The 72,089-nt window shown below is 40.3% G+C and overlaps 1 protein-coding gene across 1 annotated transcript; it reads right to left on the reverse strand.

Moving 5' to 3' along the window:
- Positions 1 to 11,348: 11,348 nt before the first annotated feature.
- Positions 11,349 to 42,946, reverse strand: LOC120516500 (cytochrome c oxidase subunit 7A-related protein, mitochondrial). The gene is made up of 3 exons (XM_039738209.1): positions 42,798 to 42,946; positions 15,086 to 15,220; positions 11,349 to 12,064 (listed from the first exon to the last, which is right to left on the reverse strand). Exons 1-3 carry the CDS (start codon positions 42,867 to 42,869, stop codon positions 11,921 to 11,923), a joined length of 351 nt encoding a protein of 116 aa, XP_039594143.1. The 5' UTR covers positions 42,870 to 42,946; the 3' UTR covers positions 11,349 to 11,920.
- Positions 42,947 to 72,089: the final 29,143 nt, after the last annotated feature.

The raw sequence follows: 72,089 nt of genomic DNA on the forward strand, positions 1-72,089 counted from the left end.
CAGAGCTATGGAACGTTTGGGCTGCTTGTATAAAAGATTTTGTAGAGTCTTATATAAAAGACCTGTGGACTCAGCTTTGAAATCCAGGCAGAAGATTCAGTTCATTAGTCCAGCATACCCCGACTAGAGCTGCTCCCTGCATCTCTATTTGTGAGTCTTGTGTTTAGAAATACAGTATAAGCAATACTGAACCGCTACTACCCTCCACTGTTCTTCCTCTGTTCTCTGTGTCCTGCTGAGGCACCACACTGCTCGACTTTCAAGATCTTTCCCTAGACATGACTAAAACATCTGAGAGAATTTACAGCAGAAGGCCCACGAGGGGGTGGGTGGCCAGTTGGCGGAGGTCTCCAGGACTGTGACTGTGTCGGACTTTGTCCGTTATAACTGACTGTGGAACCTCCAGAGGTTTATTTTCTCCAGGGATGTTTGCTTCCCTCTTCTCTGCCGTCGAGTAACAAGCGCTCAGTGATCATTTCAACAGATTCACGTGTATATTTGTGGAGTTCCATTTATGTGAATCAATTTGCTTAAACAAATCTGTGCGCTTGATGCATTTTCCGTATGTAATTATTAATTTGTCAACTTTGTACTTGAACTTGTTACAGCACTATATAAAAATAAAAGTTTAATTGGATTGAATATGGACGACTATAAAGGGTTTTGTTGCTGTTAGAGTATATGTCCCGGAATGGAGACCTCCATGCAGTGCCGCATTGTGCCACTCACCCTAATAAAATCATTTCAGGAAATGGCCGGTGTCACACACATGCGAGTAGGAGACAGCTAAAGTGCCAACCGGGGGGCAGTGGGGTGCACTAACTGTCTTTCTCAATCTCTTGCAGACCATTCAAGGGAAATCCCACAAGGTTCTTGTGCCTCTAATGACGTCACTTCCGGTTTTGGCAAATAAAGATGCCATCTTTTTCTATCAGAGTCAGTTCTGTATTGGACTCCGAACTGTAATCAACTCCCTTTTTTTTACCCTTTTGCAGCCGAGGCATATTATACGGGTGGCTGCCCCAAACCTTTGGTGTCTTTTTGTCATCTTTGTGACATGGGATATCATTAAAGTGTGAGTAATGCTGGAACAGTCAATACGTGGATCACTTTCTGCATTGTTTGCGCACGGCCGTTGGTTGTTTTCCTTACATAAATGCGTAGAAGAGTGACGGCTTGTTTGTGTTAGCAGAGAGGGAGTGTGACGTCTGGGAGATCCTTGCCGGTTGGGTGAACCCTTTTCTTTCTTTATTATCTGGATTGTTTTTTTTTTTTTTCAACTTGCTACAATTCCTCGGTCAGTTTCGATCATTCTGGTCATTTACTGAACTTGGCATCACTTCACAATACACCCCAGCCTGTGCCAGTTACAAGACGGTTTTCTATTCTGTTATCATTTGAGGAGTGTATCACTGTAAAGAGGGATGCGCCACTATGTGGGGAATTGGTAGCTTTGTAAATATTATCAATCGTTTCACCTTTTCAATACTGTGTGCAGTTTGCTGTGTATTTGTGTGGGGCCAGTAGAGAGGTAGAGGCGTTTGTGTCCGTTTCCCATGGCGTCTTTTTGCTTCCTATCTAAGGGGACTAATGGCATATAATTATACGGCTCTTGATTTCAAATAATTTCTGGGATCGGTACAAAGTTTCAAGGTGGACATAAAGTTGATCCCACTTTCATGTGGGGTCTCTCTACTGGACCATCCTTCTCCATTCTTGCCTACTGTACACCCCCTTATCCCTTAGAGCCACCTTCACTTTCTCTTTAGTTGTCCTTTTCTCCTCCATACCAGCATTCTAATATCCATGATTTTTGTTCCCACACCATTTACCTGTCTTCACATGCCGTGCCTGTACCACTTTAACGTTCTTTACTGTAATTTATAGTTTCTCAACTCTAATTTTACATCCGATTCTCTCAGTCTTGATCTTATCAAGCTTTGTTACTTAACACATCCATCTCAACATCTTCTTTTCCGTAGCACCCATTTGTAACAAACGCCTTAAAGGGGCGCGATTGTTACACTTCAACACCCGCAAGGGAAGTGGACGATGTTCTGAGGATATATTAGCATTAAAACATATTCTGTCCTCGACCCCTATTCCCCCCTTTCCGTGCCCGCCAGTGCTTGACAGAATCCCAGATGAGTAGTCTGGTTGGTTAAATAAGCAAGTGTATTGTAATTCAGGGCACAATATTTCTGCATTTACGTGAAAGGTGACTGGGTGTTCGTTCGTGACCCCATTTTTCCCGGATGCCCTCCCTCACCTCCCTACCCTCAGTGACCAAATCTTAATCCCCAGTAGGAAACACACACGAAATAAAAGGCAAATCAAAAGGAGAAAGATTAAATATAGTCTGTCTGAAACGGCGATGAATCCAGTCGTACAGTTCTCATTGATGAAAGAGAAAATGGTCCTCAGGCGAAATGGCTGCCTTCTTGCTATCCCGAAGAATTTAGAAATACGAGTCAGAACCACAGGTCCATATACCGCAACCCCTTGCCTCCTCTCAGGGATTTGCCTCACTGTTTCCATCTACTGGATGACCACCCACAAATGGCGGACTTACCTGGGTGAAGTCAGATTGTAACGTATTCTTAAGCGTAGATAGCTGAGCCCTACTTTCTCGGTCCCCCATTCCCCTTAAAAAGAAAAGTTTCCTGTGGAAATTCCCATTTCCTGCTTAGTTGTCATAGCTACATGACACCTGCACTAGGCAGCTGGAATCATAAACATATATAGATAGACGCCGCATTCACTGTGTTGCCCAGTCGACACGATACGTCAGTGCGTCCGCCATATTGCGAATGGCAAAAGTGCCATTTAAACTGATACAGGTAGACGTGGAAACCCGGTTTTCTGATGAAAAAGCAATAACGTTCAAAACAGTATCGTTTACATACAACAGATTTTGACGAATCGTTTAAATGCAATTATTTATATCCATTTATACATTAATAAGGGCAATTATTAAATAATAATTATTTTTATTATTATTAAATAATTCCTCCCAAATAAGTAACATTTCTCGGACTGCCTTCTTCCATCTCTGAAACATTTCTAGACTTCGTCCTGTTCTTACCCAACACAGACCTGAAGTATTGGTTAATGCCCGATTCACCTCACGTATAGATTACTGTAACGCTATTCTATCTGGCATCCCACAAAAACGTATCCATCGCTTACAACTTCTTCAAAATTCTGCTGCCAGGATAATAACCTGCTGTTCTAAATCCACTGAACATATCACACTGATTCTCTCTCAATGTCACTGGCTCCCTGTTCACTACAGAATACGATGCACAATACCGCTCTTAACATTTAAAGCTCTCCACAACCTCACTGATCTCCTCCAGACTGACACTCCTCTCGCTCACTCAGATCCTGTAATGTGAGAGTATTCAGACTGGCAATACGGTGCAGCCTTAGTTTGTGGAAGACAGACACAACTAAAGACATGAGCATAAAATGATGGTTGTCAATTTCAAACTGTGTTTCCTTGATGTGCTCCTTGAGAAAAAACGCATCATCTGAACCAATCTCAGCCCGAACAAACTGATTGATCAAAGATACGCTGACAGCTTGCCCTAATGTCGACTGTCGGATAACACGTTCAGCTACTTTGGCCACCTTGACTGGACCCTCATCAAACCTCCTTTGTTTTTTTAATGTGAGCGAGTGGCAGCTTTGATCATATGATGCCAGTAGAGCATCTGTTACCAAACTAGCACGGCACACGTTACAGGACAGCTTTCTCAAAATCCTGTCTAAAGGCTACCTGACCCCCCCCCCCACTGCTTCCTGAGGTGGATTTCTTTGGGAAAACTTCAAAATTTGAGAAATGTTAACAGCAATCTACATAATTAGTGACTAAATACGTTTAGCCAAAACGTTGTTTGGAGGCTCACTTGGGCACGTAAATGCATAGCTTTGCTAGCTTAGCCTAGTGTATCTTAAGATTATAAAACAGGATTTTCTAATGGCCAAATATAACCAAAACAATTGTTCAGCCTTACCTATGAAATGTAATCCCCCGGGATCTGGTTTGGAGCGTACAGCAGTTTGTACAATCTCAAGCAGCACATGTGTGAGACGTCTTTATCCATTACTTCACTCCACAGCAGTGCCTCTAGCAATATGGCGGCGACGTTGATGTACAATGCTGTTGGTCATGCGGCGTCTAGTAATTCTATGTCTATGGCTGGAATCCTTACCAAGCGGGGTCCTACCAGACTTGATTGTCCATAATAATGCCTGAAGGGATATTTCTTTGTCAACCTCCAGACCATATAATACAGTGACGGCCAGTCCTGAAAGCTAACCGGCTTGTAGTGTCATGTAGGCTTGCTACACGTTTTCCTTTCATGTACCCTTTTTAACTGCCCAGGCTTGTGAGCTCCATACGAGGTCTGACGTTTGTGAATTCGTCCTAAAAAGAGTGCTACATACCTCATTGCTGAATATCATTACGGTCACCTTCGAAATACTCAAATTGGGAAGTGATGGAGTGATGCCAGCGCCCCTCTGTCCATCCACCAAAGCTGTTTTGGAACTCTTTTTCTGGAATGGCCATCAGAGTTGTTGTTGGATGACTTGATGTCCTGAATGTCTTCCTTTCAATACTTCCTTTATCATTGAGTAAAGAAAAAAAGTCATTGGGGGCCAGATCAGGCGAGTTATTATTTTTACAGGTTTATGGTGAGCTGGGGTTTGTTTGTTCGTTGCTCTAATGCAAGCTCCGACATTCTCACGACTGCACACAAGAACACACAACAGCAATAATGAAGGCCACTCAGCCAGACGCCGCCACACGTCGACACGAACACAGCTATGAATACCAAAGTTATAAAATCTTACCGAGCTCTTTGTACAGCACTGCCAAGGTTAAGTGCATGGTGACGAGATCATGAACTTAATCATCAGACCTCATACAACAATGCTGCTCTGACCACCATTTTATACACTTTACCCTTCACTCGTGCACTAATTCTTTGTTCACATAAAACTACTGACATCCTTCTTCTGATTTTTTTCCAACTTCAACACATTCCATGTTTTATTTCTAGATCTAGCACTCCATTATTGTTGATCTGAGATATTTGAATTTCTCCACCATTTGAAGCCCTTCTCCCAGGTGCTTATCTTCTTCATCTTTTTCTTGTCCCTAAAATCTTAACCATTCTGTCTTTCTCAGTCCTCCAAGAGCCAAATGAATTGGAATATGCAAGGCCTGCGATCAAGGCCTGCGATAGACTGGTGTCTTACACCGGATATTACTGTGGTAGACTGGACTCCCACCCTACCAGTGCATAAACGACCTGCTTAATCCAAGTCAGCGTCACCAGTCCATCTTAGGGTACCCCGAAAAAAAAATCGCTGTTCATTTGACATCGTAAAAGTTTTAAATAGCGAAGGTAAGCAGCTGTAAAATGTAAAGCGCTGTGTAAGTCAATTGCATAAGGACACGCCCCCTTTCACCTTATTGGTCCTGGTAATCCGCATACATTTGCACCGGAGGGGGAAAAAAACTTGAAGTTAGCAGACTTATTTTTCCCTGCGTGTTGGAAGATTTTTTAAGGTTATGGAAGCTGATTTATGGTGGGTTGTGTTCGATAAGCTGGCACACTGGCAGGGCACCATACACCACAAAAGCAAACGTTACTTCTCCTCCAGACAATGTGCCAGAACTTCGTTAAACACTTATGTTTACTATTGATTGTTGTTATTTTATTGATGCAAATTGTGTACTTGCGTTTGATCCCGACAGTATTTTCTAAGGGTTTATTCATTTGGCATATTTATGACAGTGTATGGATTTTAGGTTAAACGTTCACTGCTATTGGAACGTGTTAGAAAGAAAAAAGGGAATTTACTACATAGACCTAAAAATATTGCCACCTTCTTTTTTACTGGAAAATTCTGTACTTTTCCGTAAACTTGACATTATTTATTTTACAATGTGTAGTTGTGTGTAGCTTAAACTTACCACGCGACCTAAACGGCACATGTCCGGCGATGTGGAAGGAAGCTCATAGTAGGCTACCAGCAGAAAAAAACCGAACAAAAAACCATGAAGGGAACATGCAAAGACCACACCGACCATAACCAGAGAGGGGTTTGTGCCCAGTATGCCAGCAGCAGTGACCACCGTGCTGCCAGGCCGCCCTTGACTATGTAACGGAGGAAGCAAAAATCAGAGAAATAAGTAGATTATTTCTGTTGATGAGACGGGATTATTACTGAAAACCAAGCAGGGCTCCTTTCTGGCCTTTATCCACACCCTGACCAAAAAAAAAAAAAAAATAGAAAAAAGGATCAAATTTGAATGAGTGTTACTACAAATAAGAGTTGTGCTGCTGTCAGATCAGGGCCGTCTTAACGCATGGGCACGCTGGGCAGTTGCCCGGGTGCCCCATACTAATCTATGTATGTTGTGACTTGCCGTTAATAAAAAAATATTATAAATATGTTATTGTGTTACAAATGGACGTTGGCATTCGCCTCTGACTTAGAATAGCGGTCACCTCTGCCGCCTCACGTGCGTGTATATGTACGGATCTCTCGCACTACGTCACGTAAAAGCGTACATGTTGATGTCACTTCAGCGATTCTCTGCAAAGAAATTTCGCAAATGTTTTGTGTTGAACACTTGATTAATAATAAATAACTCATATTAATTTCATACTGGATGGTTTAGAGTATCATTTATATGTTGAAATGGTTGTTTTTCAGGGCTCACGTTATACTGTTCAAACGTTTGTGTTGATTAATCTTGCTGTACAGCATGTTTTTTTAACGTTTAAACACTGATTTTGTTGGAAGAACCAATACAATAAGTATATGTTTAATCGTATCGACCATTTCCATTTTTATTCCGGTGAGTGGTTGTGTAGTTTGGGGCCCCAGTGCACTGCTTTGCCCGGGGTCCTCAAACGCTGTTAAGACGGTCCTGTGTCAGATAGCTAACCAACTCCATTCTCTCCAGTGTCGGGTCCTGCTGCACGCTCAGCGAGGTGGGACACACATTTGCGGATGAGAAATACATGTAAGGTAACGTGCCAGCGGGTGATGCCCTCCTCATTTAGCCCAGGCTGGCCACTGTACCGCTCTTGTGCAGTGGGACGTTCTTCACAGCTTAATTTGGATTTCATGCGCTGGGCTGTGGCGGATTGCCGCTTCCCCCCCCTTTTTGGGTTACGTGCTCATTGCTTGTTTGTAAACCAGCCATCTGTGGAGCTGGAATAATGTATTTATGTATGTATGAAATGCAGGCATTGTGTAAAATGCCGAAAATTGGATGCCAAAGTATGAAGCGATTAATATGTCGCGCATTTCCTAGGCATTCTATGCAATGCCAAAAAAAAATACTTTGCCTAAATAGCATTTGATATTATATATAATGGCTAGGTATTACATACAATGCCTAGGGAAAGTATATAATATATTCAAATAATTTGGATATTTCATACTTTGCCTAAACACGCTAGGCATTCTATACATTGCTGGTACGGTAACATACACATAAATAAAAGAGCGCCCTTGTGCCTTGTAAAGGGACGCTCGGACATTCGATGGCTGCTCAATATAAATTGGGGATCGATGGTTCCGGGAAGAGCAACGGTGACAAGTGTCTCCGTGTTGATGGTGACGGAGAACCAAGCCGAGATTCTTGTGCTCTTATCTCTCGACATGGAAATCAAAGAAAGCTCTATCGCCAGTGGCAATGTTAAATAAATTCCTACTAAAGGAACATGCATATCTATCGAAAAAGTGAACAGGAATATTGTCCGTGGAAGGAGCTATATAAAGCAAAAGCGATTGGTGATGTGAGTAGGCCGAGCGGAGCGCCTCGATGGACTGTCATTGTGTGTGTGTGTTTTTTACCTTCTTCTCAAAGCCACTGCTTATTTTTAATTCGGGGGACAAGAAGCGCGTTGCAAGGGATTTGCGTTGTCATAGCAGCAGCAGCCGCGCCGCCGCCAGTCAAGGAGCTTTTACGTAGTTTCAGTTTACGGAGTTTCCGAGTTAACAGGTCGTCTTAGTAACTGGCAAACTACATACACAGTGCCAGCAGTTTACGTTTGACTCGGGGTTGCAAGGTGCGGTGGGCTAACTGTAAAGTGTACCCTGGTTATAAAGATCATCATAGCGGTTAACGTTCAGGCGCCACACCCCGACTTTAAAGCAGGCCGATAGCGTTACTAAACAGGCACCGCTTATGAATGTCCTCTGATCCACACGACACTTCTCACACAAACACGTACAGGTCGTTTGCATTGTGAAATGACCACGAGGGTGTATGGATGTGTTCAGCGATGAACGTTCCCAGCACTGGGGTCCGGGTTCTCATATTCAGGTACACATGAACTGCGCCAGCCTCAGGAGGGTAGGCACAGGAGGCGACAGCCCCAGAATTCAATCTATTCGCGGGTCGTGTTCGAGTACGTGTCTCTGCAGCTTTTCCGCGCCACTCTCTCGGCTATATTAAATCATTCTTCTTCCCGTTATTGGCCTCCGGTAATTTGATTTTTCTTTTTACAAGGCAGCTACCTAAATAATTCATAATTTCAGCGCATGTGTTCCAGGTTCATAGGACGTTTACAAAGGACTTTGGGGAGAAATCCTCTCGCACCGTGTACGGATGGGATCAATTCGGGTAAAATAAAGGGCGGCACCGGAGCCGCTGCTCTTGAAGGCTCAACGAATTTCTCATCCGAGTTGACGCTGCTGGGAAATTTCGCCGATGGACGGCAACTTATCTAAAGGGCCAGACAAGCTTGTATTTCGAGCTGCTTATGATTTGCTCGACTCTCAGCATCTATACGTTTTATTATTTTCTTGCAGGCCAAAAACAAATGCAACTAAGAGCACCAGGTGTTTGCTTGGGGGCGCAAATCACCATGAAAATGTGTCAATGCGGATCGGTCATCTAATACGGAGACTAATGGGCACTCACTGAAAACACAAAGAGGAGCCGGGCAGGGACACGACTGCTGTTAGCAAACAGCAGGCCCCCAACAAGTGGGGCATCTCTGGGATTGGGCACCCCAAAGGCTACAGAGAGCCTGAGCTTGGATTTCAGTCCATAAGACCAACGCCGAGCAGAACAGCAGCAAAGTGCGTCCAGCTACTCCATCACAACTCGTATCAGGAATTACAAAAACAGATTTAACTCTCAATTAAATATTAGCTAATTCATGAATCCAGATAATGTGGACCAATTAAACAGTGAACAGCATCACCAAGAGTTCGATAAAATAACGTAACAGAAGATGACTTAAGCCCCCTTAACAGTTGCATTAGTAATTAAAGAAGCCAACTGCGCGACGTCAGACCTCGGAGAGCAGCCCTGGTGCACCACACTTGTCGTTCTCTCTCCATTAAAAGCACCCCCGACTATCAAATGTCTCCAAACACGAACACCTCTTTGTTCCACACGGTGCATTTCTGCGAAATATTTACACACACACACGCCGATGACTAATGTGCCGTGAATAATTTTTGGTTCAGACAATGCAATACAGAAAAAGAAATGATCCACGATCATGACTGACCTTGAAAAATAAAGCAGCTTTAATGAATCACTTGCTTTACATACCCATCTTTTCATCACTATTTTCTTGATTCTGCATTGTCAGGATTCTCAGCCAATACCTGAGGAGCCTACACACAACTATTCTTTGAATGCTCAGCAGGTCCAACTCAAGATACTCTACTCTTTCCAACAGGAACCACACAACCTATTTTAATAAACAGATTTGTCCAAGTTATCAATAACAGACCTTTGTTTCCTTTTTCCAGTTTTATTCTTACCTGCCACATCCATCCCTTTAACCAACCTGTCACAACAAAAATAAAAATCACACACTGAAACCCCACTAGAGGAAGGGTCTCCAACTCCGGTCCTGGAGGGCCACAGTGGCTGCAGGTTTTCATTCTAACCCTTTTCTTAATGAGTGACCTATTTTTGCTAATTAACTCCTTTTGAACTAATTTTAATTGATTTGCTCTTGAAGATTCAGACCCCTTAATTGTTTTTTTTTCCTTAATTGGCAGACAAACAATAATGAGATACAAAAATCAACCAAAACAACTGGTAACCGTCATACAATATCTGAAAATAAAGAACGATGAAGGTCTCAGGAATGCCGATCTGCTCAGGTCCCCAAAACATTTTAACGGTGCTCTTAGAAAGAGAAAAATCAACAATTTCAGAAATGTCTGCTATTACACAATGAGAGCAACAAGCCGCCACAAAATTAAAGAACAGGTTTAATTAACGACAAGAATCTGCACCTTATTAAGCAGCTGGTTGGAGTGAAACTGGTTGGAGATTGAGGCCCTGACTTAGTTGGTCTTCTGTTGGCTTCACATTTCATTTCTGTTTGGGTGTCACTTAAGGAAAGAAATTAAGCAATTCAGAGGAACGATGAAGAAATACAGGGGAACAAATCTTAAAAAAGCAATTCAGTTAAAATGAATTCACAAGAAGTTAATTAGCAGCACAAACAGGGTACTCTTTAAATAAAGGGTTAGAATGAAAACCTGCAGCCACGGTGGTCCTCCATGACCGGACTTGGCGACCCCTGCACTAGAGCACACTGACATCTACTGAAATGAAAACCCGAGTGCTTCAACAGAGAAGGGATTCGATTTGGACGGCTTGCAGTCCAAAATATTGCCAACTGATGGAACACCACATTGGCCAACATGCCAGCCACTTCAGAACTTTCTCTGGATTCCACTTAGTGTCTGCGGCATGTAAAGGGTTACCTAAGAAAGTCACAGCCTGCAGTACATGACTACCATAAAACTAAAAGGTCAACGGCTCTAAATAAAAATTTCAAATAAAGGAGTCACTGTTCTCTCAAGCCGAGTGTTGGATACTGACCAAGAAAACTAAAATTCCAACACTGGCCTACACTGTGGTGGTCTTTTCAAAATTTAAACTAACAAAAGGTCCAGTATACTGAGCAAGGGCATGCCTTACACCACTGAAACTAGCATGACGTTGTTTATGTGTCTTGAATTGATATGGAGCACTCTACACGTACCCTGCTAGGAATAAAGAATTCCCCAAACCTCTCGCAGGAATTAGGAACACAAACACTAGACATTCACAGGCTTTATGACCTGTTTGAAGACACAACATTAATTAGTCACTATATCATAAAGCGGCAACCAAGAAATGCAGAAGACGCTACAAGTTCTCAATGATCAAGACTGTACAACAGAAGAATCCGGGCAGAGAGCCTGTTTCAGGAGCCGGGCAGTATACCAAACCAGACAATTCTTCCAGATATGATAAAAAAAAAAAATAAATAAATAAACCACGTTCATTTCAGGAGATTTTTTCTTTTTAATTGTTTACAAACTGAAGGAGGAAAAGGTTGAAAATGTCCCTTAAAACATTGTTTTTTTTCCCCAGGAAGCACATTTAACCAGAGGTGATTTTTTCAAAAGTTAGGCAACCTTAAATGTATTGCAGAGCCGGTATTTTTAAAGGTAAAGTGATTGACAGGGTAAAGAAAAATGGGGATGTGGATGTTTGTTTTGGCACGCAGACTTCTCATGAACTCATGGCATCCCGGAGAACAGGCTCCTCAGTTGACTCAAATGTGATCCGTTGAAGATTTAAAATGATCTCATTACCTGTTCCCGATTAGAAATACGTGCCCACTGCCACCGACAAGAGAATGGTAATGACTCGACATATGCCCTTTTTTCCCCATTTTTTTCCCCCCGTAAGTTATCATTACGCAGTGAACCTTAACTTTAAATCAGACACAAGTGAAGTGTTTTGATGTTTGTCACCTGCCAATTCTCTTACTTGGTTTTAAACCTTTCCCCATTTTGAAGCACTGAAGTTTGAGTCCTTGCATTTGCTTCCTGGGTTTCAAGGGTGCAAAGATGCCAGTCACTTTTTATTCCTGGGCTGGGATGCAATGTAGAGAGCTACTAGACAGTAGATGGTTCCTCCTATTGTTAATGCCATGGTGGTTCGGTAGAGCAGCTTGTCTGGGACACCCCTCTTCAAATGGACAGGAATTCCATCGGATTTCTGAATTTTGGGAGGGAGAAAGAGGATCGTTACTGAGAGAGGAGACTGGGAATGAAGTGCCAACCCACAATCCAAAGGAAAATTATGCATCTCCATAAGACAGCAATCTACTCTTATCTCCTAGCAACAGCTCACTGATAAACTGGGGCATGAAAGACATCTTTGAAGCATTCCACTTTCCATCAGAGGCACTGCAGGTTAGCTGCTATTATTAAATCTTAAAGCAGCCGCACTATACTGAGACAGCAGAAGTGGCAAGGTACATCGCCACAGATGTAACGGCACATCAACTTTGCCCACTAAGTACCATGCAGTTCTGTTGCTCCTATAAGGTATTCTTCAAAAAACAACAGGGGGAAAAATGCACCTCCTCAGGACAAAATGGGCTCTTAGATATACTGCAGAATGGACAGAAAGAATAGGACTGTAACATCCTTGCAGCACTCCTACTCACTTGCTCCCTGCTCTCTAGTTTTGCTTCTATTCACTGGCAAAGAATTAACATTATGCAAGAAAAACTCAACTGTTACACTTAGAAACACATTATAAATGTATCTGTTCTCACACGCCACTACTCTCTTACTTGAAATGCCACAGATGAGACAGGAAGAAAAAGAAAAAGCTGATGATCAGGTCTTCTAATCAAGCAAATATATTGGGGCTGGCATCAAAATAAAAATAGGAGTTCAAAATAACAAGGAGTATCATTTAATCCAGTGTGCTGAATGAGTGCAAGCCAGCTGTGGAGTCTGTTTATTTAACAAAGCTAGTGACATTCATCATGCAGAATTCAGCAGGAACATACCACACGTGCAGAGGAAATCTCCCAGTAACCCCCGCAGGATGAAACACTGCCTGCTGCTCATTCTTACAAAACTAAAATTCTGGCTGCGTTAAAACAGACTAATCACAACATACACTCAGTGGCCACTTGATTAGTCAGAGCTACAAGTTAGACTAGCCTGCCCTGTCCAACAGCTAAACATGGGGCTACCAAATGAAAAAACAGTTTATATAACAAGCATATGTGATCAAAAGGTTTGTGTTATTCGATTAAATGTTAGTAGAGAAAAGCCAAGCAAAATGACCCCTTTTATAACTAACTAAAAAGATTACAATATGCAAGCTTTCGAGGCAACTTCATAATGGCTAACATGGTACAACACCCTAGTACTACAGATTAAATGTAAGAAAAGACATCAGATGTAAGTAACTCTGACATGGTTTGTTTTTGAACATAGCTTAAAATCTCGAATTTTAAATTTATTACAGTTTAGGGATGTAGCGAGAAGTCAAGCAAAATGACCCCTTTTATTGGCTAACTAAAAAGATTACAATATTCAAGTTTTTGAGGCAACTCAGGCCCCTTCTTGAGGAGAGACGTAACAGAGAATCTGGAGTTCCCTGTGTTTATACACACATTAGGACAAGAAACAACACTGGCAAATCTTTGAATAAGAAATCTTAAATGTAAAAAATGAATAGATTCCTTCAGGCTAGGGTTCATTTAACTTTGTTGGTGTCATTTTGCTTGACTTTTCACTACATTCATAATGGCTAACCGGTTACAACACCCTAGTACTACAGTTTAGAGAGAAAGATTTGATTTAAAAAGTCCATAAATGCAAACATCTTGGTAATAACAGAGGTTATGGGAGAACAGCCACACACATCCAAGTTAATAAAAACAGTTTACAACAGTGGTGTGGAGCAGGGCATCCCTGCATGAACAACATGTTGGATCTTTAAGGTCTCACTGGGCACATGATCACCAAAACCGTATAAATTTGGACCCGAAACATCTGGACTACTGCTGCAGCATAAAGATGGTAGGGTCAGAATTTGGTGGAAGCAGTATGCATCCATTCATGGTACAGCTGGTTATGGTGCTGAAATGTTTACTTGATGCACATTAGGTCTCTTAATGCCAAAAGACCATCATTTAAATGTCAGAGAATTACCTAAGCATTGTTGTTGACCATGCACATCCCTTTATGACTAACACTTTAGCAATTTCTACATTTATCTCTCTATTATATAAAAAAAAAATCTTGGAAGGCTTGGAAGGAGACACTAACGTCCCACAAGACAAGACAGTGAGACAAAAGGACAGCTGCTGCACAGGCTTTTAAATGGTCGACACGCAACTCTGCAGCAGTGACAAAACAGCAGCTGATCTGACCGCATCTCCTTAGTGTGTGTTCACACAAAACATGAGTGGCAGAGATGCAAATAAACACGGGGGGCTTTGGGTGAGCGAAGCAAGCAGGGGGCAGAGCCCCCTAGTACTTTTATATTATTATCATCACAAAGCATGCGTTATCTTGAGCTGGTTTCAGGAACATGACTTTGACTCTGTTTGCTCCAATGGCCTGCAAAGTCCCAGAAAGCACAGACCAAAATTTCCTAATGTCGATGTGAACTGTTACAGCCAGGAGCCAAATCTTAAAGAACAGTTCTCTCAATCAGTGCACTACAAAGGTAACGAGAATAAATGCTGACCAGCAGCAGTCAAAAGGGGGTAAAAAAAAAAAAATAACTACTCTCAAGATCTGGAAAATGAGTTCCCCTTCTGACTGTGAACAAGACTGTTATCACATCTAAAAACTCAAAAAAAACCTATAAACCACCTGAAGCAGGAGAGGCAGATTTTAAGACGAACCTGCCGTTTTCCTGTCCTACAATTCATTGGATCGAGGAAGTAATACTGACTACAATTCAGCATGAAATTGAGGCAATTTACTCTCTTCATTGACCTTGAGAAATTCATCATTCCACAGTAAGCTTTTCTTCCTAGCTCTGACTTATGTGCCCAGCATATCTGAGTTTGTTACAGTCTGAATGACAGAGAGGTTAGTGCCTCTTGCATTCATTTTCAAATAATTGCATAAGAATAATTTTATACATAATTTTGATCAATAAACTACATTTTCAGTATTCCCAAAATTGTGCCACATGAATTGTTGAATAATATTACTGCAAAGGGGCTGAAGCCTTTAGGATTACCAGTATAATACTTACCTGAAATAACTTTTGCAAGTCAGGAACTCTGTTAACACCGAGGTAATGCTCAGCCATCCCAGCCTCTGACGCGATCTTTGTCGGCGTGGCAAATATTAACTTTGGGGCTTCTGAAGGTGCAACTGGCCGGAGACCCTGTACAAAGACAACAACATTAATGGGTAAAAAGGTATGTTCATACTCTCAAAGTGTAGTGAAGCAGAGTTTAAAAACTCAAGAGGCATCTTCTATTTTGGAGATTTCAGCTCTCAAAGACAGATGCGAAAAGATCTAAAACAGTAGAGTTAAAGCATTTGTTGAAACAATAGAGACAGGGTCTCATTGATGCCACCAGATTCCATTATGGTCAGATGAGGCAGAAGCCACGTGTGACCTACTGTTCCTGGCATCTCCTGTGCTGTGGGCACAATTTAATTAGTAGAGATCATGCGATCCATACAATCATCTTCATGTCGCTTAGCAACCATGCAATTCATTAAATACACAGCAGAACGTTTTTTTATTCTGTTTGCTACTCCCCGTCATAATAAAAAGGGCAACACAAATTAAAAGGATATGCACTGATCATACAGATGGTGGCAGGATGCGGGAGCATAGCTAATTCATTCTACAGTAGTGTACAGATAGAGGTGGGATTCCCCCCGAGAGAGGCACCAAGGCTAAATGTTATTAGTAGCACTTTCTCCAACAACTCAAATGAAGTTAGACAGGTAGCAATCAATCTAGCATTGAATGAATGCAGGGTTTGGTTACCCAGCAATCCCGGACAGCTTCAGCTAAGCTATTAGTCATAATTATAAAGTAGCTTGGTTGTATATACTCAGTGGTTTCAGTTTAATATAGAAAGGCCAGGTGATTCTAGACCACTCAAAATCACAGTCTGCACAGAAGGAGTTAAAAAGGACATACTGAGCAGCAAGCAGCTTGTATAAAGCAGATTCATTATTCAAATTCTGTCCAGCAGGTCTGTCTCAACAGATAGGAGCTGCTACACACACACACACACACAAACACACACACAGAGACAAGTGTTCAGGAAGCCCAGATGATGGTAAACAACAAAATAAATGCAGAAAATACGCTAAGCTAACAGTGTGAAGGGTAGGAAGGGAAAAGGGGCTCAAAGAGACTTTACTAGAACATCTTGGAATGGAAATGGGATTGCCAAGGCACAAACGTTAGCACCATTAAAATAACATTTACAGAGTTTCTACTCGACCAGGTTTTTGCTTTTAGTGTAAGCAAGTGCCAATGGATTTGCAAGGCAATTTATAAAGCTTTATCTAAAAGCTGTATTCTCACGGAGAAAAGATCTTTAACATATGAATGAAATGCTGCTCAGTTAGTACAAGTCCCCTTTTTGTCCATGAAAATAAATTAACTGAGCTCTGAGCAAAGCTGCACCACATTAATCAATGCCGAGGCCACACTGTTCACCTACCCGGCAGACAGTGAAAAATTATCATGTAACTGTATTATACAAAAATGAGTCAAACAAATTCTTAAAGCAACTAGATTTAAAAAAAAAATGTATTTTCACTGATTCCACTAAGTAGCTGTGAACCAAGTCAGTCCTTAAGTATTGAGCTCGGCAGGTTATAAAATTTTAGATGTCAACGTAAAGTTAAGTGAATTCACTCACACAGTCTTCACACCGACATTAGTAGGATGAAATAAAAGAGATTCTATACCAGTTCAAGACTGGTCTTAATCAGGACTCAACTACTGGAAAGGATTACCTAAACATGTTAAATGCACTCACTACTTTAGTACCCCCCAGTACTAAGCCTTTCCGATTATCGGTGCAAACGACATTACCTCAGTACCTATCTCTGTAAAAATACATCCCACTGTGTGCTGCAGGCAGGCCGCTGTGGTCAAAGAATAACAGAGGATTAAAATGTGACCACCCAACCTTTTTTTTTAAAAAAAACATGTTCAGCAAAAATATAACAAAGGTAACATTAAAACTTATTTGTCATTACACCTGTTTTAGGAATTTTATATCAAACCAGCAACCTCCAAAAGATGTGCTGGTTTAGATAGCCTACTACGAATTTCCTGACACTAAAATTATCTCTAAAAAGGCAATTTTAAACCCATTATAATAAAATCACAATTATGACAGTTATTTCTCAATATGTTTAATGAGAAAGGAACCCAGCTTTTGTTTATTATGATCAGCAATTAACAATTTTAAATATAAAAAACAGCAAATCAGGGGTCTCAAGTTCAAGAGTGAAACCAAATAGCATCAGAAGCAAAATGGTGGTTTTAGCACTGGAGGAGTGTTTAAAATCTGTTGTTAGTACACTCATTACTCAAAAACTGCAGCAAACTGGGTTAGAAAAAATACAAGTATTGCAGCTTCGTGTGTTAGAAGCAAAATGATTCTGAAATCAATGTTAGACAAAATACACGACTCTTCTTTTGCAATCAACTGTCAGCATTTACCATTAAAGAAGAATCCTTTCATATACAGTAGACACAAATTAATATGAATCTTGATATTCAATCTGACAGTCCTACACTGTACAGTATGGAAAGTGAATTTAACTGCAATTATTATTGTCAGCAAGTAATCAAAGCCATCCCTGAATATCATTGGTGGTCTGTCGTACTGCTGGGTGGTATGACCAAAATTCTATATCACGGTATTATACAAAATTATACCGGTTTCACGGTATTCAACAGTATTTTTTTCCCCATGCATGAGTGCATGTTAACCACATTTCCACTGCAATTACTGCAGTAGACTGGCTAAGAATAATCTTTTCCACTGTCATGAGAATTGTACATTCAAATACTCTACTTCAGAAAGACTGCTTCTGCAACCGCCACTACACTGAGAGGTTTCTCAAAGTCACATCACTGCACCACTAGATTTAAGGCAACAGACAGCTTTGACAGCACAAACGTGTATCGTTATACTGCGATATACTGACACGCACCCACTTACACAGCCAGAGAGAACTGCACAGACATTGTGTTATTTACTAAAACACTTTGAGCTCCAAGGTCGTGAACAGCAACCTCAAAAACGCTTGCATTAGTCTTCTTTTAACTGGCCATTGTGAACTTTGCATTTGGAACATACAAAATCAACTGTACTTGTAACAATGCATTTTGAAAAAGTAATGGGAGTAAATTAAAAGATTTCTTAAAAAGAGTACAATTATTTTCATTTAAAAATACTCAAGGGAAAAAAAATGTAACTTGTTACTTTACAACACTGTAACTACCTAAATATCTTGAAGCATGCTTTTTTAGGTTACCAATGCAAATTCTACAAGCATTATACCAAAAATAATAAAAAGGGTAATCCTGTATAAACTGCAGCTGTTGCACCACAGTTATTAAAGTACAGAAGTAAACACACTGAATAACATGAAGTAAAAACTATGTTAAATGTTGACTATATTTGCAGAGTACATAAAAACAAATCCTACTGAGTGCAGGGCATACTGGTCAGCACTGTGTTCAAATGCCAACCTAGTCATGGTCGTATGAAGTTTGCACACTTTCCCTATGCTCACGTGGACCTTCTCCCTGAGAGATTTTAGCAAAAAAAGAAAATTCAGACAGTGGACCGTTAATTAATTAGCAACAATATAAAAGTACAAAGAATGCAAAGTGCTACACTCTGTGCAAACTTCTCTCCAGCACCATTGCTTTTAGCCATTTTGTGTTTTATTTTGAAGTGACTAGATGCTATTAATCGAGCTGCCTTTGTAAATTACTTTGAAGCAATTTAAAGCTGGAGCAATCTAATTACTTTAAGCAGGGTAGCAATAACAAGATGCTCACACAGATGCGAAATTTAGAAGAAAAGTTTCCTTTTAAGACTGCTTGTTAAAAGGAAAGGTGATTAGTCTCCTAATGTTTAAGACTAAGTAGACAGGCCTCATTACAGTGTTCAGTGTGTTGCAGACACATAAATGATCCATTTTCAATAATTGCTTATAACAAAGTTAGGAACATGACAGTCTTTCTCAATTGTGACATCCTTCAAACCAATCTCCCAGAGAGGCTGAATCTGTGAAGTGCTGAAGAGACTGTTAATGTCTGGACAGGTCCTCCCTCTCCAGCTGAAGAGTCCCACAACTCTAAGTGTTGCAGCTGGACTCTTGGTCACTTTTCTGACATCTGCTCTTCTTGAATGGTTGTTCAGTTTTGAAGGATAGCCTGATCTTGGTAGCATCTGTGCTATGCCTTTTTTTCAATTTTGTTACAATGGATTTCTAGGTGCTGTGGTGAAGGTTCAAACCTTTGCCAGTCTTTTTATAGCCTTTTACTGTTTTATTTTCCTCCCAACAACTTAACCTCAAAGTGCAATGGGCAGATCCTTCGTCTTCATGACAGCAAGACTGGAGTTGATCTGTTTTAGTTGCGAGACCTTAAAGTCAGTGATAATTTATATGCATTCACAGAAACTCATACATACAGGGGTACCTTGTTCATGTCATGAAAAGCAAAATTGAATACCTTACTCAATTTAAGTTGTTAAAACAAAGAGACTGAATACTTCTCAATTATGTAATTTTCAGCTTTTGTTCCATTTTAAAATTGAGAATTAGTTCAACTGTAGTAGGAAACAAATCCCATTTAAATGTGGCTTGACTTTTGCAAGACAGCAAAATGAAGAAAAAAAAAAAAATAGGTAATTAAATGCATTCTGAAGGCACTGTATTGGGGTTAAAATTCAAAGTCAAATCGAACAGTAATCAATTACGAAACTAAGAACAACAAACTCTATCCAAATGCATCCCAAATTGGAACTGAACCAGGGTCAGAGAGCTATAAAGGATGCCATTTTACCCATTAGGCAAGGAATGACTAGATTGTCACATGTACAAAACAATATTTTCAAGACTGCATAAGACAGAATACAGATACAAGTCAGGAGCCTTATGTGCTTTATCATTGGGTTCTTTTGTGACAAAATGGAAAAAGGACAAATGAGCAAATACACACTGCTTCTAAAACAGTAAAACACACAAGGTGACAAAATAAGCTGTGCCGAGAAACGTTCTGCACCATTCTCGACACAGATAATTAAAACTCTGCTCTCAATCACTGTACAGCTCATATTTGCCATCCACTACAATTCTATCCAGGTATTATGACCAAGCATGCAATTCATCTTGCGAACGTGCAAATAAATGTGATACGTACATAGCAGAATGTGTAAAAAAAAAAAAAAATCAGCATGTTTCTGTACTGAGCGCAGCATGAAATTTAACACAATGATTAAAGATAAAGACTTGTTCCCTATAGTTTAAATGGATTCAATAAAATGTTCCTATTTGCACACATAATGCTTGGCTTTATGCCAAGAAACAGCTAACGCTCCTCTTTTTTATATGAGAAATATTATACTATACAGAGTGAAATTACTAAATATCTACAGAAAAAAAAATTATATACACACATACATATAGGTGGCACGGTGGTGCAGTGGATAGCGCTGCTGCCTCGCAGTTAGGAGACCCGGGCCCGCTTCCCAGGTCCTCCCTGCATGTTTTCCCCGTGTCTGCGTGGGTTTCCTCCCACAGTCCAAAGACATGCAGGTTAGGTGCATTGGCGATTCTAAATTGTCCCTAGTGTGTGCTTGGTGGGTGGGTGTGTGTGCGCCCCATCCGAGGTTTGTTTCCTGCCTTGCGCCCTGTGTTAGCTGGGATTGGCTCCAGCAGACCCCCCCGTGACCCTGTAGTTAGGATATAGCGGGTTGGATGATGGATGGATTGATTTGCAGTTTCTTTTTTTTTCTATATAAAGTGTTTATCATAATTGTCATAGAGAATAAATAATACGATAATTCATATTTATTTTACACCTGTAAATGCCAAATTTGTGCCGCTTGGTTTTGGGGCAAACTAGTGTTTGTTAGTAGAATAAACTGTTACGAATTCAGTGAAAGCACAAAAAATAAATCAAATATTTGTACCATGCAAGAGCAAAATGTGTGCAGTCTCCAGTTAAGAGTAATAGATAATACTAGGCAACCCGCGGCGTACCATACGCCGCATAATCAGGCCGGTTTTTTAAATGATTTTTAAGCACAGGGAGAAAATTAACATTTGAAAAATCGGTAATGTAATAAATCAGCAAGAAAAGCAACATTATAACAATGCACGGAACAAACCAACACACAATCGTCCGTGACTGAAAACTTGCGGACCGCCATCGCTCATGTGCCCACCTCCAACTCGTCACTTGAGTCGTCGTCGTCGTCTTTGCACAGTCCAGATGCACCTGTGACTCACGTGGACTTTCCGTGTTCCTGCAGGAGCATCTAAGAAGACGCACGTTTGTCGCGGATGTGAATTGCTGTATGTAGCGTGTAAAACAGTTTGCTATGGTGCACGCGGTCGTGCGTCGTAACCGAAAACTCGGTTTTTAAAGACTGCTTACTTCATAGTGTTTTAACCTCAGTTGTAAAGGATTGTTTCAAAGATCCCATGGGATACCACTCGCAAAACGTTTAACACGCTGCATATGGCGATTCAACTCCGTGAGAGGAGGAGGTGCCAGGAGTTGGTGGGCGTGGCTCCCTCCTGCGTGCGCCATAGGTGTCTTACTTGTCCAATTGTATCCGGCTGCTCAGTGAATCCACACCCCTTCCGGCGTGCTTTCCATGGTTGTCTTGCCGTAGTGAATTTTATATATATGTAGATAATAGATATGTCAGGCACCTTGAAAACACAACAAAAAATTCTGAAATAATCATAGTCAAACTTTAATTTCACAGTCTTAAAGTTCAGACAAATAAACAAGGAAAAAACGTTGTAAAACTAACATATCAGGAATTAGTGACATTTGAAATTTGAATTAATTTGACTTGTCTATTATATGTTACCAGTAATGGCGCACCTAGTTTTCATCCTCTCTCTCTGTTAATGCGCTTGCCGTTTCCTGAGCAGCTCTTCTTTTCTCCACCCTAGCGGCCCGCTTCTTCTCTTCTTTCATCTACATCTTTCGCATTAAAACTGATTAAGTCAGTGTTTGTGTTGCAATTACTTAGTACGTTTTTCTTAATTTTTCACTTAAACTGGCACTTAAGTCTTCAATCTGCCTCAAGAATGATTTAAAATATGAAGAGGTAGGGGAAGTGATGGCGAAGGTGGTAGGGATGAGAACGGCGCCCATACACATGTGCCACACAGTTGCCCTGCTGGCCGCTGCCAAGAGTTGATTCTACAGTACATTAAAATAACATAAAAATAAAAAGAGGAATAACCTTGGAGGTCAATCATCACCCCAAAAAGAGAGATAGTAGATGTCATGTAGTATATGTGTACCAAATTTCAGGTCAATAGAGCTACAGGCGATTTAAAATCCTGGACAGACAGACGGACAGCCACGGTTACGTATTATATAAGAGGATTCTCAGTAATTGTCATTAAACTACTGTCGCTTCCATGTATACTGTAAAAATAAATCATACAACAACATTAATAAAGATATCCTGATCTACACTGGTATTCACTAATCCATGTGGTGGTAAGATAATAATGTTGGAATCTTTATTTTTTTCAGTGCTGCTCCCCCACCACCAATAAAATCCCTCCTCATTTCTTCTTACATAGGATTCAAGCCTTCTTCTGATACAGTTGCACTTGGCCCACGTGAAAACGGACTGCACTAACACTCTTTGCAAGTCCAGTCTGTAGAAGTATGACGTATATTCTCAATGATGATAAGTACACACCCTATTTAAACTCTAGGCAACAGTATTACAGTCAAAAGACAATTGGGTTTATTAAATGCTTTAAGAGACAAATCTTTGGAATCTGCATGCATTTAAGTCAAATAATATTATATTATTACTCTACACCAGGTAATGAATACATACTTTAGCAACAAAATTAAAATGTTCTTCATTACTTTAGTCCTCAGTGCATGATTTATTAAATATCTTACAAACAGCTTTCACAATGCAGCTTTTAACAGATAATGTGTATGTTGGCCTATTATCAACTGCTTCTGAAGCAATTCTGTGAAGCAATATGAACACTTTTCTTCCTACTGTAAGACTGCATCATAAAAATCCCCTTTTCACAGTCATCTTTCTGATTTTATTAACTTGCAATCCATCACATCCTCCAGCGAGGGTGAACAAAATATATTAAAATAAACTAACAGCATGCCTTTCCTTTACTGTACATGGACAATAAAAACTGGCAGGCTCATTTTTACTGAATATAGAAGTGCAAACCTCATACTGAGATAATGTTCTGAACATGCATTGACTGCAAAGGGGTGCTCAGTGCAGACTGCTCAAGATATTTCCTTTAAGCTACAGTATTTTTCATTTCTTGATAGTTTATGCTAAAGTATAGTTATGGAGCTCTTATATAGTTTAATTACATGATCAATTCCACTTTTACTTTCCTACAAAAAGCAGTTATAACAGAAAAGTGGTACAATATGCCTTAACATGCACCTTCTCAGAGACAACCCAATAGTTTCTACTGTACAGTATTCAGTAAGTGGAGGAAAAACAAAAATTTAAGTCAATTAATGGTTTCTTAGGGAATAAATGTATCTGGTTTAAATCAGCCTATAAATTGCTGCTACTGCAGAAAAAGGCATAGTTATTCACTCTAGTAACACTATTTCAACCAAGTTTAAGGTTTTTAAGTGGTTTATAAACTAGCTCAAGAAAAAACATAACCCCTGCTAGCTTAGTTTAGGTGTATCTCATGACTTGCACGACACAGGTTCACTTTTAGAAGACTTTACACCTCAAGCCAGTATGCAAGTATACGATCACACATAATCTGTTAGGAGGTCCTTTTACAAAAGCAGACTACTTGTGGAATTTACCAGAATATGTTTAAGTCAAAGACAAGTTGTGAACATAGCCCCTATTAAATATCAATCAAAACGTGTCTTACAATTTCCCTAGTCAAAAGATATACCAGCTCCCAGGAACTTACCATCAAACCTAAAGACTATATTATTTAATTATATATACTGCATACTATATATTGTAGGAGGCATACAGGACGGACAGACATCCCAGCAGGAAGTTGGAAAGATCCCTTACCTGGACAGGAGGCCCCGAGAATACTGAAAAGCATCCTGGCCAAGAGAGAGAACAGCAGCACAGTCCTGCTGGGTTCTGTGGGTGCTGCAGGGAGATACGCTCCCCATTTTATGGGCCTTTCATAGGACCCGCAATTACTTCCATTGGACAGTGGCCCTGGCACCAGAAGTACTATCGGGTACTCAATAAAAGGGATTGCACTTACTTATCCAGAAAAGTTGGAGTAACACTCAACTGGAGGAGGGCAGTGTGATGGTGAGAGGAAAGATATTGTGGAAGAGGAATTACAATTGTTTGGAGGTACTGTATAATAAAACCATCCATGATTTGAACTCGGGACTGTGTCTGTGTGATCGTGTTTGAGGCTCACCGATTCCCCAGTTCCACCACAATATGTACAGCATATATATATATATAGTATATATATATATATATATATATATATATATATATATATATATATATATATATATATATATATATATATATATATATATATATATATATATATATATATATGTGTGTGTGTGTGTATGTCTGGAGCACGGATGTAAGTAAATCAACTCAAAGATCCAAGAGGCTCTGGCTAGGAACTATAAAACTGTCAGTTTTTAAAAACAAAACTGGTTGGCAAGATAAGTTACATTAAATGTTTCCAGAAACTGGAAGGAACAGCAAATAAAGAAGATGGTCTACATCCAAGTTGGAGGCAGAGAAGCAGCCATTCATCATAGTCTTTAATGCCTGTTGCTTCACATTTCACATTCACTGTATTGTTTATGCTTTGATTCAGATTGGAATATATTGTGCAAAAATAGTTGCCTGGCAAACAGTAAAAAGAACATGATATAGTATTTGACTAGTGCTGCACACTAGTCCATTTTCTTTTAGATGAAGACAAAGATAACTAACACCTGCATCTGCTTCAGTATTCACACTCGTTTACCTGGACCATGATGAATGTTAGAGGAATTACCGGGTTTTTCTGATGTGTGAAAGAGAAAAATCCACACTAAATTAAACTTTATGGAATATGTTCATGTTTCAGAATAGAAGCCATGTACATATTCATATTTTATTCTATCAGATTCCAAATTAAGTGCCAAACATTTTCAATTAACAGGCAAAAACAATTTTAAAATTCATAGGAAACAGATTTTCAGGAGATCACCACTTATTTCGTGTAGGCATTAAACCTGTGACCTGCTACGAATATTTAAAAAGTTTAATAAAGGATTTCCCACAGCCAACCATATTTACACTGGTTATTAAACATACAATTAATTTTTAAAAGCAACGTCTTTTTCAGTTCCTTACTACTTTTATAATTTTTGAACATAAGGAAATGAATAACTTTAAAAAATTTTACAAAAACTCAGGATGACAAATGAGAATGCTTTTGGACACTGAAATAAATACCTGAGCACTTTTGTATGCTCACTGCCGAGAATGTTGAAAGAAAATTACCATCTTTTTCTACCATGAAAAATAATTAGCAAAACTTATAAAAGCTTATGAAGAAGAAACCACAGCAGGAAGTATTACCTTTGAAAAAAATTAATCGGAATAAGCAAGTTGACAAGAATGTACTTATCTATGTAGTTAAAAGACAGGATTTTTTATGAAAAGGATTAACTGTGTGTTTATAAATAAGAAGCACATATCTCTTAAAACAGAGAGTGGTTTCAGTACTATAGTGTTTAAATTGAAATAAACTGCACAATGCAATGTAAGGTCCTATTACATATTTATCATTTAGGGGATGTCTTAAAAATTAGATCTAAGTGTGGCTTATATTTGTGTCTAGAAGTCTCTTTCAACATATTTGAATTTCACTTTTATAAAAAAGCCTAGTGAAAGCGTAACAGGAAAAACTGCATTGCAAAGTTAAAAGCTGAGTAACTCACATTAATGCATACATTTATTGCAGAGAAAGCAAAGTCAGCACCTAAAAACACAACATTATTGATTTCCATTTTTGGCTATGTAGAGGAAAGCAGTACAAAGCAGAAAGCACTAAAGGGAAAAAAATGTAGGCCTGGTATAAACATCGATACCAGCAGATCTAGTGGTTATGTACATTTAAATTAATAAGACCAATAAAAGTCACAAGTAGCTGAAGATTTTTGAAACTCTGGAAGCTCATCCAAGATGTACCATTACAAACAAAAAACATCTCACAAATGTGTAAATTAATATAAATGACCAAAAAATCCTATTTGTTTTCCTTTATATCTAGTACAGTAAAGAAAAATGATCATTTCCATGGTGAAAAAGATAGCAAGACAATTTTTCAGCTGCATACCCTTCCTCAGGCATGTGAGATAACTAAACATGAAAAGCTGGGTTACATATACAATAGGGGAAGCAGGGGGATGAAAGACAAAAACAGGTGTGGGAAAACTGCGTTTAAAAAAGTTGAAGGGATAGAATAAAAAGATTCGTTCAATGCAAAAGTTTCAACGCCACATGGCCAAATGACTTATTTTGTTGATGACAAGAAAAAAAAACACAAAAACAGTAAACACAACTTCAACAGCAAACAAATTAAAAAAATAGCATTCCTACGAAAATGTTAACATAAAGTTAGGCCTTATTTGATTAACTGAAAAAATGGAGGACAACAAAAAAAAAAAAAGATTCAATGTTGCAATTTCAAAAGTCTGAGCACTGTTTTCGGCCGTAAGGTTGCAGAACTCGTAAGGTTGTTCGTTTGGCAGGACTTAGCTTATTAGATTTTAGTCTGGTCAAGAATTATCATTGGTAATATTATTTTGAAGAAAATTCCAGAGCCTAATGTATTATATGATTCTTTAAACAGTGCGAAACACTCAACAATGATGGGATCTTCTAAGCAACTGACTGAGGATCTGAAAATTAAAATAATTAATGAGTACTAAGTAGGGAAAAACTCTAAACAGATATCAATGTGCCAGTTAACATTTCCCAGAGTTCAAAATGTCATTAATAAATGGCAGTTAAAGGGAACTTTCTCGGTCAAGACAAGATCTGAAGACCATTAAACTGACTTACATACTGCACAGGAAGGCAAGACAAAACTGCAACAGGCAAGTTTACCCGAGAAGAGGGTGGTGCCCTACACCAGGGGTCCTCAATCACAGTCCTGGAGGGCCGCAGTGGCTGCAGGTTTTTGTTCTAACCTGGTTGCTTAATCGGAAAGCAGTTCTTACCAATAATTTTAATTTCGTGGCTTGTTATGCTTTAACTCTGCCATGTCAGGTAATTCTCATATCCTAGATTTTCTTCCCCTTTCTAAGGATATCATCCAAATGATTTGAAGGCTAAAATGGAGGAGTAAATCTCTGTCCCTCACTTTTTTCTCTTCACTTTCCTTCCAAGTATTTAATTAAACCCAATAGTGCATGATAAATACACACAGAGGTGTAAATGATAACAAGCTAAATCTGTTTAGAACTAAAATAAGCAATAAGGGTTCAAAATCTTAACAAGTGAGTCAACTAAAGTGAAGCAGAAGTGTTACTTGAGCAATAAGTGCTTCTTATTAAGCAACTGGGTTGGAGCAAAAACCTGCAGCCACTGCGGCCCTCCAGGACCGTGATTGAGGACCCCTGCCCTACACTACTGTGTAGAATTACATGGACATGGTCTTTATGAAGGATGAAGAAAGAGCCACCGGAAGAAAAATGTTACCTGTGATCTCATTATAAAAAATGGTTTACATACAAAATACAACATCTGTGTAACGAATTTTGGACCAAGTGTTGTAGACAAATGAAGTTAAAATAGAACTTTTGGGCTACAAAAACATTCAATTTGTTTGGAGCAAAAAAAAAAAAAAAAAAAAAAGCTACAGTATTTACCCTGTATTCGGATTCAGCGGGTTAGAAAATGGATGGATGGATGGATATTTGAAGAAAAGAACACCTTGCCAAACTGTCAAGAACAGAAGCGAGTTTACTAAGCTTAGGAGTTGTGTGACAACACTGTGCATGTGAAAGAAACAACTGATTCCACTAATTATCAAGATAGTCAGGAAATCGAAAAAGGATGGCATCTACAACAAGACAATGATCCCAAACACAGTTTGACATGTACTATGAAGTGCCTCATGAAACACATAGTGAAGGTTTCAAAATGGCCCTCTCACTCTACAGGCTTGAACATCATTGGAAATCTCTGGGTAAATCTTAAGTGCTGTGCAAGCAAGACAGTCCCAGAATATCTCACAGATGGAAGTGATCTGCAAGGGAGAACGAGGAAAAAGAAACTGAAAAACAAGAATTCAAAGATTCATAGCCGGGTAAAAAAATATTTACAAGCTTTGATTTTTGCCAAATGGGGTTTTTACTAAGTACTGGCTTAATAGGGTGCCCAAACTCTTGCAAATTCCATATTTACTGCTTTTATGTTTTATTAGCTCATCAAATAAATCATAACTGTACATCAACATTTGTATAAATATGCAAATGTTGTTTGCTGTCAAAGTTTTACTATTTTTTCAGTTCAAATGTCAACAAAATGTTTAATTCCACCAGGGGTGTCCAAACTGTATGTGATCCAAGGCTGAGAATGTGCATAGCGCTTACAACTAGCCAGTTTTACTAATACATGAGACTTAATATTTTTAACAGAATAGCATGTGGAACTAGGGTGTTGTACTGTGTTAGCCATTATGGATGCAAAGTCAAGCAAAATTACACCTTTTATTGGCTAACTAAAAAGATTACAAAATGCAAGCTTTCAAGGCCCCTTCTTCAGGCAAGACGTAATTCTGCTTGACTTCTCATTGCAACAAAATAGCATGTAATATTCACTTTTAAACATTTTCTACTGTGGTACCTTATGTATTTCCTAATAAACTCATATCAGAAGAGATTCAAAGTTGAGTGTGCAACTGAGTATAGAATTGCCTTCAACAAACGGAATAGCATGTTACAATAAAAGGCTCATCTACTGCTTTACTAGATGTCCAATGCAGCTGCCAACAGGCTCAATGTTACAGACAATGTTACTTTTAGTTTCATAAAATCTACTGGGATAGGATGAATATTTCTCTCACTCGGATTCAATACAGGTTACAGTTATAAAAATAAATTAGTACTTGCAACCCCTTCCTCCTAATTTCCTTTTCAAAATTTACTTGAAACTAGAAATTTTCCAGCATAAGCTTTTCAGTAAATTACAGTGTAAGACACAATGGACGGTAATGAATACAATCAGTATTCAGCTTTTATGAGTAAAGGAGACAATACTTCAAACTTTATTTGTGAGAACCGCCTTATATATGACAAAAGAATTATTTTCTATTATTTTATTGTGTTGCATGCTAAACTATATCCTGGTTTAACCCATCCATCCAACTTCTAAACCTGCTTTATACAGAGCAAGGACACATGGAGGCAGGAGCCTATCCCAACAGGGATCAAGCACAATCACCAGCCCATTGCAGGGTGAACACACAAGCACTCATATCAGGTCCCAATTAAGCATTGCCAATCCACCTAACCTGCATAGCTTTGGGGGGAGCACCTGAAGGAAACCCATACAGATATGGGTAGAACATGCAAACTCCATGCTGCGATGTGAGCCCTGTTTTCCTTGTGCAAGATTCTTTATTCGTCACATGCATTGTTATACAGGACAACACACAGTGAAATGCATCTCTGTGGGAGGAAGCCGACGCAGACACGGGGAGAACATGCAGACTCCACGCAGGGAGGACCCGGGAAGCGAACCCAGGTCTCCTTACTGCGAGGCAGCAGTGCCCCCACTGCGCCACCGTGCGAGGTAGCAGTGCCAACAGTGTACCAATGTGCCAACCTGTACTGGTTTTATCTTAAAGAAAATCATATGCAGAAAAATGAATAAATAAAAGGTTGTCATAAAGTCCACAAAACATGAAGAACAATTATCTGGAAATCTGCTATATCCTTGTATGTTCCAGTACCTTGCTTAACTAGCCAAATGGTGTCATAACTTCCAAGCAGATTGGCGCTGCCTAAACTAGCATTCAGGGAATGGACAGGATAGCACAAACACACCAAACAATTTTTATTTTTTTAATTTGAACTGACACAATTACAGATGCAAAGGCGATTTCATATTTGGTTCAATACCAATTAACAGTATGGATTAACTATTAAAAAAAAACTACTAAACTTTGACATGTGCAACATGAGGCAGCTAACATGTTTCCTTCCATTCCAAAGATAGCAGTGTGCCCAAACAGTAGGTGAATCTGGTCATGGAAACTGCAAGATTCTCTGGTGTCAAAGGGAACAAGACCCCAAAAATAATGACAGCAGAAAATGAAATGAGGACAAACTGCATTGGAAGAGAGAAGCTGTGGTCTCAGATCGAAGCTCACCAGCAGGGATTCTAGGACACTTCACAGGATATTTGATAAATACCACAAAAGTGCAGCTTCACAAATTCATGTAATTTAATCAGCACCTTTGTGAACAAGCCTCAATAAAAATTGCATGTTCCGAGTTTTATAAATTTGGAGTTAATGGCAGGACTTCCACTGTATCCAAAACCAATGCACAAAGATACACAGCCTCATGTAAATAGCACAAAACAATGAGGAATTGGAAAAAGTAATATTTTCCTATAAAAAAAAAACATATATAATAGTGTGATATACAGAATACAGGAAATGTGAAATATATACGTCTGTCATGGTATTTCTCTTCTATGTAAAAGAAATAAGTAATGCAAAAGGTAGATAAGAGGATTTTGTCCTAAAAGAACCACTGTAGTAAACCACAGGCACCAGAATAATGAGAGATGCTCATTATATGGGAATTAATGACAAGGGCTATGGAGTTGGTACACAAAACCTTTGACTCAGACTCCTCAATTTATGGTAAAACCAATTCTAACTCCTGTTTTTAATTTAAGCTAAAACACAGTACTAATCAAAAGGTTGAAGGCTGCCCCAAAAGTTTCATATTTTTGATAGCAATAAAATACCTTTTTGTATCAAGATACTGTTAAACTGGTTTAAAATATAACAGACATTACTAGTGTTTCTAATGGCTGCCACTGCTTGAAATGACTGATTAATTTATTAATGTGGTTACAAATCCACATTTTCAGCAGTGATTCCTTCAATTTTCTAACAGTAAACTCCCTTAAGTGATCCTTAGTCATTTTAAATGCTATTTGGTTGTTAGAGGAGCAAAACTCCATTAGCACCACTGAAACCAGTTACCTTGTTCACCTGTCTTACAAGGTATTGGCATTCCTAAAGTTTAGTTCTGGGTTCAAAAGTGGCCAAAATTTATCATCATAATAAAGAAACATGTCAGTCTTATAGTTTTCTTTAAAAAATGATGGCTATTCCATGTGACAGACTGCAGAGAAACTGAAGATTTCATACAAAGGTCTTTATGATTGTCTTGAAAGAAGAGGGCGAACAGGATCTAACCAGGTAAGAAACTAGAAGGGACAGGACCACAGGCAACTGTGCAAGTGGATAAGGACGTCCGTGTGTAGTTTTAAAAACAAATACCTTACAGGTCCTCACTTGTCATCTTCTCACATAATACGCTACCGTGGCCGTTCATTTGTCTGTCCAGGATTTTAAAATCACCTGTAGCTCGCAAACCGTTTGACCCATTTACTTGAAATTTGGTACACATATACCATGTGATGTCTACTATCTGCTTTCGGGGTGATGATTGACCTCCATGGTTATTCCTCTTTTTTGTTTTATTGTAGAATCAACTCTTGGCAGCAGCCATGCAGTGCATGCGTACGGGCGAAGTTCTCATTCCCTACCACCTTCGCCGTCACTTCCCTACCTCTTCATATCTCAAATCATTCTTGAGGCAGATTGAAGAGTTAAGTGCCAGCTTAAGTGAAAAATTAAAGAAAACATACTAAGTAACTGCAACACAGACACTGACTTAATCAGTTTTAACGCGAAAAGATGCTGACTGAAGAAAAGAAGAAGCGGGCCACTAGGGTGGAGAAAAGAAGAGCTGCTCAGGAAGCCGCACGCGCATCAACCTCTGAGCAAACGAATGCTAAACGTACAGAGAAACAGAATGAACACTAGGAATACTCAAGTGTATTCATGCAGTGCGCCGTTACTGGTATTCAATAAATAACAGTGTTGTCTGCAACAGAGAAAATGACCATATAAACATGACTGATTAAGGATAAACTAAGGGAGTTTACCATTAGGACACTGGAGGAATTGCTGCTGAAAATGGGGCTGTGCAGCCATATGTGAATAATAAATTTAAAAAAATCAAAAAAAAAAAATCACTCATTTCAAACAGCAACAGCCATTATTATACACACTAGCAATTTCTTAGCTATATTTTAAAATCAACTTAACGGTATCTAGAAAAAAAAAAAAAAATGTATTAAAAAATTTCTGGGCGACCCCAAACATTTCAGTGGTAGCGTATTTACTATGTTAAACCACACAGCATACAAGATACAAAGCATTTTATCACTGCCAACCTGAATCACCAGAGTACTTTTCAGCACACTAACCTGTTAATGTTTGGGATTAAAAGCTTTGTCAGTGCTATTATTGCTTAAAGAAGTTACAAATATTGAGAAATATTAAACAAATGACAAAACTTATACAATTATTAAAAGGCTAGAAGAAAAAAAAAATTGAATTAGTATATGTGAAATTGGACATTTTAACACATTCAGTCTGTGTCAGTACATTTTCACCATCTTGGACTCCAGTAACCTAATAATTGCTTCCATCTCCCGACTCCACAGCCCTGTTAATGGCATTGGAAATCTAGTAGTAAAGTTCATCATTGTCCCATTTAAATACTTGGAGAAAATCAGAGCAGTGCCACATGAAGGAAACACATTCAAATAAGAGCAAGAGACCCGCTTCTCACCACATTCACTGATCAAGAGTCCGTCTTCAATACAGTAGTTGTTCTTGTTCCTAATCTCTCTCAAGTCTGGGAATATGGAAATATTCCAATACTTGTTACTGTTGGACTCATCCTTCTATATAAAAGCGGTCGGGATTGTCCTTCCATCCTGTGAGAGCTACGCAGGCGCGGAGTTTCACACACACCCCGTCCATTTTGCAATGCACAATGGGATTTGTAGTTTCGTTTTTCCAGGTAAAAGATGATTTTCTACTCCAGACTGTGCGAGATCTTCTTTTTTCTTACTAAATAAAAGCGGTTGGGGTTGTCCTTCCGTCCTGCGAGTGGAAAGCGTAGCAGTATTCCGCTTATCACAGACTTACTATTTGCAGCTTGAGGTACGAAGCGACGCGATGTGAGCAGAGTTCTGGTGCTCCCATCGTTCCCTTGCTTTTGTGCGCGATGCGCTGGAAAAATAGACAAAATTATGTCTCTGGAAATAATTAATGTTGATGGAGTACAAATGCCTCACCGCGTAGTAAATATCAGGGGGGTTCAAAAGGGCGACCTCAATATAGAAAAAAAGTTTAAATTTCATCACAGAAATAACAGAAACTACGAGTATTAAAGTATTACCGCTCAAATGCAATATAACCAAATTAATGAGTTTGTATAAAATATCAAATTGATCTACATATTGAATTGCCTTAAGAAGTGGTCAACTTAAAAGTCGGTCGCCTTAAAAGGCAGGTCAGCCTAGTAAGAAATAACTTTCGAAAGTTTTCATGACTCAAACCATCTATTTTCAAATATACAAGGGCAAATCAAAAAGTAGAGGCAATCACAAAATTTGTTGTAACCAAAACTGATAAAAAACTGACAATGCAACACCATTTGTGATGCTTTATGGGTAGCCTGAATACACACAGCACAGTGCTTTGCCCTTGCTCTAGCTGAAGCCAAGGTCAAATAAACATGGATGCTCTACTACAGGATTGCACCATTGTTGAACAACATGCCAGAATAAAACCTGTTGAAATTCAAAGGATGCTGGCTTGTGCAGATCAGTAAGCTGTTTGAGTATCCATCTTTTGCAAACTTTATGGTACCTAAATTCATCATGCGCTATGATATGTGCAGACCCATAACTGATTTCCAAATATTCAGCAAAAGCATACAATGTGATCCGTCATTGGTGCTCTTCACCATGTTGATGGCAAACCAGATTGCGCTTCGTCAGTTACACTTATTCTTCACGCTTTAAACATTTCTACACTTTTCATTATGAATATGCGGTATTGCATTAACTTCTATTTGTTGCAGTTACCACATCATTTTCAAATTGCCAATGAATTTTGATTTACCCACGGACTTTATCTTGTTTAGGGCAAGCATTTCCAGTATGGAACAAACCGGGTGGAAGAACATCAGTTACTTCAGGATTTAACACTTCTAAAATAACATACAATAAATAATATTATACAAATCGTAAAATGCTAGTTGGGTCACCTGTGGTGGAAGATATTTTATATTACACATTTGCTTCAATACATACAGAGAAAATAAGAAATGCAGACTATTTAGATCTTAAAATGACAAACACCTACTATATATTTGGATTCCGAGATAGGATAGGACTACTAATGAGAAACTCGACTAGAAAATTCCACATTTTAAAAGGCACTAAAATGCACAACTAGTTTCATTAATGTATGACCTTGAAAATTCAATCTCAAAATAGGTCATTCCCTTCAAACAGTGTCCTTTATCAGGTGCAAAGCAAAAACTATCCTTGCACATCCACTTTACCTCCAAAACAATTACAAGCAATTCACTGGTTCTAGCGGGAGCTACTCAGCCTAGATCTGCCAAGAGCTCTCCTGGGAGGCACACAGCATCTAAATTACTTGACAATATCAAATAAGGACTACAAGCATGTATAAAATTTAAACATCAGGAACATGATATGGCCATCTTACTTCCCATGTGATTTTATACCTAACTTCATAACTAGTTCTAACCTCATGTTATAGAATTTATAAAGGGCTCCTTTTGTTAAACACAGATAAAATCAACTTTACTAAAATTAAACTGCCCTATTAAAGAACTTAAATAGCACATATACTGACAATGTGGTATGATAAAGAAACTGAACTTACAATCAGAAATTGGAACATAGTCTTGCAGGAGAGGATTTTCTTGAAATGATTTATTTAGCCAAACTACATGTGCTTCAGAGGTTGATTATGTGATATGAGTAACTTGTGATTTTCTAATGGACATTTTGATATTGTTTGCTAGTGTTCTGTATGGGACCCCACTGATGCCACTATTATCTGGAATTCTGTTGTTTACATGGAAAACATGAGACTAAAAGTTTTTCTTGGCTATTAATACAATGCTGCAGATGTTCTACCAGACGGTTGTGGCGAGTGCCCTCTTCTACACGGTGGTGTGCTGGGGTGGCAGCATAAAGATGAAAGACGCCTCACGCCTGGACAAACTTGTTAAGAAGGCAGGCTCCATTGTAGGAATAAAGTTGGACAGTTTAACATCTGTGGCAGAGCGATGGGCATTAAGCAAACTCCTGTCAATCATGAAGAATCCACTGCATCCACTTAACAGTGTCATCTCCAGGCAGAGGAGTAGCTTCAGTGACAGACTTTTGTCACTGTCCTGTTCCACTGACAGACTGAGGAGATCGTTCCTCCCCCACACTATGCGACTCTTCAATTCCACCCGGGGGAGTAAATGCTAACATTAATTTTATTTTAATTTTTTTTCATTTTTATTACTATTTAATTTAATATTGTTTCTTTGTATCAGTATACTGCTGCTGGATTATGTGAATTTCCCCTTGGGATTAATAAAGTATCTATCTACAAACACTAGGTATGTAACATACAAAAACGATCAATTTTTGAATGGAGTATTCCTTTAACCTAACTTGCAGAAGTCTGTTTATATGGGAAAAAAATTACACATGCAACAAAAGTAGGAATCTGATTAGAGGATAGTGGATCTTTCAAACCTAACAGTGTGCTAACCACAGCATCACTCAACCACACAGTTGTGGATAAAATTCTGGAAATTAAGTTATACTGATTTCACAAAAACTCAACAAAAATCATGTATACATTTCCAAATTTAAAGGCTATTTTCCATGCAGCAACAACATATTTGTACAGGACAGAGTAAGGCACTTTTAACTACAGGATGTAAAAAGACAAACCGAAGGCATTACAACTGTAAAAATAAACAGCCATGGAATACAAATAGGAATGCAGACAAGTACAGAAGTAGTACATTCTGTTCCTACACCAGATATTCCAGGCCAAATGCAGCATGGCAGCAGAAGCTTAAGTCACTCTGATAGCAAACAGTCCAATATTATAAAGCAATACATTTCAGTAAAATGATAGGTGCAAAAAAATATGGGTAGCCAAGACGTAGGACTTAAATGACATACTTAATTTGAAAGTTTAAAAAAAGCACATTTGTATTCTTGCACCAGTTTACAACTGTTATGCGTGCATTTTTTTATTACCTTGTATGTATTTGTTTTCATACTGAACAATCCTTTTGAATTAACATTTGTTCAGAGTCTTGATCGTATTAACAATCCATGCTTAGGATAAGTTTCAATATTTTTCAAGTCAGGCATTTACTCACAATCACTGTATATATATTATTTTGCCACAGACTTGTGCTCTGAAGTGAAGTGTTGTTTTTATTAATTTTCAAAATACCATGTCTGTTCTTGCAGCTTACAATGGGGCTGAAGGGTACCACTGTCCACAGGTAAATGAAAAAGCCTTAAAAACTACTACCTCTGATTTAAGAAAACATTCCTTCCGCATTTATGAGGCATACTTATGATAAATGAAAGAAAACTAGAAATAATTTTATCACAGATTCTTGGAACATTTTTTTCTTTGTGAAGAATACATTTCCTCTCCACTTGTCTGCTCACAGTTGCCACTGTGGGTGGAGTTATGACAACCCACCAATCACCAATGCCAAGCTATTTTCTCTGTATTATCTTACTTTTGCCAATTCTGTTTTCTTCAGCGGGTATGTTCTGCCAATCCTTGCGATAACAGACAAATGCAAGCTCAAGTCAGAAGATTATTCTTACTGTGGGAAGCAGCCCGGACACAGTCAGGTAGGCATCATTGTTTAAAGCACCAAACGTTTATTTACACTGTTTACAATGTCCAAAGCACACACAACCCAGTGACGCAGCACCAATCACCCAAAGTCCTGGCTTCTCCAAATGCCTCTCTCTCTCTCTCTCTCTCTTCTGAACGCCTCTACTCCTCTCCTCTGAGCTCTGTCCACTTCCACCCGACTCCAGCCATCGAATCGAGGGAGGCAGCCCCTTTTATGCTCACCTGGATGAGCTCCAGGTGCCTCCCGATAACCGCTGGCCCTCCCAGGTGTGGCGGAAGTGCCAGCTGTGCACCCGGAAACACTCTGGGTGTCCCTGGTCTTCTTCCCCCCCAGCACTTCCAGGTGTGGCGGAACTGCTGAGGGCCAGGGCTCCTCAGGCATCTGAGTGACCACGGGCCCCTATAGGGTTGACCTTCTGTTCCTTTGGTCCCCAAAGCCACCAGGGCGGTTGTACCCTCGTGGTCTGGAGGCGGCGTAAGCCCTCCTCCGGTCCTTCTGGGTACCACCCCCAGCCGCTTGCCACATTACCTGTACGGTGCAGATTTATCACCCATTACACTTTATGTTGCTTCACATGGCCTACAGAGCAAGATTCATGCCAAGTAGCAGCAACGTGAAAAAAGCACACAAGTGTTTCATTGTACAAATAACTATCTTAAGGGAACTAATTACACTGCACTGCATTTTTAATAAAAGCCTTAGATTTTTGCAAATGTGAATTTTATTACACATGCACGTGCCAACATCCCCACCCCAATTCCACCCAGAATTTTACCTGTTTGAATATGCAAATCAATATAAGTAGCCCCTTCCATTCGTTGTTTTGTTAAAAAGACAATGGCAAAAGCATGTGTAAAAACAAAATTTCAACGAATGTGAAATGGAGGTCCTGCTCAGTGAAATGTAGTCAAGAAAAAATGTGCTATTTGGTGGCTTAAGCAGTGGTACACACAACAAAAGGAAACTGGAGTGGTACAGTGTTGCGGAGGCACTCAAAAGATCAAGTTCAGAAAGATGCACAACGCCCGAAATAAAAAAAAAAAAAAGGGGTCACACATCAAAGTTGACGTGAAAAGGCAAGTTACAGCCCACCATATGGGGTTGAAGGTCTATGTCTAGATTAAAGTCAAAATGTCAACTTTAATCTTGAAATTTCCACTTTAATCTCATAGTTTATTTTATCATTAATGTAGAATGTTGTAAATTTCATCTTAAAATTGATGTTTAATTTCCTAGGGTTTCTCGCACCCCATTGTAACTGAAGTAGCATGTTAAATGCTTTGTATTCTAAGTGTTCCCTGACACAGTTGTCGCTTCGTGCTTCTTAATCGGGCTTTCTCTTACACTGACAGGACAGACACAAAATAAATTACATTCATCATAATACAGCTCTCTGAACACTTTAGAATTCTAAGAAGCATACTTAATGTCATTTTCATGATGAAATGCATTAAATCATTTATTAAACATGTGGGGGGCATGGTGGCACAACGGTAGCTATGAAACTGGTGCCCATCTTGCCTCACGCACAATGCTTTCTGGGATGGGTGCAACCCTGAATGGAATAATTTATTGCAGCAGTATTGTCTTTGTCCAACATACTGTATTAACCCCCAATTTTTGTCCTTCTGTTTTCTTGTTCCATGTAGCCAATCACTACACAACAAGTGTCTGTAATAAATGTAACACGAGCTGTAAGCTTAGAACACCAATTCTTCAAAACTTTTAAGGAACATCGAAAAATCTTCATTATACATGTTTAATAATTCCATCCATCCAGGGTCATGCCAGTCCCAGCAAGCATTGAGCGCGAGGCAGGAACAATCCCTGGACAGGGCATGCCAGCTCATTCACAGGGTAAATACGAGCACACACATACAACATTAATGTCAATTTAGCTTTAGCAAATCCCTTAACCTGTGTGCCTTTGGAAGGAATTCGAAGCATGTGTTGGAAATCTACCAGGAAATCATACAAACACCAGGCAAGGGACACCCGGGATGTGACCCTCTTACTGTGAGGTGGCAGCGCTTCCACTGCACCACTGTGCCTCTCACATGTTTAATTACAAACAGTATACATTATTTAAATGAAATTGACAACTTACCTGTAAAACGTAATGTACATACGGTACTTTTAATACATTGCTTCAGATAAATGATAAGGCATACATTCTGGTATTCTAAAAGCAAAACACTCCAGGAGGATAGCTTGTGGAAATCGAAATGGACTAAGAAGCCAGTTATCATCATGTATAAATACATGCTCTCTTCTTACATTTGCAAGGTCTTCTAATAATGCTAGAACAGCTAAGGTAGTTGGAATAGTTTGGCCATTCCATGCACCATTATATCGTTACAGAATAATTACAATCAAGTGAATTAAATTTCCAAACGATATGCAATTAATTTTGGTTATCTCATAAAGCCTGCGTCATTGATGCAAATCTAAAAAAAAGAAAAAGAGACCACACAGAAACAGTAGCACTGCTTTGACGCTGTGTGCCACCCGTTTGCAAAACTTGGTCTGAGGCTGCTCTGAAAATGTGCGTGGCTTTACGCCAAGTTAAGTCTTTCTACATCTTTTACACATGTGAAGGTGGAAACAAGCGTATGCAACATTTTTGTGCATACACACCATTTATACTTGAGGCCCTTGGACATTTGTCCTTTGCAGAGATAACGGGAGGACCACACAGTCCTTCCCAGTGACCTCATGAACCCCATATCCCCATGCTCTCCCTATCCATTGACTGACTTCATAGGATTAGTCACCAGATACATGAATGTGGCTGCCAAAGTATAGTTCTCAACGAGGTCGACATTCCCACCACAAACAGACACACTGCTGATGGCTGTCCCCCAGAGGTCATTACAGGACTGGATCTTGGTTTTTATCAGGACACTCGCAAGCCCAGGGACTCAGACTCCAGGCTCAGTCTCTCGAGAGCCCTGATCAGAGCCTCCATTGACTCCACGAAGATCACAGCATTATTGGCAAAGTCAAGATCAGTGAATCTCTTTTCACCAACAGATGCCCCACAGCTGCTGGACCCCGAAACCCTGCCCAACACCCAGTCCATGCAAGCACTGAACAGAGTAGGAGCAGAACACACCGCTGACGAACCCCAGAATCAACTGGGAAACATGCAGAGGTTCTGACTCCACTCTGCACAGCACTCACAGTACCAGTGTGCAGGCAGGCCATGACATCCAGCAACTTCGAGGGGGATCCCGCAAAATCTCAGGATGTCCCACATGCAGCTCGATCAGCTGAGTCTGCGACTGACTATTACCCCAGTTTGAAATTTGCTTGTAGCAGGTGTTGCTGGGTAAATGGTCATGTGACATGCACAACCAGTCTCCTTTTGGAGATTGGATGAATCTCAAAACAATGGTTTGCTTTTTGTTTTACTTTCTTAAAAAATGGATACCCCATTTTGAAATTTGTGCAATGTCAAGACACAGTGCAATAACCTAACATTTTTCACTTGAAAATGGGTGTTTTCAGTAAGTTTTAAGACTTTTCTTCATAAGACAACCCTAGTATCCATAAGCTCCATTATATGATTCAACAGTGGGCTAGTTAATTTTTTTTAAATGTATAAAATGCATTTTAATTTGACGAACTTCAAATAAGACTGTGAAGAAATAACTTGAAAACACCGAATGAATCCTAAAACTGCCTATTCATTGTTACATGCTTATATTAAATTTATAAAACATTGTTTTCACCACCACCTCTTATGCTCTGTCAGTTCATTGTACCACCTAGTGCAGGGGTCCTCAATCACGGTCCTGGAGAGCCGCAGTGGCTGCAGGTTTTTGCTCCAACCCAGTTGCTTAATAAAAAGCACTTCTTGCTAAAGTAACACTTCTGCTTCACTTTAGTGATTTTGAGCCCTTATTGCTTAATTTTGTCTTAAACAGCTATTTTAATTGCTCCTTATTAACAATAACATGCAAATGACAAGAGAGAGCAGCATTTCTCCATTTAGCTTATTTACATTTACACCTGTGTGTATTTATCTGCACTATTGGGTTTAATTAAATACTTGGAAGAAAAACTAAGAGAAAAAAGTGAAGGACTGAGAATTACTCGTCCATTTTAGCCTTCAAATCATTTGCATGATAGAAAGGGAAAGAAAATCTAGGATATGAGAATGACCTGACATAGCAGAGTTAATTTAATTTCATAGCTTGTTAGTGCTTTATTGGCAAGAATTTTCTTTCTAATTAAGCAACCAGGTCAGAACAAAAACCTGCAGCCACTGCGGCTCTCCAGGACTGGGATTGAGGACCCCTGACAAAGTGGAATGCATAAACAGTTTATATAAAAAATACTGAACAACAGAGGCAGGGAAGTGTCAAGAAGCTTTGCTACTCCTAAGTCAACATGCATATTCCACGAAGCTATATTGGAATAGTAAGTACTCCTGTGCCACAAATAGTTCCAACACTGCTTATCCTTGTTTCAGTTCTCTACACCTAACCTCAAAAAGTGACGGGGTTGATCGTTTGATCCAACTTTAGTTTATAAAACATCAAATTATAATTTTTGCTAATAGCACACAGTGCTTTCTAGTTATGCTGACATAATTCTCTTAAATGTCACATTAACACAATTAAACCACGTTGAAAGCAAAGAATTAACAGTATTTTCTTTAAACAAAGTACTGTAATCAGCTTTGGGGATTGTGGTCTTTACTCGCCTATATATTAATCTTGCTCAAAATTAACAGTTTAAACCTCAAAACATGGTATGCCCATTTTCACTATACCCACTTAATTTAACTTTTATATACACATGCGATCCTATATTTGCATAGGATTTGCCTCTTTTGTTGCTTGTGGTCCAAGGGATCTCCACACCGTTTATGAAAGCTAAAGACGTTTCGTAGACTGTTTTTTCTAAATAGTGTGAATTTTGTGTGGTTGTGGAAGCTGACACGATTTTTTTTTTTGATACACTGACAAATGTACGGCCCATCCTAAATCACAAAAACAGTTTTCGTTGCCACCTATATAACAGCACTGATACGATTACAAATAAAATACAATACTAAATAGTGGATACAATAAAGTCTCCTTGGATAAGGCTATCAGACATAGGAGCATAAATACTAATTTAACCAAATATCATCTGACTGACCATGGTCAACATATCAATTCACACCTTTAAATCCGTTTAAACTTTTTCAGTTTTCATTACATCAATAACCTTCAAATTCTCCGTGCTTCTCTGACGTTCACTTTTGCCTCGATTATATAACATGGAACTCCTATTTTGTGATGTAAATTTAAAAAAAAAAAGCTTTGAAATTGAATACATTGAAGTTAAATGAAAAAGAAAACAGTTTAACTTCACCCAGTTTCCGCTGCGATGCCGGCCTAACTAAACCGCTTCGTCGGTCAGTGTTGTTTCAAAATGTAACACGTACACACTGCTCTCTGGCTGATAACCTTCGCGACGAACGCGCTACGGATGAAACACCTCAGGATGTATGGCAAAATTAATGTCATCAACACCCTGACAGTTTCTCATTCGGGTGAAAAGGGTATATCCCCATTGACCGTTGAAGGTCACCGCTAATAAAGCTTCAATGGTCCAGTTCTGCAATTCTTCCCCAACACGCCGAACTAAATACCTGTGGACAGTAAACTTCGGCGGTGACTGGCCCAGCCAGCCTCCGGGTGAACCCATCGAACATGTAGAACATGTTACTGTATCAGGTCCAGCAGTCAGGAACACAAGTGTCGGCACACACCGCGGCGGAAGCGAAGAGCGAGGACCTGCGCGCGTCGCGTGACGTATGAAGGTGGCCGCTGAGCGCCTGAAACATATGTTTTGTTTAGATTAGCGAAGGGTAGCATATACAGTCCTTCTCTTTATTATTAGTTATATGGTTTCACTTATACATTTTAAAATTTAATATACACTCACTGAGAAAATTATTAGGAAAACCTATACACCTGCATATATATGTATAAATATACATACAGTATATGCAATTATCCAATTAGTCAATAACGTGTCAGCAGTCAGTTTAATGCTCGCAGCAAACTCCAGAATGGGGAAAAAATGTGACCTCACCGATTTCGACCGTGGCATGATTGTTGGTGCCAGACAGGCTGGTTTAAGTATTTCTGAGACTGTTGAACTCCTGGGATTTTCACGCACAACGGTATCCAGAGTTTACTCGGAATGGTGCGAAAAACAAAAAACGTCCAGTGGTCGGCAGTCCTGCGGACGGAAACGCCTTGTTGATGATTGTGGTGAGAGGAGAATGGACAGACTGGTTCAAGCTGACAGAAAGGCTACGGTAACTCAGTTAACCACTCTGTACAACAATGCTGAGCAGAAAAGCGTCTCAGAATGTACAATCCGTCGAACCCTGAGGCGGATGGGCTACAGCAGAAGACCGGCCACGTTGAGATCCACGCGCGTCAGCCATACGTGACAGAACGTGCGTAAACAGTAAGTAAGAACACGTATTTACGGAATCGTTTTAAGCGTGACATTCTGGAACGCGATTAATCAAATATGGTGTTGCTGCGATCGGTGGGTTATCCCAGCATCATCGGGCAGGACGGGGTCACGTTCATCTTAAGGCTCGCCAGGTAACTCCACACACAAAGAGGGAAGTGCTGTACAGTCGTGGCCAAAAGTTTTGAGAATGACACAAGTATTGCTTTTCACAAAGTTTGCTGCTTCATTGTTTTTAGACCTTTTTGTCAGATGTTTCTATGGTATACTGAAGTAGAATTACAAGCATTTCATAAGTTTCAAAGGCTTTTATTTACAATTGCATTAAGTTTATGCAAAGAGTCAATATTTGCAGTGTTGGCCCTTCTTTCTTTTTCAAGACCTCTGCAATTCGCCCTGGCATGCTGTCAATCAACTTCTGGGCCAAATCCTGACTGATGATAGCCCATTCTTAAATAATTGATGCTTGGAGTTTGTCAGATTTTGTGGGGTTTTGTTTTTTAACCCACCTCTTTAGGATTGACTACAAGTTCTCAATGGGATTAAGGTCTGGGGAGTTTCCTGGCCTTGAATCCAAAATGTTGATGTTTTGTTCTCAGAGCCACTTAGCTATCACTTTTGCCTTATGGCTTATGGTGCTCCATCATGCTGGAAAAGGCAATATTGGTCACCAAACGCTTTTTGGATGGTTGGGAGAAGTTGCTCTCAGAGGATGTTTTGGTCCCATTGTTCTATGGTCTAGTTCTGACTCTCACATACCCATTGGAGGTTCTTACCGTGGTCAGCATGGGCATTCTGACCAATCTGTAATGACACAGCAAGCTGTGATGCACTGTGTATTCTGACACCTTTTGGTCAATGCCAGCATTACATTTTTCATTAAAAAATAAAACAATCTGTGGGACTGAACCAGGCAGGTTAGCCTTTACTTTCCACGTGAATAAGGCCCTGTCATTGGTTGTCCTTCCTTGGGTCACTTTTGAGAGGTACAAACCACTGCATACTGGGAACACACGTCCAGATCTGTCATTTTGGAGATGTTCTGACCCAGTTGTCTATCCATCACAGTTTGTTAAATTCAATCAGATCCTTACACTTACCCATTTTTCCTGCTTCCAACAGAGCCGCTGTTCACTTGCTGCTTAATGCAGTGGGTACGGAAAGTATTCAGACCCCCTTCAATTTTTCACTCTTTGTTATATTGCAGCCATTTGCTAAAATCATTTAAATTAATTTTTTTCCTCATTAATGTACACACAGCACCCCATATTGACAGAGAAAAAAAATAATTTTTGAAATTGTTGCAGATTTATTAAAAATGAAAAACTGAACTATCACATGGTCCTAAGTATTCAGACCCTTTGCGCAGTATTTAGTAGAAGCCCCCTTTTGAGCTAATACAGCCATGAGCCTTCTTGGGAAAGATGCAACAAGTTTTTCACACCTGGATTTGGGTATTCTCTGCCATTCCTCCTTGCAGATAGGAGGCAATAGAGAACCTAATAGATCTCTTCAGTGGAGTTGTGTGGAGATGATAAAAAGGTTAATCAATTACTGTAAAAAAAAAAAAAAAGAAGAAGCTTTATATTGAAAAATAAATAACAACTGCACTAAATGTATTACTTCTGTAAAAGGATAAACATTTAAAAGGAGAATATGGAATAGAAAATTGCAGACACCTTAAAGAACACATCCATCCATCCATTATCTAACCCGCTATATCCTAATAACTACAGGGTCATGGGGGTCTGCTGGAGCCAATCCCAGCCAACACCAGGCGCAAGGCAGGAAACAAACCCTGGGCAGGGCGCCAGCCCACCAGAGTAAAGAACACAATCAATATTAATAAAGATAATCTCTAAAGGTTTTGTCAGTATTGTAGCAATAGGCAGACAATTGAGGAGTAAGTAAGGTGTAATTAAAACAACAAGAGAAAGTAAAATGAAACAGGGGTCTTGATATTTTCCTAAAGGTTTTATCTGTCTGTATCTCAGCGCAATATTAAATAAATCCTAAGTGATTTGGAGATGGTGGTGCAGAGGTAGCACTGCTGCCTCGCAGTAAGGAGACATGGGTTCACATCCCTGGTGCTCCGTGCGTGGAGTTTGAATGTTCTCCCCGTGTCTGCGTAGGTTTTCTCCCACAGTCCAAAGACATGCAGGTTAGGTGCATTGGCGATCCTAAATTGTCCCTAGTGTGTGTGTGTGTGCCCTACGGTGGGCTGGCGCCCTGCCCGGGGTTTGTTCCTGCTTTGTGCCCTGTGCTGGCAGACCCCAGTGACCCAGTGTTAGGATATAGCGGGTTGGAAAATGTCTGACTGACTGATTTGGAAATGGTAGCTCAGTGTTGCTATTTCACAGTTTCAGCATCCTAAATTTGAATCTTACATCTGGGGCCTCATGTATAAACGGTGCGTACGCACAGAAATGTTGCGTAAGAACGTTTCCACGTTCAAATCGTGATGTATAAAACCTACACTTGGCGTAAAGCCACGCACTTTTCCACGGTACCTCATGCCTTGTCGTACGCAAGTTCTCCGCTCGGTTTTGCAGACTGGCGGCACCCAGCGTCAAAGCAGTGCTACTGTTCCTGTGTGGCTTCACCTTATTTTCCTGACGCGGCTTTATAAATACACTGAAACTAACCGCATATTGTTTATTATTGTGACGCATCTGATTGTAATTAACTTGTAACAATATAATAGTCCAGGGAACAGCCATAGTATTCCAAATACCAGAACTGCTTTAGCGTTGTTACTCTCACTTTTTCTTCTTTTTCTTCTTCTTCTTCTTCTTTCAGCTCCTCCTGTTAGGAGTTGCCACAGCAGATCATCTTTTTCCATATTACTCTCACTGCACGACTCAGAGTATTTATATCACTGTATCTGAGTGTGAATCACAGCAGCAGCTGATCGGAAAGGGAATTATCGGTATACAGCTTCAAGGACACACTGTCTCAGCCACTGCAAAACGTTTTAAAGCCTTTCCTGTACGGACCTCGCGGTTCAGAAACAGTTTAATCCCAAGAACTTTAAATGCACTCAATCAATTGCTCCTTGTAGAACTGTTTGTACTTATAGGTACAATCACCCCACTGTAAACTTGCACTACAGTTATAATATCGCACAACCTGGGCCACTTTATAAAGCGCGTATTTACATATGATGACAATATCATTTTTAAGGTGAAATGCAGCAAAATATGTTTATTAAATTATACAGATAAAACTTTAACTTCATTTAAATAATCTATATTCTTCACTGGGAGTGTTGTGAAGGATAGAATAATTAAACATGTACTAGAAAGATATTTCAATGTTCCTTAAAAGTTTTGAAGAATCGGCGCTAAGCTTACAGATGGCTTAACTTCTATTACAGAGCTGATTGTGTGGCGATCGGTTACTTGGGGAAAGAAAAGCAAGGACTGCAGTGACGGCTACGCCAATATATATTGAATATAAAACAGAAAGAGAAAATAACAACACAGCTAAAAACACAGTGACAAATTTTGGCAAAATTTAAAATGCTTGTGTCATGAGCACGAGGCGGCTATGCAGTGTCTGCAACGGACGTGGCCATCCACCGTGCATAAGCTGCCTTACTGACATTGGCGGGCGAAGGAGCCACCGATTCTTCCTCTGCCCAGTGCCACCACAAGCCTAGAGCCGCCCCTGAGTACTGCTGCAATAAATTATTTCATCGAAGTGATACACATGTTTAATAACGTGCTTTAACTCCTATCATCATAAAAATGATATCACGTATACATCTCAGTATTTTAGTTATTCAGAGAGCTGTAATTTCACGAATGTAATGGATTCTGTGTCCAGTTGGAGGAAGAGAGCCGGTTTAAGAAGCAAGTAGTGATTCACACACAGAGCACATAGAAGATCAAATACAAAACAAAGCATTTAACGTGCTACTTTAATTACGATGTGATTTGAGAAACTGGTTAATTAAACGATTTTAAGATGAAGTTTATGATGTTCTACTTTAATGACAAAATAAACTACGTGATTAAAGTGGAAATGTCGAGATTGAAGTTGACATTTCGTGCTTTTTCCCCACTGTGTGCCTTTTTTCTCTGTACCCTAATAAGCTTTCATATGACACTCAGATGGTGGGCTACAACTCGCCTTTTCACGGCGACTTTGATATGTGACTTCTTTTTTATTTCTGGCACTGTGCGATTTTGTGAACATGAGCTTTCAAGTTTCTCCAACATGCTATGTCACTCGATCAACTTCCTTTTGTTGATTATACCACGGTTTATTTGAACAAATAGTATGTTTTACCTTTGCCTCCACTTGGTATTCACTGAAATTCTTATATTTTCCCCCGTGCTTTTCCTATTCTCTTTTCACAGAATGCTGAGCTTAAGGGCGATTTATATTGATTTGCATATTCAAAGAGGCGTAATTCTGGGAGGAGTTGGGGCGTTACATAAAGCGCGTGCATGAGCGTTATTTTTCACGCTGACCGGGATTTATGTAGCGGAAGAACGTGGAAGTTGGAGTACGCACAGATTCCTGCATCTGGATTTTTCTGTGCGTAACCACATTTCCGCTTTTGTGCTTACGCCATGTTATAGTGCGAGTTCTACGCACGGCGTTATGCATGAGGCCCCTGGTAGCTGCCATAGTAAAGTGCACAAGTTTCCCTCCATTATTGCATGCATTTTCCTTCTGGTATTCATGCTTTCCTCCCACCTTTCCAAAGTGATCCCTGTGGGCCCCCTCATGGACTGTTGTACTGTTGTTTTTTTTTTCCCCCTGCCTTGTGCCTGTTTTGGTTGGGATTGAATAACCCCCACCCCTGCAAACAGGAATTGAATTAATTGGAGATAAGAATGTTTTGTTATAATTTGGTGATTATAGAGAGAATGAAGCACATCATGGATTTGAAAAATCCAAACCCCAATTAATAACTCTGCTATGGCAAAGTTTCATCAAGAAGAATCAAATGATTAATATCTAAACTCATGGTGTGTGCTTTTAATAGTATCTACTTATCATGAAAATTTCAAAAGACTGAAAGCTATTTGTAAGTCATTTAATTTAACGTCCATCATTGTAATGTTAATGGAAGTATTTTTAAAAGATTGTGTATAACTGGACTGGAGCCCTTGTTCCTACCTTGCATCCACCTTTGCCAGGATACAGTAGATTCCTGTCCCCCATGACTCTATTATTGAATTAAATGGATAGATATATAGAAGATACCAAAACTAGCATTTCTTTTTTTATACATGTGCAGTGGACGGTTACTATCGATCTTTTATTCTGATGCCTTTGAAGAAGCAACAAAGTCATTTGATTATACAGGTGCATGCAATATTACACACTAAAATGTTGGATTAACACAAGTCATACAATTAAATTTAGATGTATAGCAGATGAGATTTAATGGAATATTCCACCCCAAAATATTTTTATATATGTGCTTACCCCATGTAATTTGTAGTGATGGCTGAGAAAAAAAATGTAATCTCATGTTTTCATGCATAAAAGAGATAACACAGTTTCTGATAGAATAGGTGTCTCTCCAGGCCAATGCTGGAAAACAGCAAGCGATATCAAAAACAGGTCAGGTCAGGTTGGGGAGCGTGCACTGGTACAGCGCATTGCTGCACCCACCACATGGCGAAACAGCTCAGGATCCTGGTTGGCAAACCCCCAGACAGACACGTGGTCCAATCCCACCCTCCGGAAATGACTACCTACAGTCAAAGTAAAATGTATGTGAATCCTTTGGAATGATCTGGTTTACTGCATGAATTGGTCATAAAAAGTGATCCGATCTTCATCTCAGTCACAGGTACTGATGATATACACAATGAGCTTCAGCCAATGACACACAAAAAATTCTACCCTTTCATGTCTTTATTTTACAAACGCATCCAAAGTTCACAGTGGTAGTGGAAAAAGTAAGTGAACCTTGGGATTTAATAACTGGTTGACCCTCCTTTGGCAGCAATGACCTCAACCAGGCACTTCCTGTAACTGCAGATCAGACCTGCACATCGCGTGGGGGAAATTTGACCCCATTCTTCCCTGCAGAACTGCCGTAACTCTTTCATATTCTTTGGCTGTCTTCTGTGTGTGGCTCTCCTCAAGTCATAGGATTGAGATCTGGGCTTTGACTGGGCCGCTCCAAAAGGCGGAGTTTGTTCTTCTGAAGCCATCGGACTGTGGATTTGCTGCAATGTTTGGGCTCATTGTCCAGTTGCATCACCCAGCCTCTTCTGAGCTTAAGTTGACGGACAGACACACTTACATGATCCTGGAGAATTTGTTGATAAACTTGTGAATTCATTTTCCCCTCAATGATGGCAAGCTGTCCAGGCCCTGATGTAGCAAAGCAGGCCCAAATCATGATGTTCCCTCCACCATATTTTACTGTAGGGATGATGTTTTGATGTTGATATGCAGTGTCCTTTTTACACCAAAAGAAGTTCTGCTTGTTCCTCCCAAATAGTTCAATTTTGGTTTCCTCACTCCACAAAACACTTTCCCAGTATGACTGTGGAGTGTCCAAGTGCTCTTTCGCAAACTTCAGGCGTTCAGCAATCTTCCTTTTTGATAGCAGTGGCTTCCTTCTTGGTGTCCTGCCATGGACTCCTTTCTTGTTCAATGTTTTGCGTATAGTTGACTCATGAACAGAGATGTCAGCCAGTTATAATGACTTCTTCAAGTCGTTTGCCATCACTCTAGGGTTCTTCTTTACCTCATTGCTGACTTTACGTTGTGCTCATGGGGTCATCTTGGCAGGGCGCCCACTTCTAGGCAGAGTAGCCACAATACCTAATTGTCTCCATTTACAGACAACTTGCCTAACAGTGGACTGATGAACATCTAAAATCTTTTGAGATGACTTTGTAACACTTTCCAGCCTTATGTAGATGAACAGTTCTCGGTCGTAGCTCTTCAGACAGCTCTTTTGTGTGAGGCATGATTCCCATCTGAATATGCTTCTTGTCAAAAGCTCAAACTCAAACTTTATAGTGTTTTTTTATCAATCAATGTAAATCAAGGCCACACCTCTAAACTCGTTTCATTAAATGGACTCCAGGTGTGCTAAATTCGGACTGCAATGAGCTTTTTAAAAAGTCATTAGCTTAGGGTTCACTTACTTTTTCCAACCTTCAGTTTCACAATTTGAATGATTTATTTAATATGGTCAAAAATTCTCTGAAAATCTGTGTATCTTTAGTTATAGGAGACAGTTCATTATTGTGACTGACATGAAGATACGACCATGTTTTACATGGGAATTAGACATAAATGTAGAGAATTCCTAGGGGTTCACATACTTTTTAATTTGATTGTATCTACTGCAGCCAGGTGTTATGTGGGTGTCCCCTGGGCCTGGTCCAGCCACTTGGGTCCTCAACAAATGAGGATCCTGCGAGCCTGATCACCCTCGGGGAATCGCGCCACATGACCGTAGTGCCGTAACTGACACTCCCTCACAAATCAGTTAATGTGCCTCATTCAGGACTCCATGAGCAACCATTCATTTGACACAAAGTTAAACTAACTGTACCCAAGGATTCTCTGAAGAGACATGGTACCAAAGGAGTCCAGTCTTTGTCTCAGGTCACTAAGTAGCGTCCATGTCTCGCAACCATATAGCAAGACAGGAAGCACCAGGACTCTAATGACTTGGACCTTCATCCTTTTGCAGATATATCAGGAGTGCCACACATGCCTTTCCAGTGACCTCATAACCCCCCATACTCTCCCAATCCATCTACAGACTCCATAGGAAGAGTCACCAGAGACATGAATGTCACTGCTGAGGTAAGTAGACCTCTCAATGAGGTCGACACTGTCTCCGCAAACTGGCACACTGCTGATTGCTGTGCCCAAGAGGTCATTAAAGGCCTGGATCTTGGTTTATATCAGGACACTCGCAAGCCCGGACACTCGGATTCCTCGCTCAGAGCCCTGATCAGAGCCTCCATTGACTCTGCAAGCCTATATCAAAAACGTTAATGAAAAAATCTCACATTACTCGTGTTGCATTATCCACATGTTAAGTCATCCAGTCATATGCACACAATGATCCAAACAGGTGTTTTTACTGTTTATTTTGTTAAATAAACCATTTCCAGAAAACGCTCTTTTGAACATGCTCTTCACGAACGAGCATTTGAATTGTAAATCCACTTGTCATCGTTACATTTATATTTACAGCAGTGAGCCATAACTGTTGTACATTGGGGTTATGAAGCCGCAGTCTGTCATCGTCATATCTTATCACGCCACTGCCGTATCCCGGTAAGTGCAGCGTCATTAGCATCCTTAAGATCTTCATTGGTACATGTAGGGCCTCAGGAACATTCATGGAGAATGTGGTCCATTGTTTGGATGGGCTCATCACAGGTGACATTCAGCGCTTGTTGAGAGGCCCCATCTAAATAGGTTGTCCCTTGTTTTGCCCACCTTTGACCTAGCTCGATTAAGCACAACCCAGTCTTTCCTAGAGAGGGATGTTCCATTGGGTAGATGCTCTTGAGGTGTAGGAAGAGCTTCATTGGGAGGGCTACAGTCAGCCTCTCGTCACCTTACGAGCCTATGTGTTGGAGACTGCTTTGGATTAAGGGGTTCTACTATGGTGAGGCTCCAACGAGAAGGTAGTAGGCGATGTACCTCATGAAGTGGGTGTCTGGAGTCCATCAGTTGCTTGAACCTTTCTACTCTCAAACTACTTTCTCATCGTATATGGGGAGGTGCGATCCCGGCCAGCCTGTATAAAGCAGGAAGGCACGTTGTTCGCAATGTGCCGGTGATGCTTCGGCATGCACTATTTAGCTCAGGGTCAACCTTGTTGGCATGGGTTGACCTAGCCCACACTGGTGCGCAATACTCTGCTGTTGAATAACAGAGTGCCATGGCCGTTGATCGCAGGGTCTTAGGGTCTGCTTCCCAGGATGTGTTTGCTAGTTTGCTAATTATTCCTGCTGGATATCTTCTTTTTGAGTTTAAAAATATGTTCTTTAAAAGACAGTGTCCTGTCCAGAGTGATGTCTAAGTAAACAGGATGTTTGGTGTTCTTCAATACTTTGTTATTCCATCTGATCTCTAGAGTTGTGTTTGCTTGTCTCTTGTTAACATGGAAGGTACAGACCTGTGTACCGCAGTCTGTGAAACTGCACAAGTGAATTGACCTTCTGGATATACACAAGTATGAGGTCACATTCTTTTCTTTATAATGGTTTCACTTGCTTTTGTTTAACTTTTAATTTTTAGTTGTTCATGTCTCTTGGTGCACTTTGTAATGTTGATATCATGTGAAATGCAGTGATTGCCCATGAATAAGCTGATTCTGGGCTGAACTCGTGCCAAGTGAACATGGGGAGGTGGGTCTTAATTTCAAATGGTCGGTTGTGTTTGAATTCCATTTTTGTTTACCATTAGTGGTTTATTTAACAGTAAAGATACTTGTGTTTAGGACTTTTGTGAGTGTATGACTGGATGACTTGACATGGGAATTCTGTGACACAAGAAACATGCAATTTTTTTTTAAATGGATGTCTTTGATGTTGATTGCTGATGTCCAGCATTGGCCTCCATAGACATCTATTTTATTAAAACCTTTGTTATGAGATTCAAATTTTTCTTAGCCGTGACTATAAACTACATGGGGTAAGTGATATAAACAAAATAACACTCTTGGTTGGAGCATTCCTTTAATATGTTGGGTGTACGATGGATGAGAAAGATGATTTCTGGAGTGAGTTGGATGAAGTGGTGGACTGTGTACCCAAGGGAAAGAGAGTGGTGATTGGAGCGGATTTCAATGGACATGTTGGTGAAGGGAACAGAGGGTATGAGGAGGTGATGGGTAGGTATGGTGTCAAGGAGAGGAATGAAGAAGGTCAGGGGATAGCGGATTTTGCAAAAAAGATGGACATGGCTGTGGTGAATACGTGTTTTAAGAAGAGGGAGGAACATTGGGTTATGTACAAGAGTGGAGGAAGATTCACACAGGTAGATTACATCCTATGAAGGAGGGTCAATCTGAAGGAGACTAAAGACTGCAAAGTGGTGGTAGGGGAAGGTGTGGTTAGGCAGCATAGGATGGTGGTCTGTAAGATGACGTTGGAGATCAAGAAGAGGAAGAGAGTGAGGGCAGAGCCAAGGATCAAATGGTGGAAGTTGAAACAGAAAGACTGCAAGGTTGAGTTTAGGGAGGAGGTGAGACAGACACTGGGTGGCAGTGAAGAGTCACCAGACAGTAGGGAAACTACAGCAGATGTGGTAAGGGTGACAGCAAGAAGGGCGCTTGGCGTGACATCTGGATAGACGAAGGAGAAAAAGGAAACCTGGTGGTGGAATGAGGAAATACAGGAGAGAATACAGAGGAAGAGGTTGGCGAAGAAGAATTGGGATAGTCAGAGAGATGCAGAGAGTAGACAGGAGTACAAGGAGATAAGGAGTAAAGTGAGAGGTGGCGAAGGCTGAAGCAAAGGCATATGATGAGTTGTATGAGAAGTTGGACATTAAGGAGTGAGAAAAGGACCTGTACCGATTGACTAGACAGAGGGACCGAGCTGGGAAAGATGTGCAGCAGGTTAGGGTAATAAAGAATAAAGATGGACACATACAGTGGTACCTCTGGTCATGACCGTAATTCGTTCCAAAACTCTGGACGCAACCCGATTTGGTCGCGATCCAAATGTAATTTCCCCCATAAGATTGTATGTAAATACAATTAATCCGTTCCAGACCATACGAACTGTATGTAAATATATATGTTTTAAGCACAAAAATAGTTAATTATATCGTAGAGTACACTGTGTAATAGTAAACTAAATGTAAAAACATTAAATAACACGGAGAAAACCTTGAACAACAGAGAAAACTAACATTGTAAGAGTTTGCGCTAGAGCCTTACGAACCGCTCGCTGTAAACACTTTTTTTATGGGTTTTAAGCACAGGGAAAAAATTAAATGCCACTTCTCTTGCGAAACTTTTCAAACCATCCTCTATTGGCTTTAAATTCTTCATCTTTGCCACTCGACGAAGGATTTTTTTTCAGCAAATCGTCATGAATCTTCCTGGCTTTCTCGCATATGATCGCCTCACTTAAGCTATCCCCTGCATGGTGCTTCTCGTTCAGCCACACTAGCAGCAGTTTTTCCACTTCTTCCAGCACTTGAGGCCTCTGCTTGGTTAACATTGTAACTCCTTTTGCTACATCAGCTGCTTTGTTAGGCCCTGTATACGCAAACAAAAGAAAATGGAAAACGGAGAATGGGAGATCATTGGCGCATACGAATGCATGTAGGGAAACTGGCCGCCAGTGTTTTTGTTCGCCACCAGAGCATGTGATCGTGAACAGATACAAAATTTTGGCAAACTTTTTGATTGTAACCCGATTTGTACGTGTTCGGAAACATTCGTGACCAAAGGTTCTACTGTACTCACAAGCAAGGAGAGTGTGTTGAGCAGATGGAGAGAGTACTTTGAAAGGCTGATGAATGAAGAGAATGAGAGAGAGGGTTGGATGATGTGGTGATAGTGAATTAGGAAGTGGAATGGATTAGCATGGATGAAGTAAGGACAGCTATTGGTCTTGGTTTTTGGTCCAGATGATAATACCTGTGGAAGCATGGAGGTGTTTAGGAGAGATGGCAGTGGAGTTTTTAACCAAATTGTTTTAATGGAATCTTGGAAAGTGAGAGGATGCCTGAGGAGTGGAGAAGAAGTGTACTGGTGCCGATATTTAAGAACAAGGGGGATGTGCAGAGCAGTAGTAACTACAGGGGGATAAAATTGATGAGCCACAGCATGAAGTTATGGGAAAGAGCAGTTGATGTTTGGTTAAGAAGTAAGGCGATTATTAGTGAGCAGTAGTGTGGTTTCATGCCAAGAATGAGCACCACAGATGCGATGTTTTCTCTGAGGGTGTTGCTGGAGAAGTTTAGAGAAGGCCAGAAGGAGTTGCATTGTTTCTTTGTGGACCTGGAAAAAGCATATGACAGGGTGCCTTGAGATGAGATTTGGTATTGTATGAGGAAGTCGGGAGTGGCAGAGAAGTATGTAAGAGTTGTACAGGATTTGTACAAGGGAGGTGTGACCGTGGTGAGGTCTGCAGTAGGTGTGATGGATGCATTCCAGGTGGAGGTGGGATTACAAAAGGGATCGGGTCTGAACCCTTTCTTATTTGCAATGGTGATGGACAGGTTGACAGATGAGATTAGGCAAGAGTCCCCGTGGACTGTGATCTCTGCTGATGACATTGTGATCTGTAGCGATAGTAAGGAGCAGGTTGAGGAGACCCTGGAGATGTGGAGATATGAGAGGAGAGGAATGAAGGTCACATAGGAATAACAGAGAATATATGTGTGTGAATGAGAGGGTGGTCAGTGGAGTGGTGAGGATGAAGGGAGTATAGTTGGTGAAGGTGGATGAGTTTAAATACTTGAGATCAAAAGTACAGAGTAATGGGGATTGTAGAAGAGAGGTGAAGAAGAGAGAGCAGACAGGGTGGAATAGGTGGAGAAGAGTGTCAGGAGTAATTTGTGACAGACGGTTATCAGCAAGAGTGAAATGGAAGGTCTACAGGACGGTAGTGAGACCAGCTATGTTATAAGGGTCGGAGACGATGGCATTGACCAGAACGCAGGAGATAGAGCTGGAGGTGGCAGAGTTAAAGATGTTAAGATTTGCATTGAGTGTGATGAGGATGGATAGGATTAGAAACGAGGACATTAGAGGGTCAGCTCTAGTCAGAGAGGTGAGATGGTGTTGGTTTGGACATGTGCAGAGGAGACATGCTGGGAATATTGGGAGAAGGATGTTAAGGATAGAGCTGTCAGGCAAGAGTAACAGAGGAAGGCCTAAGCGAAGGTTTATGAATGGGGTGAGAGAGGACATGCAGGTAACAGAGCAAAATGACGAGGACAGGAAGATAAGGAAGAAGATGCTGCACTGTGGCAACCCCTAAACGGGAGCAGCTGACAGAAGAAGATTCCTTTCATGTGATAAATGGAAAGTTTTACATGTATGAAGTACTGAATATAGTCACACAAAGTTGGCACTGTCATTTACATCTTTCTCTCTTTTGTCCTCAGGACTGATGGCAGAAGGCTTGAGGTCAGTGACGTCACTTTTGCTTCCCTTCTTGTTCCAGTGCGTATAAGAACAAACCTTACCGGAAATCCCCAGTCAGTGTTGGACTCCTCTCTGAATAAGATGTACCCAAGATCAGTGCACTGTCTTAACCATTTTCCTATGGTGTTTTTTTCTTTGTGCTTTTCAAACCTGCCAATTAAATGGGGTTCATCAAGTGGTGCCCCAACGCTTTATCTTTGTGTTCTGCTCTTATTACAATTCTTTATGTGGGTGCTCCAGTATTTCTTCTATGACTTTCATCTTTATTACATTGGAGTGTGAATGAGTTTGCCCAGCAGTGGACATGTGTCCCATCCATGGTTGGTTTCCTCCATGCGCCTGATGCGGGGTTGATAAGTTGCAGCCTCCATGACCCAGAATTGGACAAAACAAGTTTAAGGAATGGTTAGATGAATGAGCATTTCAACAAATGGATCTTTCTTTACAACCAGAGAGTGCACTCAAGTTAGTAAGATGTCTAATAGAATATTGTCTTAGTTATTTATTTATTTCCATCCATCCATTATCCAACCTGTTATATCCTAACTACAGGGTCACGGGGGGTCTGCTGGAGCCAATCCCAGCCAACACAGGGCCCAAGGCAGGAAAACAAACCCCGGGGAGGGTGCCAACCCACTGCAGGGCACACACACACCAAGCACACACTAGGGACAATTTAGGATCGCCAATGCACCTAACCTGCATGTCTTTGGACTGTGGGAGGAAACCCATGCAGAGATCTTGCAAACTCTACGCAGGGAGGACCCAGGAAGCAAACCCGGGTTTCCTAACTGCGAGGCAGCAGCGCTACCCACTGCGCCACCATGCTGCCCATTTATTTGTTATATTTTATTTTATTAAAATCAAAAAGCATTCCATACATGCAAGTCAAGATTGACAATAGCTAAAGCTAAGTCAGCAATAAATAAATAAAGATCAACAGAATAGAAAAAGAGGGGAGAGAATCCACTTCCTCAATTTAAATGTGAATGTCGGCTTATTATATTGAGTATTCGGTTTTCAGTAGAATATTGTCCAAACTCTAAAATGAAAGCGACAGTTTGCACATTATCTTCGTGTGCTCCGGTTTTCTCTTACTATCCCGAAGACTAGTATTTTACGTGAATTGCATGTTTATCTGGTCGTTGTTCTCATGGGCACAGAGTACAGGGAAATTCTTTATTTGCTTTTGCTGATTTACATGGTTGGTGACTGTAAACTTGCCCACTATCTCAGTATTAAAATGGATTCCAGAACTAGGCTCTGACACTGTACCACCATGTGTGGTATGACATGGAGTCTCGAGAATTATTGCAAAAGAAAGAGACCGGGAGATAATAACAGAAACCTGAATCAGTGTCCGTGCCAGGGAAAATGTCAAAACCGGGAGGCACTGGGGCAAACCAAGATTCTGTGTCAAAAATAGATAAAAAAAAATGCAACGAACTGAGCACTTGGCCAACTACAAAAGAGAAACTGACCACAGCTAAGAGATTTGAGTTTTACCCAACTGAGGATACTTCTGACTCGTGCCGTGGAATTATTTATACCAGGAAATCTGACATCAAAGATGTGACAATCACAGTCACGTGAGCCATAAATAATGAAATATGAATTCCAAACAATGAAAATCCATAAAACTGATACATGTCATGATACTCTGGGTTCATAAAATGAATGATTGACTGGATTTTCTTTTTTTTTTTTAATAGAGGAATGAGATTCAGGAAGGAGTTCGTTTACAAATGTAGAGCCTCTGACTTGGTGTGCAACTAAAACAAGAGGTAGGTGGCAGTTAAGGCTTGCAGTTACTCGGCTCGTCTTGGATCGAGTTTGCTTTTCCCGTTCCAAGCTGAATAAAACACCCACATCCTCTCAAGCGCTGAGAACGTCTTCAAAGAGCTGCACCAGGACTAGAAACCCTTCTGATTTTATAAAGTAAGTTCAATAAAACCTTTACACATTTTCAGTTTTAAATAGCATGTAAAACTGACCTTAAAGTCAAAATCAGACTAAATGGTATTTGCAGAATTTGTAGTATAAATACCAGTGTCATCAGACAAGAAACTCAGACACAATCTATACATATAAAGGAGAGTTGGGATCCGAGAGATTGTGTTTGTGGAGGGATGGAGAGTTAAGGTGGGTGGGGGAGTCACGTGATCATCTCCCCTCCCATTCTCGTCACTTCATTTCGCTCCGAGCTGAGCTCCACAGCTGACGCGGTTTTTCCGTTCTTTTTCCTTAGTGTTTAGTCCTTTCACCTTTACTGATTTATATAAAGGAGAGTTGGGATCCGAGATACTGTGTTTGTGGAGGAATTGAGAGTTAAGGCAGCCCCTCATATTCACGTCATTTCATTCACTTTATTTCGCTCCGACCTGAGCTGCTCTGAGTTCCGCAGCTGACGCGGTCTTGCCGTTCTTTTTCCTTAGTGTTTAGTCCTCTCTCCTTTACTGATTTACTGTTTACTAGACGCAGTACTTACTAAATAGTATTTTTTCCTTTAGTTTTTCTACTTAGTGTTTCTTACAATATTTTAGCTCCAGGAGGACAAACCAAAAATGTTGTATATAAAGAAGCTCTATAAGTCGCATGTAGATACATAATTATTCCAACTACAACGACTGCAGCGAAGCGCACGAGGTCTGCTAGTTATATATATATTTCTTATGGAAACAATCCAGCATCCTCAAAGTTTAAAACAGGAAAATGCACAGTAAACCAAAAACTTTTTATTTTTGAGTAATTGAAGAAAAGCCATGCATACATTGGGGGGGCGGCGTGGGTACAAGCAATGACCAAGACTGGGATTCATACCTGGTACTCAAGAGTTGTAAGACAGTCGCGTTAAACTTTACACCACTGTTCAGCTCTGGTCTGCACTTGGCTTAGCACAGGGGTCTCCAACTCCACTCCCGGAGGGCCGCAATAGCTGCAGGTTTTCATTCCAACCCTTTTCTTAATTAAGTGACCTGTTTTTGCTGCTAACTAACTTCTTTTGAATTCATTTTAATTGGCTTGTTTTTTTTTTTTTAAGGTTTGCTCCCCTGAATTTCTCCATCATTCCTCTGAATTGCTTCAATGGCACCCAAACAGAAATGAAACGTGAAGCGAGTGAGCCAACAGAAGACCAACTAAGTCAGGGCCTCAAACTCCAACCAATTTCACTCCAACCAGTTGCTTAATTAGGTGCCGAGTCTCGTCGTTAATTAAACCCGTTCTTTAATTCCATGGCTTGTTGCTGCACTCTCGTTGTGCAATAGCAGACATTTCAGAAATTATTGATTATCTCTTTTCTAAGAGCTCTGTTAAAATGTTTTGGACACCTGAGCAGATCAACATTCCCGAGACCCTCATCTTTCTTTATTTTTAGATATTGTATGATGGACATGTTTTGCTGGTCATGTTTTGGCTCATTTTGTATCTCATTATCTGAGTCTTCAAGAGCAAGTCGATTTAAAATTAATTTAAAAGAAGTTAATTAGCAGGAAAAACAGGTCACTAATTCAGAAAAGGGTTAGAATGAAAACCTGCAGCCAAAACCGGAATTAGGGACCCTTGGCTTAGCACAATTAAATTAGCAAAGGTCTAATACAACCTGTGATCAGAGGGGGGCCCGCATGGCATGTGTCTGCATTCAAATGCCAACATTAAATAGAAACAAAACCTACAACCCCTCTGGGCCTGATGATACCAGTGGCCATTCCTGCTTGATAGCTGGGTGCCTGATCCACTTGCCCAAGCACCACAGACCTGACATTAATTTCTGTCTCTTTCTCTTTCCATCCTCATCTCTTCCCCCCCACCAGTTGAGACTTTGCCGCAGACTCTCTTCCTGGCTACATGTTAAAGTGCATCATACCTGTGAGAAGACTTCGAACCACTTCCATGACAGGGCACATTTTGAGTTCTGCTCTGAATTGTTTCACCTGCAGGTTTCGGTGGTCTTGCCCATCTTCATCTCTTGCTTAGGAATGGAGATAGTGCCGCACCCAAACTTTTCCCAGAACGACAGGTACAACCACCTAGGTGATCCTGGTCAGACTCAGAACTGGATGAATTAGACTGTGTACCCACACGCACAATAACCTGAAAAGCTGGCCAGATGGACATATGTCCTTGTGATGATGGCCCAATGAACAGCAAACGCCTCCTCCAAGACTTCTGCCACCAGGATGCCCTCACAGTAGCCATGTGACCAGTCAACCCTGAGGAGCTACCTAGGATTTGTGTGAGGGTCTGACATGGACAGCTAGCAACTGACAAAGTTTAGAAGCAGTAATTAGGCTGCAGTCACACAATGGGAGGGGCAAGAAAAATGAAGGACTTGGACTTTCCTAATTTGCTTGAATATTAAGCTCAGTGCTACTGCAAAAGCAATTAGTCTTTCTTTAGTTTAGTGCAGGCCTATTCAAATGGTGGCCCGCCAGCCACATGTGACCACGAGTGGCCCAGCCCGCGGTCCTGCCAGGGCTCCAGACTGCAATTAAAATGGGCTTTCACAATTGTCATTTCTACTGTACTTAGTTCTCCAGCTGCGAATGAAGTCATTGATGCAAAAAGCCATATTTTTTATTGCTAAGCGGGGCCATTTACATATGTTTCAGTGTTGGCGTCATCATATAATTGGCTTCTGAGATTTGCTTGATGCTCAGCAGATGTCGCTGCACTTCCTTTTCTCCCTATTATGGTATTCTTCATCATATAATTGGCTTCTGAGATTTGCTTGATGCCCAGCAGATGTTGCCACTCCTTTTCTCCCTATTATGGTATTCTTCATAACATAATTGGCTTCTGAGATTTGCTTGCTGCTTAGTAGATGTTGCTGCTCGTCTTTTCCTTTTGGCCATGTCACTTGGTATTGTGGTCACTTTGCAGTAATAAACACATGACCACAGGTCGCTTTGATGAGGTGGGCACTATCTGATTTTTTTTTTTTTTTTCATTTACAGAAAATATCGGGTTTTAAGCTTCAATTAAAATCAAGATCGAGATTCTAGCCCCATTTGTTTGTGAGTAATAATGAGACACATGGACAAACCTTAGCATTTTCTATACAGTGCTGTGAAAAAGCATTTGCCCTTTACTGAGTTCTTCTGTGTTTGCTTATTCATAACACTTACTTTAATGGTTTCTGATCTACACATTTAATATAATGCTACAGACAAGCTGAGTAAACACAATACATTTATTTAACATTTACTGAAGTGATAAAGCTCATCAACACTTGGACACTCATGTGAAAAAGTAATTGCCTCCCTAAATGTAATACTTGGTTGTGTCACCTTTAGCAGCAACAAATGCACTCAAACACTTCCAGTAACAGGAGATGAGTCTTTGGCACTCTTGTTAATAAATTGTGGGCTCACTCTTCCCTACAGAAGAGTTTGTCATAACATCACAATGGGGTTCAAGTCAGGATTTTGACTCGGCCATTCCTAAACTTAATTTTGTTTCTTATTATTTTCATCCATTCAGAGGAGGAGTTGCCCTGATCTTGTGCTTCGGATCGTTGTGCTGCTGCTTAACCCAGTTGTGCGTGGGCTGATGACCGGATATTCTCCTTCAGTACTTTCTAGAAGAGAGTTGAATTCAAGCTTCTCTCAATCATGGCAAGTCACCCAGGCTCTGAAACAGAAAAGCATCCACACACCATAGAAATGTTTGACTGTAGCCATGGTGTTTTAATTTTGAAAGCTTCATTAGCTTTGTCCCATATATAACGGGACTAATGTCTTCCAAACAGTTCCATCAGTACACATAGCGTTATCCCAAAAGTTTTGGGGGTAACGAAAAGTGTTGTTAACAGGAAAGAGCGACAACAACGTGCATGCGCCAGTGTCCCCTCACCTGTTGATAATCGTTTTTTTGGGAAGCGTTTATGTAAGTTCTATGTGTTGTAATGTTCTATGTAAGTGATGTTTAGCTGCACTAGGAATGGTAGCAATCAAGCTTGGCTGTGTCTAGTCTAATATACCAGTGTCATTTACGTTTGGTCCATTGGTCAATTGAGTACATGGGGGGCAATTACTTTTTCACACATATGATATAGGTATTGGTAAACATTTTCCCATAATTAAATCAAAAGATCATTTAAAAACTGTGTATTGTGCTTTGTCAGGGTGTCTTTTGTATTACTAAATTTGTGTTACGAATAAGCAAATATAGAGGAAATCAGGATGCTGACAAATACTTTTTTCACAGCACTGTATTTAGATCTAATAAAAAATACTATAATAAAAGGACAAGTGTTTGTGTGTCTGTGTATCTGTTCGTCCATCCCGTTGCTATGTCTCTGTCATTCCAACAGATGGCACATCTTAAAGATTTGTAGTAATAGAATGCTTTGCGTTTTTCATCACCAACATTGCGAACCCCATGCTAAATGGTATATAACATGGACAAATACATTGCATTTGTCTTGCCAAAAGATGGCACGTCACATCATTACTGTAAATGTTTGTGATGCGGCATCTGTTGGAATGGAAAATGCAATGTATTTTATTACTAAATGCATTATAAAATATAGCCTAATAGAAGGTGCACTGCAAACATTAACGCTGAGGTCTGAGGTGATTGCTTAGATTTCAGCCCTTCTTAGACGGGTTGCACAGCTACAGTATATCTCTATATAAATTAAATCCAACGTCTGTTTGTCTGTCTGTCTTTATGTCTGTATATCTGTCCGCTTTTCACGAGAGAACTACTTAACAGATTTAGATTGTTTTTTTTTCCCTATAATTTGCTGGAACATTCTGATTGATTTTGCATCTTCTCTCATCGTGTTAAGTATTATAGTTCGGTTGTGGCACCGATTTATTCGCGCAAATCTGAGAGACAGGCTCTGGGCTGAGGCGAAGGGGAGGCCGGGACCTCAGGAGTTAGGGAGCCGTACGGGGCCCTCCTCACTCACGTGTCAGCCTCTGTTTGAGTTGGTCTACGTCTCGCCACGTGTTGGAGTGCACCTCGCCTCCACTTAGCTAGTGATACCTGTTTGTTCAACAGACATTATCATGTACAGATTGTTAAGGAGTGACGTTTGATGTTTTTGAGAGAGAGATCAGAGCTACGTGTGTTTTAGAGGGTAGCTGCTGATTGGCAGAGATATCACAGCCACGTACTTTTCTCCCCACACGGAGATGCACTTTCCCGTCAGAGCTGAACACTATCAGATGCAGTGCTAACGTTTGACGTCGGAGCATACCTAACTTCTGCTTGGCCAGAGATGCCCTGCCAACTTTTTACATTTTTTCACGGCTATATTCTCGCCCTTGATAGCAATCTCTTTTATGTATTTCTTTTCTGGTTTGTCCTGCTTCCTCTTCAAAACTGGTCACGCCCACACGCAGCCGACACGGCATATTTCGATTCCTATTCATCCTCTTCCAAACCCTTCCCCACGCTGCCTGCGGCCTCCCATGTACCCCCACGCCACTATTCTCGATTCCTATTCCTCCTTCGGACTACCAAACACCTATTCACAACTACGTCTTTCAAGAAGTATTTCTTTCTTCTTGATTTCTGAATTCCTTTCTCACCGTTTCCCGTTCCTATTCGTATGCTACGGCGGGGGTCGGCTAGTACAAAAAATATTGTATATCAAGAGACCCTTGGATACGAAAGCTATCAATATAAATTCTTCTCAATACAAATTATTACGTTTTTTTTTAATTAATTTTTAAAGTTTGTCCTATTTTGGTTGAGAGGAGGGCGTGACTTGAAAAAATCTCATGGCCAAAGTCTCAGCTCGCGGGACTTGAAAAAATCTTCCAAAACATCTCGTCACAGGATTTTTTTTTATTATAAATAGGGGGCTCCCTATTTCAGCCGATTTCAGCCCAGTTGTGAAACTTTTGCTTATTTACACAGCTATTCAAATGGAAATGTGCCTCGTCGCTACACATCAGTGACGTGCGGTGAGGTTCATGGCCGGTGAGGCACGGACTCCTTTAGAGTCAGATTTACAAACATATGAACCCTAAAGAGTAGCTTATTTACTATTCAATTGGCAGCCAGCATGCACAATGACTACTGGTTATGTTTCATATCTCATCGGCATTCTTTACACACACAGGGGTAAGGTTAATATTTGGCTAATAAAGAACGTTACATTTATAGTGTCGAGAGAGAGCAGGGAGAGCGCATTTGCTCCTCACCCTCCACGTGTTCTTAATTTGCCGTTGCAATTCCACAATTCATTCTCATTCAATACAAATGAAAGTATAGACTGGTGTAAAAAAAAAAAACGGATTTCAGTTTTGACCTTAATTGAAATATTTAGTTGTTTTTAAAATCTTTTAATTTTATGCTTTAATCAATTTTAGTACAGACTGTTCAACAAAAGGATAAGAAGAAATAATATTTTATTTAAGTTCAAAATTTATTTTTTAAATAATGGATTTTTTTTTTCTTGTCCGATCCCATTTTTTATAAAACTGAAAACCATTTATGGTCTTACCTTTATTTGTAAATGAAGTCCATGCGCCTGTCCTGCTCCACGAAAATCTCCCATCACTTTCTTGTAAAAGTCCTCCTTAATTTCCTTTAGTTTTAAAAGTCTTAATCTTCCATTTTGGCAGCCAGTCGGAACAAGAAATTAAAACAAATGGACCGCAGCAGTACACTTGACTTTCTGATATCGCACACTTATTGGCGCCACTGCGTAGAAGAACAGCAGCAACGAGCACCTGTTGGGCTCACATGCGCCCCCTTCAGGGCTACACAGTACTGTCTGCCTCATCCTGTGCCTTTTCACTGCAAACCGATCAGCAAGACTAAATATGGCAAATTCATTAAAGATATTAGCCAGACTGTGGAAAGTCAGGGTGTATAATAAACGTGCCTGCAAACCTTATATTGGCGACATACAGAGAGACAGCGACAGGCACGCGTCAGTCGCACGCATCAACCCCGTCAGTGTGTGAGGGAGAGCGCAGTCCGAGGTGAGGTGAGGCTCGTTGCTGCCGCACCTCATGTTTCTCCCCAGTATTGGAACAGGAAATACGCCAATTCAGTGATTTTGACTATAAAAATGATAAAAATTATTGGAATCATACAGAACACAAAATTATAGCACAGACCGGTGGGCAAATTTATTTTATGTTATCATTATTCATTTTCTTACTTTTCATAATAACCTGCCTCCCCTGCCCGCACATCCCTGCTGGGCAGCAACAGTAACCTGGGTCTCTAATCTTAAGAAAATAACCCTCCAGAACCTAACCCTAATATCAAAAGTAGTCCCCAAAATTCTAAGGCTGCAGGCACATGGCGCCTTAATTTGCGTCACGATAGAAAAGTACCAAAAAATCGAATTTGTATTCTCTTTCTTGTGTCGTAATAAAATGCATTTTTATCTTGTAGCGTTTTTGTACAATAAACGCTTGGAATGCGCATGGGACTTCTTTTTGGCTCACCCTGTATAAATCAAAGGATATTGAGGGATGAGATATAAGGCATTAAAAATGTCCCCCTTAATCCTAATATTTATCTCTTGTGTTATTTTTCACATTAGCCCTATGTTTAAAATGTCACTCAATCAATCTCTCCTCATGTAGCTGGTGAAAGCTGTTTTTTCTAGACTGTAGTCGGCGGGCTGCCCTTTTTAAGGAGTGCATCACAGCTGTTAGGATCAAAGACCCCTCCATGACCACTGGTGCACTTTTCATCTCGCCTGGGCATGGGTTCTTTCACTGAGGTTCAAAGGCACTTCTGAAAAGCTTATGAAAGGCTCAGTTCAAAAGTTCCTCAGGAATTTAATGACCAATTAAACATGACGAGCACAGTTTCTTTAAAGCCCCACACGATCCTCACCTGCGCTGGCTTTCCTTCTTTCACGTCTCTCCTTCCCTCCCTCTGTCTCCTCGGGGCTTTTCTTTTTTGTTTTCCCCCTTCGGCTTTCAGCACTCCCATATCTTCTTTATGCCAGTTCATCTAATGAGGGTCTAAAATGTTTATTTTATTGGTGATCAAGAATTTTCTGCCTCTTAAGCAGGCAAGCTGGCATTGAGAACATTTAGTGAAACATAAATGGAAGTAAGGTCCGTCTTCCCCGAATTTGTGTGCTGTTTACTAGTTGGCATTCAGGCTAAAAACTGGTAATACGACTTCTTGGCTGGCACGGCATGTCTACAAGAAAAGGTCTCTTCTTGGCAGCCCTACACTTTGGCAGTTAGGTGGCATAGCGTTACAAGAGTTAGCGTTCAGGTCCAGAGACTTTGATTTTGCGATTCCGCTTTTGGCAATCACTGTGTGTGCAATTTGAATAATCGATGATGTGCTGATCACCGTGGGTTCGAATTTGATGTCAGTGTTGCCGCTTCTTAACTTGAGTGCTGCTTTTGACACCGCAGACCAGGGGTCTCCAGCCTTTTTTCCCCTGCATGCTACTTTTACAAAATTAAAATGGCCGAGAGCTCCTCATGTTTTCTAACATTTATGCTCATAGCTTCAAACTGAATAAGCTTGTTTTGCCTGAACATTTACAAAAGGTTGGTGCCCACAACTCACATTTTGCATTAAAACATCACAAGAAATATTGAGTTCACCTGCAAGTGCATTTTGTATGTCTGTATGCATTTTCTAGTGTATCTCACACTATTGACTTAAAACATAAATGATGTCAAAACAAAACAATGCAATTCCACATACACAGATATGACTTATTCATTTGTCATTTTGTCACATGTCACTGTGTCACTTTATTCACAGGTCCAGTTGCAGGTGTGATGTGTTTTTCAGTTAGTCAGATGACTGGCACTGCATGGATTCAACGAGAGAGGCAGGTGTCTGGTGGAGTGGAGCCACTGAGGTTCATCTCATGGAGTTATTTAAATGTTCGTCTGTCAGTCGTGTTCTGAACTTTGACTTCATGACATTCGTGTCAGACTCACAGAGGTATGGAGACCCAAACAAGGCAGACATTTTCAGGGCTGTTTGGTGAAGATTCTTATAGTTATCTGGCTCTGCTAAGCTCCAGAAATGCTGAGAATGCTGTTGAGACTTTAACTGCACATTATTTTGAAGATTTACTAATATATAATACCAGTAATGGCACACTGCACAATAACGTGCAGTGAATACACATAACTTGAGCATTCCTGTGCGTTTACCATTCGTTTGCTCAGAGGTTGATGCGCTTGCTGCTTCCTGAGCAGCTCTTCTTTTCTCCACCCTAGCGGCCCGATTCTTTTCTTCTTTCGTCGGCATCTTTTTGCATTAAAAAAGTCAGTGTTTGTGTTGTAATTACTTGATACGTTTTCCTTAATTTTTCACTTAAGCTGGCACTTAAGTCTTCAATCTGCCTCAAGAATGATTTAAGATATGAAGAGGTGGTGGTAGGGATGAGAATGGCGCCATACGCATGCCCTGCTGGCCACTACCGAGAGTTGATTCTACAATAAAATAAAATTAAAATTAAAAGAGGAATAACCTTGGAGGTCAATCATCACCCTGAAAGCGGATAGTAGATGTCACGTAGTATATGTGTACCAAATTTCAGGTCAGTAGTTCAAACGGTTTGCGAGCCACAGGTGATTTAAAATCCTGGACAGAGAAACGAACAGCCACGGTAGCGTATTATATAGAAAGATATAAAATCCAATGCCTGTCTGTCTGTCTGTCCGCTTTTCACGAGAGAACTACTTAACGGATTTAGATCGGGTTTTTTTCTATAATTTGCTTGACCATTCCGGTTGATTTTTGCGACTTCTCTCATTTCGCTATCTATTAGAGTTCACTTGCGGTCCCGATTTATTTGCGCGAATCCGAGAAACACGCAGTGGGCTGAGGGGCGGGGCCTTCCTCTCTCACTCGCCCAGCTTCGGGGCGTGGTCCTTAACTCCGCTTAACTAGCGAACGAGAGAACAATTGAATTCAACTTTGTTTGATATTTAAAATAAAGTGTTACTTAGGTCTTGATGAGTTTGAGTCCGGATATTCTCTGAAGTGTACGCCATATTGAAAAGATAGATTGCAATTCAGATTGTGGATTGTGATTTTGTGTTAAAAGGATTGCGATATGATTTTTTTGGAAAGATCGCCCAGCCCTAATTTGACTAATCCGGTTTTCAAATTTATGTAGGACTCATTAACCCTTTGGCGAGCTACTTGGAAAGCTACGTGTTGGAGACCCCTGTAGTAGACCATGGCATACTTTGAAGCCGCTTGTTGAAACATATTGGCATCCAGGGGACCGACCGTACTTTCATGATTTCATTCTTATTTATCAAACAGAACTCTGCGTGTAAGTTGCCTCAATGAAATTTCTGAATTTTATGAAGTAACGTTTTGGTGTACTTCGGAGATCAGTTCTTGTCCCTAGGCTTTTTTCTTCCATTTATATGCTTCCCCTTGGTGACCTCATTTGTAAATATGGTGTTAATTTTCATTGTTACGCTGACCTTACGCAGCTGTATATACCTGTAGAGCCAAATGACCTTTCCATCCATCCATCCATCCGTTATCCAACCCGCTACATCCTAACTACAGGGTCACGGGGGTCTGCTGGAGCCAATCCCAGCCAACACGGGGCACCAAATGACCTTTCCCAACTGCCAAATTTAGAAGCCTGTCTGTCGGAAATGAAAAAATGGATGAGTATGAGCTTTCTGCTCTTAAATGCTGATAAAACAGAATTATTGGTTGTTAGACCAGCCAAATAATGGACATCCATGTGAGAACTTGAGTGTTAATATTGAGTAATTCAACCATTAAGAGTTTTGGAGTAATTTTCGAGAAGCGTCTCGCACTTTTCATCTTAGTAATACTGCAAGAATCCAATCTGTTCTGTCTCTGCGTGATGCTGAAACATTGATACATGCATTTGTTTTTTTCTGCACTTGATTATTGTGATGCCCTTTTCTAAAGGCTGCCTAGCACTACTGCTTTACTTTTCGTTCAGAAAGCTGCAGCTAGAATCGTGACAAAAAAACAAAAACATTTCAGCACATAACACCCGTCCTAGCTTCCCTTCACTGGTTTCCGGTAGAAGCTGATTTTAAAGTTCTTCTTGTTGTGAAGCCCCCTAACCCTGACACAGATGGGCTAGACACAAGTTTGCCACACAGCACACGGTTTATTTACACGTGGGGGGCACCTCCTTCACTCCTCACAGCACAACGCAGTGCCAAATGGCGCACAATGCTCTTCCTTCCTTCTCTTCTCTTCATGTCTGCCTCTACTCCACCTGGCAAGCTGTGTCCTACACCTCCCAACTCTGGCTTCCAGACTGGAGTGAGGCGGCTCCTTTTACTCAGCACCTGGGAGTGCTGCAGGTAGTTCTTTAGGATTATCTGGACTCACTCCCAGGTGTGGGAGAAATCCATCATATGGCTCTGTAGCTCCCCCTGGCACCACCCAAAACTCAATCAGACTGTACCAAACTCCAAGTCCCAGGGTGCCCTGCAAGAATCCGTGGTGCCATAGTCGCCCAGGAGGGCTGCCCTCTACTGTCCCAGGGGAGGCAGTGCCTCACAGATGCTCTCTCCCCTGGTCCTTCCATCCAGGTGGAGTCCCGTGCCTGACCATATTACATCATACACTCCGGTACGTCCTCTTCGCCCTCTTAATGCTGGTCTTTTGGTCATTCCCTCAGTTAAGAAAAAAACCAGTCAGTCTATCGTGCCTATCATGCACCCTCTCTTTGGAATAGCCTGCCATTATGTGTAAGAGAAGCCCACTCAATTGAGACTTTAAAATCAAGACCTTGACTCCCTTCATTACAATTCAGGCAGGTCTATCATCCTTGAAATGTTCTTTATTATGTTATTCCTTTGTTGACATGCCTTAACTTTTAATGTTTTAATGTTATTTTATTCCAGTTGTATTAGTTATTATTCCTTTAACATTGATGTTGTTTTATTTGCTTATTTAATATCACGTCTCATGTATTCTTCTCATTTGTACAGTGTATTGGGGACCATGCTGCATGGCGATTTTGCACTTTAAATAAAGTTGATTGACATGCAGGTTAGGTGCATTGGCAATCCTAAATTGTCCCTAGTGTGTGTGTGTGTGTGTGTGTGTGTGCCCTGTGTTGGGCTGACACCCTGCCTGGGATTTGTTCCTGCCTTGTGCCCTGTGCTGGCTGGGATTGGCTTCAGCAGACCCCCATGACCCTGTGTTAGGATATAGCAGGTTGGATAATGGATGGATGGACTGATTGATTGATTGTAATCCGATTGTCATGCTCCAGAGTTAAAAGATTCTTGAGGAAGACCAGGCAGCACTTGGTATACCAGGGACGTTCAAAAGGTTTATGCATTTTTTTTAACTCTATATATTAAGAACTTCAAAAACAAATGACATCACTTTTCTACATGGCCACCTTCGTTTGTGATGCAATTTTCCCAGCGTCGTACCAATTTTTTTTTCTCAATATTTTTATTTTCTACATTTAATTTTATTAAAATCAAAAAACATTCCATGCATGCAAGTCAAGTTTAACAAAACTGGTTTGAAACAAATCGACCTCCGCCCTTGAGAAAGAGAGCTAGGTCAGCAGAGTAGCACTTTAATAATAGCAAAAATATGTTACTAAATAAAAGTAGAATAGAAAAAGAGGTGAAAGAATCCACATCCTCAGTTTAAATGCTTATTCTAAAACTGGGGTCGCCAAGTCCGGTCCTGGAGGACCACCGTGGCTGCAGGTTTTCATTCTAACCCCTTTTTTTAATGAGTGCCCTGTTTTTGCTGCTAATTAACTCCTTGTAAATTCATTTTAATTGACTTGTTTTTTAAGATTTCTTCCTCTGAATTGCTTCATTTCTTTCCTTAAATGGCATCCAAACAGAAATTAAATGTGAAGAACAACACAACAGAAGACCAACTAAGGAAGGGCCTCAAACTCCAAGCAATTTCATTCCAACCAGCTGCTTAACGAGGTGCAGATTCTTGTCCCGTTCTTTAATTTCGTGGCTTGTTGCTGCTCTTGTGGTGCATTTCCGAAATTGTTGATTTTCTCTTTCTAAGAACACTGGTCAAATATTTTGGAGACTTGAGCAGATCGACATTCTGTAGACCTTCACCTTTCTTTATTTTCAGATATTGTAAGACGGACACCAGTTGTTTTGGTTCATTTTATATCTCAATAGTGTTTGGCTGCTAATTAAGGAAAAACAAACAATTAAGGGGTCTGAGTCTTCAAGAGCAAGTCAATTAAAATGAATTCAAAAGAACTTAATTAGCAGTAAAAACAGGTCACTCATTCTGAAAAGGGTTAGAATGAAAACCTGCAGCCACAGTGGTCCTCTAGGACAGAAGTTAGCGACCCCTGTTCTAAAATGTTATCGATCAGATCCTGAAAAGGTTTTGTACAGATTTTCTAAG

Source organism: Polypterus senegalus, chromosome 16 (assembly GCF_016835505.1).
Source record: "Polypterus senegalus isolate Bchr_013 chromosome 16, ASM1683550v1, whole genome shotgun sequence".
Taxonomy (NCBI): Eukaryota; Metazoa; Chordata; class Cladistia; order Polypteriformes; family Polypteridae; genus Polypterus; species Polypterus senegalus.

Excerpts from the sequence above, each read along its gene's own strand:
- LOC120516500 (XM_039738209.1), bottom strand. The coding sequence starts at position 42,869 with ATGTTCTACATGTTCGATGGGTTCACCCGGAGGCTGGCTGGGCCAGTC. Across the intron at positions 15,221-42,797 it reads CCGAAGTTTACTGTCCACAG|GGTCTCCGGCCAGTTGCACC; the intron begins GTATTTAGTTCG and ends GTCTTTGTACAG. Across the intron at positions 12,065-15,085 it reads ACTTGCAAAAGTTATTTCAG|AAATCCGATGGAATTCCTGT; the intron begins GTAAGTATTATA and ends CCCAAAATTCAG.